This window comes from Triticum urartu, chromosome 7, assembly GCF_003073215.2.
Source record: "Triticum urartu cultivar G1812 chromosome 7, Tu2.1, whole genome shotgun sequence".
NCBI lineage: Eukaryota > Viridiplantae > Streptophyta > Magnoliopsida > Poales > Poaceae > Triticum > Triticum urartu.
The window spans coordinates 651,706,360-651,777,145 of record NC_053028.1 but is presented as its reverse complement, the minus strand read 5'-3'; the positions used below and the strand labels follow the sequence as shown (position 1 = coordinate 651,777,145).

At 47.7% G+C, this 70,786-nt stretch overlaps 5 protein-coding genes, 1 long non-coding RNA gene and 1 pseudogene across 6 annotated transcripts; 4 read left to right on the top strand and 3 right to left on the bottom strand.

Annotated features, from left to right (window-relative positions):
- Window positions 1-1,974: 1,974 nt before the first annotated feature.
- Window positions 1,975-2,675, top strand: LOC125523494. Its single transcript, XM_048688526.1, has one exon. The coding sequence runs from the start codon at window positions 2,080-2,082 to the stop codon at window positions 2,395-2,397; it is 318 nt and encodes a 105-aa protein (XP_048544483.1). The 5' UTR covers window positions 1,975-2,079; the 3' UTR covers window positions 2,398-2,675.
- Window positions 2,676-8,778: 6,103 nt separating this feature from the next.
- Window positions 8,779-14,393, bottom strand: LOC125520838. The gene is made up of 2 exons (XR_007288875.1): window positions 14,189-14,393; window positions 8,779-9,259 (listed from the first exon to the last, which is right to left on the bottom strand). It is a non-coding gene; the product is annotated as an uncharacterized LOC125520838 (long non-coding RNA).
- LOC125520837 (receptor kinase-like protein Xa21) lies at window positions 9,269-13,919 on the top strand. Its single transcript, XM_048685867.1, has 2 exons — window positions 9,269-13,234; window positions 13,369-13,919. Exons 1-2 carry the CDS (start codon window positions 10,300-10,302, stop codon window positions 13,719-13,721), a joined length of 3,288 nt encoding a protein of 1,095 aa, XP_048541824.1. The 5' UTR covers window positions 9,269-10,299; the 3' UTR covers window positions 13,722-13,919.
- A 17,784-nt stretch (window positions 14,394-32,177) lies between the features above and the next one.
- On the top strand, window positions 32,178-35,730 carry LOC125523546 (putative receptor-like protein kinase At3g47110). Its single transcript, XM_048688574.1, has 2 exons — window positions 32,178-35,058; window positions 35,157-35,730. The coding sequence occupies exons 1-2, from the start codon at window positions 32,322-32,324 to the stop codon at window positions 35,597-35,599; spliced, it is 3,180 nt and encodes a 1,059-aa protein (XP_048544531.1). The 5' UTR covers window positions 32,178-32,321; the 3' UTR covers window positions 35,600-35,730.
- Window positions 35,731-36,264: 534 nt separating this feature from the next.
- On the bottom strand, window positions 36,265-36,855 carry LOC125525255 (annotated as a pseudogene).
- Window positions 36,856-42,310: 5,455 nt separating this feature from the next.
- LOC125525667 (40S ribosomal protein S15a-5-like) lies at window positions 42,311-43,192 on the top strand. The gene is made up of 2 exons (XM_048690664.1): window positions 42,311-42,440; window positions 42,874-43,192. The coding sequence occupies exons 1-2, from the start codon at window positions 42,311-42,313 to the stop codon at window positions 43,014-43,016; spliced, it is 273 nt and encodes a 90-aa protein (XP_048546621.1). The 3' UTR covers window positions 43,017-43,192.
- A 9,804-nt stretch (window positions 43,193-52,996) lies between these two features.
- LOC125525212 (MADS-box transcription factor 29-like) lies at window positions 52,997-55,284 on the bottom strand. The gene is made up of 7 exons (XM_048690221.1): window positions 55,111-55,284; window positions 54,174-54,255; window positions 53,900-54,061; window positions 53,762-53,803; window positions 53,608-53,649; window positions 53,327-53,508; window positions 52,997-53,226 (listed from the first exon to the last, which is right to left on the bottom strand). The coding sequence occupies exons 1-6, from the start codon at window positions 55,269-55,271 to the stop codon at window positions 53,332-53,334; spliced, it is 666 nt and encodes a 221-aa protein (XP_048546178.1). The 5' UTR covers window positions 55,272-55,284; the 3' UTR covers window positions 52,997-53,226; window positions 53,327-53,331.
- Between the last annotated feature and the right edge of the window lie 15,502 nt (window positions 55,285-70,786).

Below are 70,786 nucleotides of genomic sequence, written 5' to 3'. Positions count from 1 at the left end.
CCCTGTCTTTGCCCGTAGGGACGTATGGTATTTGGGTTTAATATTCCTTATACATTGGATCAAGGTTTTCGATCTAGTCTTCCTCATAAAACGGATCATGGTTCTCAACCTGGTTTCCCTCATAAACGGCTTATCTTTGAATAGAGATCATATTCAAGTGACATGTTTATTTTTTTCCTGATCTCTAGTTTGCTTATATATTTGGGGTCCTGGTAAGGAGATATTTTAAACAAGACAAATCATAAATATATTTTCATAAATATTTAAATACGAAATTAGGAACTTGGTGAAACTATAAAGACTATAAAAACGATACAAATACAAAATTGTACACGGCGTTACATGGTGTATCATAATACTCTGGAGTGTGTTAATCATCACTAGTTTTATTGCAGTTCATTGTGTACGATAATAGAGTATTATATTGTAAAATGTGTGTAAATGTGCATCAAATAGTCATAGTCAACATTGTCTTATTATGTTTCAAAAGCAGCCATGTCGTTTCAAAGTGATGACCGTGTTCCAACGGCTATCATAATGTTTCATTCCGTGTCTATGCAGTTCAAACTTAAAACTACAAGGTTGTATAAACACTAGCTATTGACTTCTTATCAAGTTTTATTGGGGCTTTTTACGCAAAAAAAGATTATTGGGTTTTATCGTGTTCTGTAGTGCATTATAGTGTTTTTCAATAAAACAAACTGGCATGAAACAAGTTTCATAGACTATATCATAGAGTGTGACCCTCTTTCCTAAGGTTTCATCATGTTTCAAAACTCAAAATTCAAAACTTATGAAAAATATATTCAAGAGTGACCTTGTTTAGAATTTCTTGCCGTCAAGAACATGGAAGTTAAAATGGGCTTTCAGTTCCTAAAAAAGAACTGATTTCAAACTTTGAAAATGAAATCACATGAAAAAAAAAACATGGAAGCTGCGTGCGCAGAAAATGGTCAGCGTGCATGGGAAATAAATTGCAGAGAAATGAGGATACAAATCTCTCCAACTAGATGAACGACTACCAAATAATGCAGGAGATATCCGGTGTGTATGTATGCATTTCTCACCCGCTGAAGTGTCCTGCTAACCTAGTGGCAGCCTTTGCTTGATCGAGCAGCATCAGTCTCGATCGTGATCTCTCTGTCCGAGCAAACTTGGGGTATTGCAGCTGCAAAGGACAGGGCACATGGCCACCCTTTCCTCGGACGCGAGCGCGCATGCAGAGAGGCCCCGCGGGACACGGCCGGCGTGGCTCCGGCGGGCGCTCGCTCGCACGCACCGCCCCACTGCCAGTTGCCAACCGCCGTCTCCACCTCGGTACGAGCAAAAGGTCGAAGAGCTGTTCTATTTTCTCGGTCTTCGGAGTCTGTCAAGTCCCATGCATCGGCAATGTGCATGCACATGCATGCTTCCGCGCGCCGTCCCTACGTACGCCTAGTTTATTCATGGGTAGTAAAATGTAAACCCTTCTTGTTAGGAAATGCTTAATCGATGCTTTGCTGGAGGGCCGGCAAGCTTGCTGCAGTGCTGCTCGCACACAGCATCCCTTGATTCCTGGAGCTTAGCTTACTATCAAGCTAGCCGCTCCCTAATCATCATAGTGTTAGCTACACTAACGAACTAGGTTCATCACTTAATTCTGTTTTGCAACCGAAAAAGCAACTCACACTCGAGACTTGCTCACTAGGTTGAGTAGATGCAAAGAGGGGGCTCGTGGCTCATCCTTGTAGTTCAAGCCACTTTAATTAGTTTATCATCCTAATAAGATAATAAACCAAGACAGAACCATACCTACTCTACACTGGCTCCAGCAGGAGTGTACTTTTCTATACGCTCTCGTACGTCCGGGCACATGGCCACATGGGATGCGAGACGGGAAACCGCTCACCACCCCGCCGCGTCTCCTGCAACCCCGCCCCACTCCACTCACTGCCGGATCAGCTCGACAACTCCTATAAATCGGCGCCACCAACACCACGGAATCTCCCACCTACGCCGCTGCACTCTCCAACAGTCCAACCAACCACCAAGATACATACATTCTCCCGGAATCAACCGGAGCAGGAGCCGTCGATCGAGATGGGAGATCAGCGAAATGCCTCGTCGTCGTCGTCGTGCCGCGGCCGGCGGGGCCCGGCCGGGTTCGGGCTGGCGCTGGCCCGGCTGGTGCGGAGGATGCGGAGGCGGAGCAAGATGCTGCTGTGCAGTGCGGCTCCCACGGGCGCGTCCTCCCGGTGCCGCCAGTACGACCCGCTCAGCTACGCGCGGAACTTCGACTGCGACGGCTTCGGCACCGCGCTGTACGACGACGTCTCCGGCGCCGACCACCTCTGCCACCACTACACCTTCGCCTCGCGCTTCGTGCTCGCCTCCTCCGACGCCCGCCAGCCGCACTAGGAGTCTAGGACGGCAGGCCGGCCGGTGAGCGAGCTGGTCGCAAGTAGCACTAGCGTAGCCAGAGCTGCTCTGTTTTTTGTTTCGTTCTTTGTCCCCCGGCTTCAGCTAGCAGAGTAGCTAGTAGATGGTATGCGTGTTCATATGTGGGGTCGATTTCCAGGCCGGCCTCCTTGTCTCCTAAAATTTGTGACCACTTGGAGAGCTGCAGGCAAATTAGCCAAGTGGATGAAATGTTTTCCACATATAAAAGCTAACATTTCTTGAATTTCTCGGCCTTCTACTTCCGTCTCTAATGTTCCTGATAGTACAAACCATCTCTTCATACGCCCTTTGTCAGAAAGAAAAGAAAATTCGTCTCTTCATATGCTCTGAAATTATGCATCGACGGAGGCATCTCTGGGCACCGGGAGGTGAGTCCAGGCTGGCATTGTATCAAGTGATCCAGAGTGGTTGGAGGAGTACAATAATTGCTGCTGCTGAGGATGCAGTTTAGGCCAACTCCAACGCACGAAACGGACGTCCGTTTTGTTTGGATTCTTTCCGTTTGAGCGGCAATGGGGTAGCCCATGTCCGTTTGGGGCCGTTGCCGTGTCGGTGCATCCAACGCGCGGCGGCACCTCAAATTATGTCTGGGATGAACATGTTATAAAAAAAATCGCAAACTCAAATAAAATGCTGAAAAAAATTAAATAATACGCAAACACAATTAAACATTATAGTCTTCACGGCCTCCACAGTTAGAACATAATTTACATTAAAACTAAAACAAAAGACAAGCGCCGCCCGTCTTCGCCGTGCACGTCGATGCCATGCCCGTCGCCGTTGTCGTCACCGCCGCCAGTGAGGTCGATGTAGGGCGGCGGCATCCAGAGGTGGGACGGTGGTGCCTGGAAGGTGGGAGGCGCCTGCACCACCTCCCCCCTGTGGCGACGGTTCGCGCTCCGGTGACTGCGGCAGCATGGGGCACCACCCGCCCCCCACGGCGTCGGCCATGTCCGTGGCCGTGCACAACCAGCTCCATCGCTGGCCCACCAGGTCCGAGTGGAACGCGGCGACGGGCTGCTCCTCCAGCACCTCCTCCTTGACACCCGTCATCTCCAGCCTCGGTACGGCCACGTCGCCGGCCGCAAAGAGCGCCAACATGGTGTCCAGGCCCTCCCATAGGCACTCATCGTGCGTGTTCATGGAGTCTTTCATGACATGTTGAAGGAGCCAGGCCTCCTCCTCTGTCATGCGAGGAGGTGGTGGTGGCGACAGAGAGGGCGAAGGCGTCGGCGTGATGTCGCGCACCCATGTACGCCCGTGCACCTGGGAAGGGCTCGGAGCACGAGCTCAGCGCTCTGTATGTGGCCGCCGAGGGCCAGATGAGGTACCAGCAAAGTAGAACGCGCGTCGCATGTCGTGTTCATCCCGAAACCAGGTGTCCCACAGTGCGGAGTCGATGGTGTACCTGGGGTCGTAGTACAGGTCGTCAGGCAGGAGGCGACGACGGCGGTTGATCTCCTCGCGGCAGGCACGGCCGCTCATCGGGATCGGCACCCGATCCGGAGACAGATGCCAGTTATTGGGCAGGTGTACGTCGCTCCAGGAGCGGCATCCTAGTTTCCCAATAACGTCGGCAAACATCCGGGTCGATGAGTGCCGGTCGCGCTCGTCGGCGGCCGTAGGGGGCGATGGCGAATGCGGGCGGCGAGGGGGCGCTCCGTGGGGGTGGTGCGGGCTCAGATCTGGCGGAGCGGCGGCGGCGGCGGCCGGAGCACGAACCAGCCTCGTGATCGTGCGCCCCCTTGCGGCCAGTGCTCCACCGCGCCATTGCTGCCGGTGGCCGGTGAGCTCGAGGAAGGGGAGGGGAGAAGTAGGGTTTGCGGTCGGGTTTCGAGGAGGCAGCAGGACTGGAGTGTGAGCATGGACTGTGACCGGTCCACGACTTCCCATTTAAGAAGGATGGCGACCGCTCGCTTGGGCGGATGACAGATGGGGCCGACCGCGCATGCACAGTTAATTTGGACGGTGGGAGGTAGGTGACCTCCTGCCATGTAGCCCCGATACGGACGAGAGGCGTGTCTGTTCGTTGTCCGCCTAAACCCAAACCAAACACATGTTTTTGCTTGAAATGAGTCAGACTGGACACAAATAAAAAAAATGAGTTAAGACGGTCGCATACTGAGGTGTGAGGTTTGTCCGTTTTACCTCAAACACACGAGACGGACGTTACAAGTCATGCGCTGGAGTTGGGCCTTAGGCAGTGTGACTACTCTGGCTAGTCATCACCGCGATTGTTCGAATGGGAGTAGAACGCGCCGTGTCCCACGGGTGGTGCCGATCAGCGGCGGTCTTCGTTATTTCACCGATCTGGCATTGATTCGACCAACAAACGATGGGCCGGGAAATAAACACGAGTGCAGGTTTCATGGCTGTAAAAATTAGAGGAGTAATGCAACCTGGGTTTTATAAATAGATGGATTTTACAAACATGTGAATTTTGATTGGAGATTAAGGGGAGGAAACGCCCTACCTCGTGAAAATCAGGGAAAAAATGGTTAGTTAGAAGGAAAGAATTTTAGTTAGTGTGTAATTGCGTGTAATTTTTTATATGTTTAGCCTTATTGAAATTGGAGGAGACCGTTGTGAGAACGATATCTCACTTAAATCTAGAATAACTCCTGTCTCACCTCAAGCTTTTCGTGTGGCGTACAGTACTGCGCCGGTCCATTTGTAAAGTTGCTCACGTTCGCTCGCTCGCTGTTTGGTGTGTTTGCTGCTACGGTTTTCCTCTTTATTTTTTTATCTTTTCCATTTCGTTTGTTTTTATCGGTTTTTCTTTTTTTGTTTTCAATGATTTTTGTTTTCGTTTTTTCATATTTTTCTTTGTTTCTTTATTGAGTTTTTTTATTTTTGTTTCTTCGGTTTTCTTTGTTACTTTCTTGATTTCTTTTATTTTTCTTGGTTTTTATTGTTTTCATTCTTTTGCGATGTTTTCTTTGATTTTCTCTTCTATATTCTTTTGGTTTTCTTTTTTTGGTTTCTTTCTCAGTTGTTACTGGTTTTCTTAAAAAATATATTTTTGACGGTTTTGATTGGGGGTTTCTTTTCTTTTTTATAGAACAAGAAAATTTTATGTACACATTTAACATTATTAAAATGCACCACCCAAAAATCATTGTTAAAATGCATGAAATATTTGTCATACACATCAGAAACATATTTTTTGTACACCTTGTAGGATTTCTAAATACGTGATTAACTTATTTTTTAAAATATGTATTTTTGATATGTGCTTTCTTTTTCATACACATTATATATTTTTGCCATACATATCAAACATTTTCTTATATCCCTTTAACATTTTTCAAATCCCTAATTACCGTGCTTTGTTTTAGTACACCTTGTACATTGTTTTCATAAAAATGTACATTGTTTCATGCATGTTTAATATTTTTTGAATACATGATTAGAAATTTTATTAAATATATGCTGTCAACTTTTTTTTCATACACATTTTACATTTTCATTATAGATCGATTTTTTTACAAATTTAACATTTTTCAAATACATGATTAACAAAGTTTCAAATATGTGTGTTAAAGATTTTTTTAATATGTATTAAACATTTTAAGTGTCAATTTTTTTGGAATGTTATCGATTTTTCGACAATGCGTTAACATTTTTCAAATTCACGAGTGTAAAGGAAATTTAGTAAATTTAAATTTTGGAATGCTTGTATTTAGAATTTTTTTGAGAAATATAAAAAAGGAAAAAAATCAACAAACAAAAATTGAAAGAAATGGCTGACTCGCTACTGGGTCGGCCCACTATATGTGTCCTTGACGCAACACTGCCTTCCACCTTGCACTAAGCGAGGCATAGGCAGACTAGGGAATATGGCCGGAGCTATAATGTATCGATGTGTTTGGTTGGTTGCATGCGCAAACAGGCTCACTAGATGTAGAAAAAGCCTCTTTGTTTGCGTACACGAGGGCCTGGCCCGCATGCATACGAACTTTGAAGCAGCCCAGAGCGTGGCTCACTAAAAACACCCAAATCGGTTGTTTCGGTGAGCTATGTTGAGTAGAGCGCAAAAGGGGGGACGTCATGCTCAGCGGTGCAGGGGGGATTCGACAAAGAGATGCCGGGAGACCAAAATTTGTCTGCACTGGATGGTGCGAAATGTCTTGCCCCTCACCCATGTTACCCGCTCAACTCCAGCGGTAGGACAAATCCAACGTCATTTCTAGGCACCGATGGCGGTTGCGGCTGCTTAGGCGTCGACAAGTTAAATCTCTGGTAGCATGACTTGTTTGTCTCCTTCATCTTCGTCTTTGTCTCATCCGTCTTGTCTCCGACATGGGCGGATCATCGACTCCATCAACGGTAAGCACCATAGAACCACCCTCCACTGTTAGGTCGTTAAAAATATGGTATAGGGTCGATTTCGCCATTACATACTTACAGCAACATCGGTTCCACTAGGACGAATGAATTAAGTTGGTTGTTCAGGCAACAACACTCGTGGATGTGATTCGGGCCTGAGTCATATTGGTCCTCAAGAGATCGGTTCGTCATGGTGATAAGCATGTGATCCATTATGGTCCATTGTTAGTTCGTGATAGGGAGAGGATGACGAATATTGACCACATCTACAACATCAACTACGTAGGGGCTGTTAACATGCTTCAAATGCGAAGAGCACGTTTTGCAAAGTGGAGACTTTTAGGCACAAGGGATTTCTATATGATAGTATCTACACCGCTGTGAAAGAGTAAGTAGCAATGTTTCTTCATGTTATGGGTCATAATGAAAGGCTCAGAGTTAATCACAGCACATCCAAAAGATCTAGTGAGACAATTTTTAGACATTTTAACAAAGTATTGTAAGCGATTTGGGAGCATATGTGAAGTAAAACCCACGGCAACATGGAGAGTGGATTTTCTCCCATGCTCGATCGATAGGTCCTGTGCATGAATTAGTCCATTGATTATTTTGGATGGCCTATGCAAGCAACCTTTTGCAACTTTTGGCAGCTCCACCCATCCCACCCCCTATCATTTTTCTTTTGACTTTCAATATTGAATCTTTTATATTTTGAACGACAAATCCAGCTTATTTTTCGTATTCACATTCATGTTGCTTGTGACGAAGGCTTTCAAATAAGATCTATTTTGAATACATTTGATGAATTTATAAATCTTCGTTAAGTTTCAAATGCTAGAACTTGGTACGAGCGAACGCAAAATCACAAGTTTCAGAAACTGAAACTTAAAATTTGGTTGCCCCCATGGGGAATCCAATCGTTTTGCGGATCACGAGGCACATCGAGCGGCCATGTAAGTGTCAACTACTAAAACTTGATTGTAATGATGATAAATTTAGCAAGTTTCATAATTAAAACTTAAACCTAAATCCTAAACCATAAGCAGTAAAGCTCTAAGCCCAGAATCTAAAATCCTAAAAGCATATGATTTTTGGTAAAACTTAACGTTATAATTATGAAGTTTCAATATTTGAAAAAAAAATAAAGTTGTTGAAGTATATATAATCAAGATTGGTCTTGTTCGAAAGTTCTCATCACGACGAACACAAAACATGCATGCATGAGCCCCTTAGGGCCTGTTCTGAAACTGCCCAGCTTCTCTAAAACTTCTTAGATTCAGCTTCTTGCATGGCTTCTCACTTTAGGTGGCGACTCGAAAGCGTTCGGCTTCTCCCAGCGCCATTTTGATCTTTTTTTAGGGAAAACGCCATTTTGATGTGGTAGCCTAGCTGGGAGGACTGCTGGACCATCTGTTCCCCCTTGGGCCGGCTGAGAGTAGCCCATATTGGGCGAACGAGGAGGAGCCGGCGCGTGCGGTACCCCCCTTACGAGAGGGCAAAATATCAGGTACTCCCACCCCTTGGGTACTTCCGGTGCACCGATGCCGAAAAACATTTTAAAAATGTTTGAAAAATTCTGAAAAAAAGTTAGCACAGTCACACAACATCGATGTGTCTCGTCACAAAATTTCAAATCAAAATTCAAAACATTTCTCGAGATACAAAAATGACAAATTTGACATCAATGTGATAATGGGCCAAATCTAAAGCCCAACTTATGTTATGTACTATTTACTGTCGAATTTGTCATTTTTGTATCTCGAGCAATGTTTTGAATTTTAATTTGAAATTTTGTGACAAGATGCATCAATGTTGTGTCAATGTGCTAAGTTTTTTTTTCAGAATTTTTCAAATATTTTTAAAATGTTTTTCGGCATCGGTGCACCGGGACCACCCCAAAGGGTGGGAGTACCTAATATTCTCCCTGTACGAGAGGAGCTGAGGGATCGAACCGTTTTCTTTGACGGTGGCATTTTGGTCGTAAATACATCCAACTTCAGATTCTTTTTGTTTAAGCTTCAAAACCCCACTTTAATACTTTATTAAACTATATTAGGGATCTCGTCTGAAACAGTGCTGAGAATACAATCTGAGGGAACTAAGTCCAAAAAAAACGAAACACTAGAACTAGCACCTAGTTTTGCCAATAAATGGGCAGCCCCATTAGCCGTCCTCCAGACCCAGGTTAGCCTGAAATCATCTCTAGTTTTGATCATGGCCTTGACCTCTTCGACCACTTGTCCTACAGGCGACAAATTCCTCTCCTTTCCTGCCAGCATCCCAGCAACCACCTGCGAGTCCGTTTCCAAGTGCAGCCTCTGTATGTCTCTCTGAATGGCTAGCTAAATCGCTTTTTTGCATGCCAGAAGCTCAGCCATATCCAGCCTGGAGCAGTCCGGAAAGAAATGGGATGCGGCTCCCCTGAAAGCTCCATCTTCGTCCCTGAAAATCACGCCCCCGCCACCGCTCAAACCAGAACAACTCCAGATTCCTGTAAACATGGAGCTGCGTTAATACCTAGCTTCAGAAAATTACACTGCACCTAGTTGGCTTCGTGAAGTTTAGCTTCTTGGAGTTGAGGCGTTCTGGCTGAAACAGGCTGAGAAGTTGTGAAGTTTGGAGTTTGAGGGCAACAGAACAGGCCCTAAGAGATACACGCAAAGAAGATAAGAATGCAAGCATGCGAATCTCCAACCAAATAGATGGCTGAGGCATGCATGGGACCTAGAATCCCTTTTTATCTGTCCTAAATCTGAGCACATTTTCCAGATCCAGTGTACAAATGTCTGCAGATGCTACGGCCATGATTCCCGAGAAAGAAATGCCATAGTTTCGAAATGGGCGTGACATGTTCAGCAGTCCAAACCACGATGGAATACTTTTAGCCTCCATGTAATGCGGCAAGATTCCCGTACTAAAATCTCCACAAAACTTTGATGCGTCTTCCCATTTTCCACTTCTCCAGCCAGGCCTAATCAGTAGCCTTTAGCAAACATGGCCTACGTACAGCAACAGGCAAACGATAACGTGGAATAGAACTTTTCCACAGGAATAGAACAAAACCATTGCCATTACTGACAAGAAGACCGCAGACCAGGTCAACACAGTGCCACTATAGCCTGTAGTAACATCATTTCGTCGACAACTCTGGTGCCTTGTGAAGAAAGGGTCCCATGCATTAATTGATCGCCGGAAGAAAAATGCCATTGTTTGCGAGTTGCATTGCAACATGTATCGCCCCAAAATTCCCGTAATGAAGTTTCCACAAAATTTCTCTGCATGTTCAACTTTCCACTTCTCCAGAGAAGGTCTTCAGTAGCCTTTTGCAAACGTGGCCTACAGGCTACAGCTAACATGTATAGATTTTCCACAGGATGAGAACAAAACCTTCGCTGTTTTAGACAGCCACCAGCTAATGCGTACAGGAAGACCGCAAACCAGGTCAATACCCTGCCAATATAGCCTCTAGTGACATCAATTCATCGACACCTTTGGAGTCTTGTGAAGAAAGGCTCACCCACTAGTCACCCCATGGCATGCTCTACTCCCTACTGGAAGCCCTACTCGGCACGGCAAACCGAGACACCAGCGCTTACACTGCCACCAGCACGGCAACACGCCTATATAACTTGTGTGCGAGCCAAAGCTGTAGACACACATGACCCAACCAGCTTTCTTGATCCCTCACTCTACGGCCCACACTCCACTCTAGATATGGCAACCATGGCGCGGCCTCTCGAAATGCTGCTGCTGCTCTTGCTCGCCGTACATGTAGCGGCGGCGAGCAGCATCCACAACCCCGAGCGGGACGCGCTCCAGGCGTTCAGGGCCGGTGTGTCGGACCCGACGGGCACGCTCCAGTCGTGGAACAGCACGGCGCACTTCTGCCGGTGGCCGGGGGTGACCTGCGTGCACGGGCACGTCACGGCGCTGAAGATGTCCTACCTCGGTCTCACCGGGACCATCTCCCCGGCCTTGGGCAACCTCACCTACTTGGAGTACCTCGGCCTCAACAAGAACACCCTCTCCGCCAGCATCCCCGCGAGCCTTGGCCGGCTGAGGCGCCTCAGCTACCTTGGCCTTTGCGACAACGGCGGGGTGAGTGGGGAGATACCCGACAGCCTCAGCAACTGCACTAGCCTTGCTGTTGCTTATCTCAACAACAACACCCTCAGTGGCACCATCCCCGCATGGCTCGGGACGCTGTCGAACCTCACCACCCTCTGGCTAACCCACAACTTGCTCACCGGCGAAATCCCGCCATCATTTGGCAACCTCACAAACCTTGATAGCCTCATGCTCGACCAGAACCTTCTGGGAGGCACCCTCCCCGAAGGCCTCTCGCGTCTTGCTCTCCTTCGGCAACTCAATGTCTACCAAAACCGCTTGCGCGGTACTATCCCACCAAGATTCTTCAACATGTCCAAGTTAGAAGACATGTCCCTCGCTAACAATGCGTTCACCGGAAGCTTGCCATCATACGCAGGAGCTCGGATGATGAAGCTTCAGGTTCTCCTCCTCGGCGGGAACAAACTAACTGGGCCGATCCCAGCATCTCTAGCCAACGCCACAAGCATGGCGTCTCTCAGCCTCTCCAACAATAGCTTCAATGGACAGGTGCCTCCTGAGATTGGCACATTATGCCTCAGTAAGTTGGAGATGTCCAACAATGAGTTAACTGCAACCAATGAAGACGGCGGTTGGGAATTCTTGGACCGTTTGACAAAGTGCAACAACCTAGAAATTCTTTCTCTGGAGGACAACAAGTTCAGTGGCAAAATGCCACGCTCCATCGGCAACTTCTCAAGGAAGCTTTTGGGTCTAAACCTCGGGGGTAACCGCATATCTGGTTCAATTCCATCTGGTATTGAGAACCTCATTGCCCTACAAACCTTGGGGCTAGAATCCAATCTCCTCACCGGTACCATTCCGGAGGGGATTGGGAAGCTCAAGAACCTTACAGAGTTACGGCTGCAGGAGAACAAATTGTCGGGGCCGGTGCCATCTTCCATCGGGAGCCTGACAGAGCTCCTTAGGCTTGTTCTTAGCAACAATGAATTGAGCGGATCAATCCCTTTGACCCTCGGCAACCTACAGAAGGTGGCTCTTCTCAATCTCTCCAACAATGCACTCACCGGTGAAGTCCCAAGACAACTCTTCAACTTGTCATCGTTGTCGCAAGCAATGGACTTGTCGAACAACCGGCTTGATGGCCCGCTTCCTCCTGAAGTCATCAGACTTGGGAACCTTGCGCTCCTGAAGTTGTCAGGAAACCTCTTGACTGGTGAGATACCAAAGCAGCTTGGTGGTTGCCAGAGCTTAGAGTTCCTCGGTTTGGACAACAACTTCTTTAGCGGAAGCATCCCATCTTCCTTGAGCAAGCTGAAGGGGCTTCAGATGTTGAACCTGACGAGCAACAAATTGTCGGGAAGGATACCTCCGGAGCTCGGAAGCATGTCCGGGCTCCAGGAGCTGTACCTTTCATGGAACAATCTGACTGGAACAGTCCCAGAAGAGATGGCAAATATGAGTTCGTTGATCAAGCTGGATGTGTCATACAACCATCTTGAAGGACACGTGCCACTTCGGGGTGTGTTTGCAAACATGACTGGGTTTAACTTCACCGAGAATGGCGAGCTCTGTGGTGGCGTGCCTCAACTCCATCTTCCACGATGTTCGGTGGTAAGGTACGGAAGCCATACTAATTGGCCTCTTCATATCATGGCACCGATCCTAGGCATGTTTCTCATCTCGTCCATACTCCTCACCATTTTCCTATGCTACAAGAGAAACTCGAGACACACAAAAGCCACGGCACCAGACATACTTGATGCCTCGAACTACCAGAGGGTCTCGTATGCCGAATTGGCGAAAGCCACAAACGGCTTTGCGGATGCCAATCTGATAGGTGCAGGAAAGTTTGGTTCCGTGTACCTTGGAGCTCTCCCACTGAATGACAACGGAACACTCGAGAGTGTTCCTGTGGCGGTGAAAGTGTTTGATCTTCAGCAAGTCGGAGCCTCCAAGACATTCCTGTCGGAATGTGAGGCGTTGAAGAGTGTAAGGCACCGGAATCTGATCAGGATCGTCACCTGCTGCTCCAGCATCGATGGCAGGGGCGATGACTTCAAAGCTCTAGTGTTCGAGCTCATGCCCAATTACAGCCTAGACAGGTGGTTGCATCCGACACCTGAAGCGCTGAAGAACGTAGGCAGCCTAACCGCAATCCAACGGCTTAACATCGCCGTGGACATCGCCGACGCGCTGCATTATCTTCACAGCAACTGCGTACCGCCGATCATACACTGTGATCTCAAGGCAAGCAACATTCTTCTCAGCAAGGACATGACGGCCTGCATCGGTGACTTCGGCCTCGCAAAGCTGCTCCTCGATCCGGGGATCCATGACACCATGAATTCAGAGAGCACCATTGGAATCAGAGGCACCATTGGCTACGTCACACCAGGTAATTTAAATTCCATTTTCCTAGTGTCTCATGTACATATAAATAGCATTTGGCAGCTAATTAGATTAGAGACTACAAGTAGAATAACTTTGCTGGTATGAAAAGGAATAACTTATCTGTACTTTGCACTGCAGAGTATGGAACGACTGGCAAAGTTTCGACACAAGGCGATGTCTACAGCTTCGGCATCATGCTGCTGGAGATCTTCTCTGGGAGGTCGCCGACGGACGACATCTTCAGGGATGGCCTGATGCTGCCAGGGTTCGTCAGCGCGGCTTTTCCCAACAGAACAGAGGAGGTCCTCGACGCAACGCTGCTGGCGACCAAGGAATTCGATGGTGATTGCCGCGTCTCAGTGCATGATTGCTTGGCTTCTGCTATCTGGGTTGGGCTTAGCTGCACGAGAGCGGCACCGTACGAGAGGATGAGCATGAGGGATGCGGCCGCCGAGCTGCACGCGATCAGAGATGCTTGTGCCCAAGCCTGAATCCTGGCTACTTCTTTTCTTCTACCGAGAGGCATGTGCAGTGTAATGCCGTGTATGTATGTATGTTCAGAGTCCAGGCTTCACACATTTTATATCGTTTATTAAGAGAAACAACTTCGAACTGCTATGATAACAGAGATTACAGTTAGTGTAATTCGTCGCTGCAAATGGGTCATCTTTTGAGATTGCTTTTCCTTACTTTCTTTTCCGCAAGATTTGCTTTAGCATGGGTGAAATAAACATGAAACATCACCGGTGCCATTTACTACAAGTTACTGAGATAGTGTAGGGATCAGATTCAGATCACCTGAAAGTATCTGAATCTTGGGGCGCGTGAGTGAGTGCCTACCTGGTCGGCAACCAATACCATGAAAAAAGTGAAGCTCTGAACAGTAAGTAAACACATTCATGGAGCCCCGTTGGAGTGTGTGTGATAGCAACTTAGCCAGCCAGGCGGCCAGGCTTACCTCGGCGAGTCGGCGGTATGGCCCCTGCCGCGCGTCCCCTCCGACGACCTCTGCATAACGGCGTGACAAGCCGAGCGGCCTGCCATATGTGCCGCACGCGCCGGAGTCCTTCGCCGCGCCGGCCAGCAATCGGCAGGCACAGCGCCGCCGCCCCGTCCCCAAGTCGGTCTCCCCTCTTCGGCTGTCCGGTCTGTCCGTCAATGGATAGGGTAGATACGGGCTGATAATCTTTTCGCTTAAATTGAAAGGCCCATAGGCCGAAACACTTCAGAGCAAAACCTCTAGAAGCCCAGATACAAATGTTAGCCCAGTGCCAGACCTTCCAGCCTGCCGCAGGTTGGCCGACACGAGCAAGTCACGAGCCTCGAGTTTGAGTTCTCCATTCGTTCAAACGAAAAATGGAGAAAACACATGGCAATAAAAGGCACTTCTCCTTTGATTCAAAGAAATGCAGCAAATGGAATTGAAGAAATTTTCCTTTGCCCTCAGTTTCTAAGGAAAAATGCAGAAATTTTACAATCTATTTGACCTCTTTTTAAAATTTCTATGCAAGAATCAAGACCTGTTTACGGAGGTGTGTACATAATTGAAGGCTGCAGCATGGGGTACTTTTACGGAATCGATAACTCCTGAACGACCTGTATTTTTACATCTCGTCCCGAACGCGTCCAGAGCCACTTGACCAAAACACACATATCTTAAAGCTAACCCCTGCCACGTCATCTAGAGTCGAGCGTTCGGAGAAGCAATCGTCGCGAACGAACGCCACTCCCCACCCACGGCACGCAGCCCCACTCCTTTTTTCCATGACAAAAATACATTTATTTTCACATGACAAATTTTAGGTTGGGTTGCCATGGCAAATTTATTATAAAGAGCACGGCAATTTTAATTCAAGTATTATGGCAAAATTAAATTTATAGAACATGATAAATTTTACTATGTGGCATCTTTAATATATTTGTGTAACCATGGCATTTTTTAATTTATTTCCATAGCAAAAGTACTACTTTTTGCCATGGCAAAAATTAAACCATTTTTGCCATGGCAATTTTTCTTTAATTAACATGTTCAAAAACATGTAAACTTGCCATGGCAAAGTTATAATTGTTGGAAAACATGGCAAACTTTTCCATGGCAACATATGATGTTCAAAAACATGGCAACCTTTTGTAGATATTCAAAAATATGACAAATTTGCCATGGCATTTTAGAATTTGAAAAACATGGCAAACTTTAATATGTGCAAAACATGGTAAATTCTTTTAATTAAGTTTGTTCAAAAACATGAGAAACTTCTTTTAATTAACATGTTCACAAATATGCAAACTTGCCATGACAACTAAAGATGTTCAAAACATGGCAAATTTGGCATGGCAACTAAAATTAGTATTGTTTATAGATGTATCCTTTCCCATGGCAACTAAATGCATTTTTTTGCTATGGTTCGTCGTGTCTTTCTGCCATGTCCATCCGGAGAATGTTTTGTCATGGACATTACAAATTAGTTTGAAAACACGGCAAGTTTGTTCTTTCAAATTTGTTTTTGCCATGGGTATTACATGTAGAATATCATTAAAACTTCAGGTGTTTTCTCCATTTTTTCGGAATTTTTCTATGTGTCTAGAGAGAGCTTTTTTCACCATATCACTTCATGGCAACTTTTGCTTTTTTTTTTGTAAACTTCGTAGTGATGGCAGTTTTTCGTACTGTACATATGCAAATTGCTATGATTTCTTCTTTTTGCAATTTTTTTAAAGCATATACTTGAACGTGGCATTTTTTTTCATAGAATGGCAAAAGTGCATGGCAATTATGACGTGCAAAAGAACATTGCTTATTAATCACAGAAAAACTGGGCTTTTTTACTAGTCATAACTTAATATGGGCTTTATTTTTCATTTTCCTTTCATAGGAAAAAGGACGAGCCCCGTTGGTGGGGGCGTTCACGTTGGGGCGTTCTCCTGCCGAACGAGTTGTACTCGTTCGGTCGATCCCCCTCCCGTCCTGAACGAAACATTCAATCTGGCGTGCTCCCAGTCCGAACGGTCGCGCGTTATCAGGGTCCTACTTTTACCCAACATGGGTGGCAGCATAATTTTAGGATTGGCCCCCCTCTGCTTTAGGCTTTATACTGAATCTACATGTTTCCATGTATTTCGCCTTTTTATTTTTCGTTTGTGTGAGAGAAGCTTGTGTTGGCTGTGTGCATCTTAGTTATGCAGAGGCCGAGCGTAATGCTTAAGTCTTTGAAGTAATAAAGCGTCCTTTTTCAAGAGAAAAATGAACAAAAAACGACTGAGATCCTTAGTGAAATAATTAAATGCTAATTATACCTAATCAGGTGGTTTGTTTTTTAATTTGACTATATTGATTTGAATCCTTTTCTATTCCAGTTAACCAAACACCCAAGTCCGCAAAATTCCTACACTAATCCTCTTTTTACATATGCATTCATTTCAAATTGATGTGTTTTTTCCTTTCCTGCATATTTTTAAATTCTGTAAACCAAAGGAGGCCGCATGAGGCTACGAAAACAGATGGATCGATATTTGGATAGCGGTTTAAGGTCATCTCCAATGCTGACCCCCAAATTGCACACCACATCCGTCCTTGGACCGGGGAGAGGGGGCAGTCCACGGAAACGGATGCGGGAGCCGGGCATCCAACTATAGAAACATACATTTCAAGCTGGATTTCAACTAATCAGACAATTTTCATCAAACATGACAGAATTCATCAAAGTTCGGATAGAAATAGCACAAATCATCCCTAAATAGCATGCAAGTATATCTAGTACATAGGGATGAAAACAGAGCGGAAACAAACAGAACTAGGTGCTACTACATTTGACCACAAAGGACGAGGTAGATCGACGCCGGCGTTGGCGGGAGGCACAGAAAACCTGAGCAATGGTGGCGGCTAGGTTGAGGAGGCGGTGGCTGGGCTGACTCTACTTATGGTACTTTGACTTTGCATCGGTTTTTTTATGCTTTAGGCCCTATTTGGTTCAGTTTTTATCGACGGATTCCGCTGCCGCGCAGCAGAATCTGAACCAAAGGGCGAACCCAGCAGAATCCGATTCCAGAAATCCGCTGCCAAAATCTGAACCAAAAGCGGAAGCAGCCCAGGACGTGCTTTCCTAAATCTGATTTCGCTGCGGGCCAAATCTGAAAAAGCTGTATCAGCTGGTTTGCCAAATGATCTACATCTTTTTCACATCAGATTTTTCACAGCTGTTTTTCTACAGCAGATTTTTCACATCTGTTTTTAGAAATCCACAGCCGAACCAAACAGGGCCTTAGTGTATGCAGCACCTTCAAAAAAAATTGACCTACGACACTCCATGTCTTGTTAGCACATGAAAACACTTACTTGACCACAAGAGAATCAACAAAATGGAAATTTCAAGAACTCGATGAGAAACCATTGTAAACATCTCAAGCACTCTAGAATTTTTTATTTACTTATACCTTAGATAGACATTCGTTTGCTCTAGAAATCTCTACGCAGATATTTGCTAGTCTACCCAATTTAGAGATGCTTGCCTAAATATTTAAGTAAGAATGCACACACATATACAAACGTAATAATTCATCTAAGTGGCATAATTTATTGTGTGCGGGATTGTGTTTTTGTCATTTTTATTTTTCTCGCATCCATCTATGCAGATCAATTCAAATGAAGATTTTATGGGAAAACTATTAAAAAATAACCAATGTAAATGTCTTTAAATTTTTTAGGGCCAATAAACAGAAGTACATTTGCGTTGTTGTACATATCTGTTGGCAAATAATGGCTTGCCTTAATAATTAGCAGCGTGGTTATATTGTTGGTTTTGCTAAGCATATAAATTAGAAAATATATTTGTGAAAATAGTATATTGACGGAATGAGTTATAAATAAGTAAAAAATCTGATTTATTTTGGTAAGCAGAAGACCTTACAATACGTGTTGAGGCCGTATATTGATAGAATAAGTTATAAATAAATATAAAATGTGACTGGTTTTTCTAAGGGTGCTTGGTAAATATATTTGTGAAGATCGAACATTAACAGAATGACTTATAAATAAATATAAAATGTTTTAGGTTCTGTTGCATTTAATAAATATGTAAAATATGTGATTAAATTTGCTAAGTGTAATAGAATTTTTTTATTAATAAAATGTATTGACAGAGAATCCATGATGTAATACTCTTTTTAGTATAACTTTGCACCATTGTTCCCACACGGTGCATTCACCATAACAATGTGCTCATCACCATTTTCGCCCTCCACCTCCACCTCCCCGATCATACTTTGCCACCCTGCTGTTCATCCTGCCTTTAGTGGAAATATTGTGGCATGCTATCCTCATCACATGGGCACTCTGTCATTTATAAGTATAGAAGTGGAACGGTGGGGAGTAAATAGAGGAAATGAGAAAAGAATGTAAGGAAGAGAAACATATTTGCATGTCGAACACACGCTTAGGCTAGAGCTCGTCGGTATATAATTCGAGATAAATAATGTGATCACAACTTGTGATCGTGACTTGTCTCAAATTTGAGTGTGTGCTGGATTCCTGTGATATGAATGATAGTGTGATTTATGGTCTGTGTATGAAACTTATCTGTCACTAGCATAACAAGAAGAGGCGTGATTAGTTTCCTTGAGTCGCATAGTTAGAGTATGTGTCCACTTCTCCTTTACCACATAAAGTTTCTCCACTCGAAAGATTAAAGGAAGCATGTGACATCACCTTGAGGGTCGGAAATGTGCTTAATTCTAACAATCTACGACACTTGATTTCTGAGTGCAAGTATATCCTTTATATGTATGCCAGGGTGGTCTCCCTGAATCACTTTGATTTGAGATTTGGCAATGCATAAAATGTGAAGACAATCTTCTCCTTAGTATAAGTGTGCAACTAGAGATCGAGGATCATGCATGAGGTTGGGCAATGCCTCTATATCCCAATGTTTTTATCTCAGTTTGCTCATGATTAATTATACTATCGAGGGTAAGTCGATTTCCCCAATTCTCCGTGCCGCACTTCCCTTATTTTGTCCCTAAAGGCTCGTGTTTCCATGACAAGGATGGCGCATGTCTAGGCCACCGACATCTACATACGCTCTCCCCTAGGTGATTTTCAAGGCGTTCAGAACTCCAAGATAGGACGAAGAAGCAGACCAAGATGGTGACAGACTAAGCCACCGACCAAGGCCCCAATAAATAGGCATCCACCAACACGATCATGACGTCTAGAAGCTTAAAGTTTGTCGGTTATTCTAGCCATAAACTTGTTTAAACATCATTTGCACTTGATGATTGTAATCACTTCGTCATATAATTTCATACAGGTAGAAGTAGGGTATGTTACTCATCACATGAGGGGCCCAAACCGAGGTAAAATATGTGCCTCGTGTTTATCTGGTAAAATGAGGTGACATACCATTGTCATACAAATTATGTGCAGCTCTGGAACTATTATTGTTAGGTATTTGGAAACAAAAAGACCTCGACGGCTGGCGCTGACAGTGGGGATCCAGTACCTCACTTGGCCTCACTTACTTCTTTATCTTCATTGCATCCACTAGCTCGAATATATGACTACCCATTCCTCTTCAGAATGCTCCTCCAGTACCTCACTTGGCCTCACTTACTTCTTTATCTTCATTGCATCCACTAGCTTCGGATGGTGGCAACGAAGATCCCGCAACGCCTACTACGTCGACCTAGACATCTAAAGAGCCTGATGGATCCATCAAGTTGATCCCGACTAGGCAAACAAGCAACAATCTAGTCAAACTAGTAGGAGAAGAAGCTGGGAAGGCATCTAGGCCAAAAGTGATGTGCCCCTCGTCAAATCTTTCGACACAAGAAACGCTGCCGTCAAACACCGACAAGTAATCCTTAGGCGGAGAACATCACTCACGGGAGCCAGGACGTGACGACCGATGGGAGGCAGAAAAGCAAAACATATACTCCTTCCGTCCGGAAATACTTGTCCTACAAATGAATAAAATGAATGTATCTATAACTAAAATAAGTTTAGATACAACCATTTGTAGGATAAGTATTTCCGGACGGAGGAAGTATAAAAAAAGGGACTCTTGAAACCATTCAATGTCTGCATCAAGCCATTTATCAACATGGAATCACGAAGGAACCAAAAGGATGCTCATAAAAGGAGGAAGCAAAAAACTGTACTATCGTGGGAATGGTGCAACTACCGTAAAAGCATCACTCGTGCCACAACAACTTATCGAGGCTGAGAGCGCATTTTCTATTTGTAGCAGCCGCCAATTACTCTCATATGGTGACCCCCCGATCAAACAAGATGAGGGCTCATTCGATTTGGAGGATTTCATAACGTAGGAATTAGGACTAGTATAGAAATTTTATAGGATGGCACTTGCCACCCTAAGGAATTGGCTCGCCTCGTTCCTACGCGCAAAATGAGCTTTGAATGGATGTGTAATTTCCTCCAAAAACACAGGAAATGAATAGTATTCCTACGAAATTCCTATACACATTTCCTACAAACCGAACGCTTCTATAGGAAATTTCCTTCGGGATCCTTGTTCCTATCTGTTTCCTATGAAAATCCTCCAAACCGAATAGGCCCTGAGTGGGCACAAGAACAGAGTACAGGACTTGGGTTCCTGGCCGATTTTGGGAACCTTCTAGTAGGTTCTTGAATCGGTTTTATTTACTGTTTTTTCAGGGTTCTTTTGTTTTCCTTTTTTCTTCTCTTTTGATTTTTTTGAAAGGAAATTCTTTTGTTCAAGATTTTTTCAAAAATGTTCAGAAAATTTTAAAATGGTTGCAATTTCAAAATTTATTGTAAAATTTAAGTTCGGGAATTCAAAATTTGTTTGTGTCTTCCGAAAATATTTGGGATATAAATTTTTCATATTATTAAAAAATGTTCGAATTCCCAATAAAAATTTGGTTTTTCAAAATATTGTTCGGAATTTGAAAATGCATACAAAATTTTAAAAATGTTCAAACTAAATCACATTAGAAAATGTTTGAACTTCCAAAAATGATTGGAGTTTAGAATTTTGTTTCATAATTCAAAAAATGCTCAAAAAATTCAGAAAATGTTTGCTATTCAAAAAAGGGTCTCATTTTAAAACAAAGTTGTGTGTTACAGTGCAGTTCGCTACAGGCAAAGCATGGGTCTCTCCCTCGTTGCATGCGCCTGCTCGCGTCGCAATGGGCCGGCCAGTTAGTGCACGTCATGTGCGAAGAAGCATCTATTTGCCTCAAAGAGCTCCCTACTTATTTTAGGCTTCTGACCGAGGAACCGCCACAAAACAGGCTGAAGAAGTCTTGGGGTGTCAACTTATTAATAGCAACGATTCCAGTGAGGACCAACAAAGAAGCCACATAGCGAACGCCTTGGGTCTGACTAAATTTTGCACTTCATTAAACTCCGATAATCATCTTATTTTAGGGGGTCCAATAAGAGAGCAACTAGTTAACGAGAGCTCCTTCGGGAGCCTCGCAACGATCAACGTCACTTGGCGCGCTCTCAGTCATTCGTCACGTGTCGTGCTCTGGGCGCTCCGGAATTTTTTTTATTTTTTCGCATGCGTTTTCGGCTTTTTAAACGGGTTTTTCCGACGTTTTGGTTTTTCACCGGTCGTCCTTAGCTTTTCGATAAAAAAAATTGCGCGAAAAATGCGTTTTTTTCTTTCGCGAGAGTCACAGTTTTTCTTCCACGAGAGGCACAATTTTGGTTTCGCGAGAGTCACGGCCGTGCCTCTCGAAAACGGAAAAAATAAACGCGTTTTCTGTTTTTTTTTTCCTTTCGCGAGAGTCACGTTTTTGCTTCCGCGAAAGGCACGGGTGTGCTTTCACGAGAGTCACGGCCGTGCCTCCCGGAAACGAAAAAAACGTGTTTTCTATTTTTTTCGCGAAAGTCACGGTTTTGCTTCCGCGAGAGGTACGGGTGTGCTTTTGCGAGAGTCACGGCGTGCCTCCCGGAAACGAAAAAACATGTTTTCTGTTTTTTTCCTTTCACGAGAGTCATGGTTTTGCTTCCGCGAGAGGCACGGTTTTGCTTCCGCGAGAGTCACGGCCGTGCCTCTCGGAAACGGCAAAAAACGTGTTTTTTGTTTTTTTTCTTTCGCGAGAGTCACGGTAGTGCCTATCGAAAATGGAAAAAAAATATGTTTTCTGTTTTTTTCCTTTCGCTAGAGGCACGGTTGTGTTTTCACGAGAGTCACGACCGTGCCTCCTCTGAAACGAAAAAAAACATGCTTTCTCTTTTTTTTTGTTCCACGAGAGTCACGATTTTGTTTCCGCGAGAGGCACAGTAGTGATATCGTGAGAGGCACGGGCGCGCCTGTTTCGGAAAGGAAAAAAACCAGTGCCCCTAGTTCGGGTTTTTTTTGTGAAAAAAAGTTTGTCAAAACCTATCAATATGGGATCTAGTTTTGAAGATCTCGACGCGAGGAATCCAACGATGAAAGCGGTTCGAGATTTGGACGCACGGTTTAAGAGATAAAATATTTTGAATAATCAGATCTATGAAGAAAAGGGAAAACTCCAGGTTGCGACAAGTGGCGCGCTGCATGTGCGTCACTTGTCGCAACCAGAAAAGTTGGAGTGATCTTTACAACGAGTATTCCTCAGCTAGTGATTTTGGTCCAATAATTATCTAAAAAGGACACCATCCTCTAACAAAAGCCGAAAGCCCAGTGATAGACAGTGCTGCCCCGAATATAGAAATCATAGGCAACCCCAATATCGATGAGAAACAAAAATAAACTCGCAAAAATAAATATTGTGAAAGCAAAATAGGATGGAAACCGAATAAAAAAAGATGGGAATGGGTGTTCTTATATTTGTTTCTGCATTTTCCATCAGAAAGTGGAAATGCATATTGAAGATCTTCAAACTAAGCCTAGAAAGATAAAACGAACACGAATACAAAAAGTGATGTTCACAAAAGAAATACGCTCTTTGCTATGAAAAAAAACACGACAAAACCAACAAACTTCTCAATCTGGCAAGATTAATAAGGTGTGAATAGGCCTATTCATACACTTAATGGCCTAATTAGCCCACTGATTTTCTGGTACTACCTCTCTCTCAGTTTACAGGGCGTATGCGTATCCCTAGGTCGTCAATTTGACTAACCTAATACAAGTCATATATTACAAAAAGTATAGCAATATTAACTTTAGATGTTCTGTTTTCAAACGATATAATTTTTGTGTCATATAGTTTATATTAGGATGATAAAATTGACAACCTAGATATACGCGTAGAACTTATAAACCGAAACGGAGGTAGTACCTTCTTTACTTTTTTGCTTAATCGGGTGGTCGCACACCCATGTTCCAAAAATGCGCACCGAGGCCTATTCATACGCTTATCATGGCAAAATGAAATATCCCACGAAGCTAGAGCTCCCTATTTCGATGGCACGTGCTAATAACGGGATATTTTTACGAGAAAACTTTTGATCTATTCATTTTTAGCCATGACAGTACAACGAACACCAGAAATATTAGAAATTACATATAAATCCGTAGACCACCTAGCGACGACTACAAGCACTGAAGCGAGTCGAAGGCGTGCCGCCGTCATCGCCCCTCCCTCATCGAAGCTGGGCAAAACATGTTGTAGTAGACAATCGGAAAGTCGTCGTACTAAGGTCACATAGGATCAGCGCACCAGAAGAGCAACCGTTGCCGATGAAGAGTAGCGTAGACCGGGAGGATCCAATCTGAAAATACACAAAAACAGGACGAATGACAATCAGATCCGAGCAAATCCATCAAAGAAAGATCTGCCGGAGACATACACCTCCACACGCCCACCAATGGTGCTAGACGCACCAACGAAACTGGGACTGGACGGGAAGAATCTTATTACATCTTCAGGGAGCCGCTGCTATCACACCTTCCGGAGAAGGACACAAGCCCTAACAAAACTCTAAGAAACCCATCGATAAGGGTTGATCCACCGTGCCCCATGGCCCTAAGGCCACAATAGGCGAGGTGGACCGGCAGTGGCACCATCGAGAGGCATAGAAACCCTAATACATTTTTTGTTGATGAGGCGGCATCTTTCATATTTCCTTGTTGGACTATAGAGGCAACACGCTAATAGTGGGATCTAACTACATTCTAGAAAGAAAGACCCAACCCTCTCCAGAAGAGAAGATGCAAGCGCTCGGTGCCTTTCTATGCATCGACGGCAGACCAAGCCTAAGCTGTTGAAGAATTTTCGCCCCATCAGTCTTTGCAATGTGCTTTACAAGATTGCTTCCAAAGTCTTAGCCAACCGTCTGAAATCTATTCTGCCTATGGTGGTCTCGGAGAGTCAGAGTGCCTTTGTCCCCGGCAGGTTGATCACGGATAACACCCTTATTGCTTATGAGTGTCTTCACACCATCCGGAAACAGCGCGTGAAGAAACCCTTCTTTGCTCTTAAGATCGATATGATGAAAGCTTATGATCGTGTGGAGTGGAGCTATCTGCATCAGTGCCTGACCAAATTGGGTTTTGCAAGTTTGTGGATTGAGACTGTCATGAGGTGTGTGACGAATGTCCGTTATGCCGTGCGTGTTAATGGTGAGCTTACTGAACCGGTGGTTCCTTCTTGTGGGATTCGTCAAGGGGATCCAATAAGCCCATATCTTTTTCTCTTATGCTCTGAAGGTTTTTCTAGTCTGCTATTTCAAAAGGAGGCTCGTGGCGAGCTACATGGGATTCATAACGGCCGTCATGGCCCGTCTATCTCACACCTCCTGTTCGCAGACGATAGCATCTTCTTTGCAAAGAGTGATTCTCAGAGTGTGGCTTCTTTGGAATCTACCCTTAATTCCTACTGTGCGGGATCGGGCCAAACTATTAACAGAGACAAGTCGGCGTTGTTCTTTGGCAATCACTGCCCCACAAGTGTCAAGGACAGGGTTAAGGCACAATTGGGCATCAGCAACGAATCCTTTCAAGGCTCATATCTGGGTATGCCGACGGAGGTTGGTAATTCTCCTACTAGTACCTTCAAGTTTCTTGTTGATAAGGTATGGCAGAACATCTTTGGTTGGTCTGATCGTCCTATGTCTAGAGCTGGTACTGAAACTTTGCTAAAATCAAAGACCCAAGCTATTCCCACCTTCATTGCTAGCTGTTTCCGTTTACCAGTGGCTGTTTGCGAGAAATTCACGCAGATCATGTCTGACCAATGGTGGGGCCGAGAGGATGGCAAGAAGAAAATGCATTGGCGCTCATGGGAGTGGCTTTCTACGCCGAAATCCCTTGGGGGTATGGGCTTCAGGGATATGGCGCTCTTCAACCAAGCTATGTTGGGCAAACAAGGTTGGAGACTTCTGACTGACCCCGGATCTTTGTGTGCTCGGGTTCTAAAAGGGAGGTATTTTCCGTTTGGTGATTTCTGGAATGCTCCTGCTCCTAATTCTGCCTCGGCCACTTGGCGAGCTATTTTGCATGGACGGGACCTGCTTAAGAAGGGTGTGCAATGGGGGATAGGGGATGGCAGTAGTACTCTCGTCGTCAAAGACAATTGGATCCCTTCCACTCCTCCTGCCATGCTTCGAACTCTTTCTCCCATTCCAAGCTCGGCTACAGTCCACTGTTTGCTGGATGAGGAGAGTGGGAGCTGGAACGAGGAGACAGTGCGTGCTTTCTTTCCTGTTGAAGTGGCTAACGACATCCTCAAGCTTCATGTTAATCTGGAGGGGGGCCCGGACTACGTGCGCTGGTCGTTCACTAAATACGGTCATTATTCCGTCCGGTCAGCCTACAATATGGTCAGGACGAGCAAGTTTCTTTCGGCTCAAAGTGGAAATGGTGGGGGTCAGCACTCAGGTTGGCCCTTGGAGGAAAAACTTTGGAAGAAGATCTGGACCATCAAGGTGCCGAACAAGATGAAGATCTTGCTGTGGAGATTTGCTCACAAATGTTTGCCTTCGGGGGAACAATTGCAGCGTCGACATGTCCCAACGAGGACTGATTGTGTTTTCTGTGGCCGGGCCGAAGGTGTTGAGCATGCATTGCTTTTCTGTGTCCATGCTAGCTCAATCTGGGAGGAGATCAAGGACGTCTTTGGAATCAAGTTGTATCGCTCCTCTTTCTCTTCGCCAAAGCAATGGCTGCTCGATCTGCTTGGCCGGTGTTCTGGCAGAGATATCTCCATCATCACGGTCACTATGTGGCACATCTGGGAGGCCCGTAATGCTACTCGAAATGAATCGGATCCTCCTCATCCAAAGCGGACCGCTGCGAGGACGAGGGCTTATGTGGATATGATCTTCCAGTATCTTTTCAAGCCTTTCGCTGCCTCTAGGCGTGCTACTTCAGCGCTTGGTTTCTGTTGGACTCCGCCATCGCCTGGTATGCTCCTGGTATCTTTTGATGCTGCGGTCTCCGTCGAGAGTGCTTCTTCTGCGGTGGGGGTAGTGGTGCAGAACCATTCTGGGCAGTGTGTGGCAGCTGCCTCCGAGCCCCTGCCTGTTGTCTCGTCCCCGGAAGTGGCTGAGGCCCTCGCTCTCCGTCGGGCGGTGCTGCTGGCGGGCGAGAAGAATTATGACACGGTGATATTTCAGTCCGACTGCCTCTCGGTGATTCAAAGGATTCAATCTTTGAGCCGGGACCGATCCATGGTGGGTTCGATCATAGCTGACATCAAGATGGCATCTCGATCTTTGCCTTCTGCCTCTTTTATGCATGTTCGTCGGCATTAAAATATTTTAGCATATGTTCTAACTAGATCTAGTCTGAACTCTATGAGTCCTTGTGTTTTTCATTCTGCTCCGGATTGCATACGGGAGACTCTGTGTAACTTGTGTGCATGATTAATAAAGGCCGACGTTCTCTAAAAAAACGCTGGGAGTTTTTTTTGAGAAATTTTTTCATTCAAATCATGAATCAGTACAAAGTAGTTGACCCTTACAAACACAGTAAAACGCAAACACAAAGGACCATGAACATCTAGAGTATACTAAGACAACCATAACACAAGAAGATCTCCGAAGCCCTATGTCATCATCCCTGAATCTTGAGAGAAGACTCATGGAGCAGAAAGATCTGCAACTAGTCGCAAACAGGTCGTCATCTCCGACCACGGTACAATTGCCGCCACGCTGCTTCCTCCTTTCTTGACACCAGCGCTGAGAGGGCATGGACATCAATCCAACACACCTGTAACAGCCATCGCCATCTTTGGCTTTGAGTACCGCGAAAAGTGTCCCTTCCGGAAGGAAGAGAACTCGAGTCATCCGACCGGTCCAGCACCGCGGCCGGCCATCCGCCCGGACAAAGCAGGATCTCCCACCAGCATCAGCGTAGAGGAAGGAGAAGAATAGCAGCAGCAAATCATACCAACAAGGAAGAAGAAAGGTCTTCGTCTCCCTGCCTCGATCGCCCATCTGAGGATCCAAACGATCAGTGCCGATGGACCTCCAACCATCATAGCCCGCGACCTCGACGAGATCCGAGGATCCCCAACACCGCTGACTCCTAGACGAAGGCAAAAGCCTTGCCTGACCGCGAACTGAGCCCGGAGAAACTTATTCCGACGCGACACCACCGCAACGGCCTCGGCAGTGTCTTCCTCAACCCTAACCCTACCACACACCCACCTAGCGAACAGACCCGAGGTTCCCCCTCCCTCCCGCCGCCGGAGCGGCCGACGGAGAGAGAGGGAACCGGCGGCGCGCAAGGGATCCCTCGCCTCCTTGATCGCCTAGATCCTACTTTTCCGGGCGCGAGGGAGTTGACAGTATAACTGTTGATCTGGCAGGTGTCCTTTTCTAACGTCTCGTGTTGAAGATGGCCTTAACAGAGAATCTCGTCGTTGACACTTTCTATTTTTACCAAATTTTTTAGGCCATTATTCTAGCATTTTTCTAACCTTTTGCTTATGATTGCCAGCTTTCGCAGTCAAAATTCTCCTAAGGAAGAAAATTCTTTTCCCAATCCGACAGCGGCGGAGGCAAGGTCAATGCGGAGCTGGCGCTGAGATAAAGAGTCTGACTAATTCGCCGGCAAAACAAGAAATGAACGCCCGGCTCCTTCGATCATATCCTATCCTAAAGAAAAGTCAGTGCACGCGTGGACGTAGTACTAGTATACACTCGGGCATGGCGCATGGCACGCAGCTCCCATGCGGTCACGCGGACCCGGTCCTTTTTTTTAACATCAGTACAGATGCAAAGCGTTTATATACATATACTTATACTCATCTCTATAAACGCACACACGCACATCTTACTTTTATGAGTATCTTCAAAAGACTGAGCCAGCATATCATGTTTACCGTAGGTGCCTCGTCGTTGAGGGAAACATCTCCTCCCACTAAATACACATCACCGGAAATCATAAAATAAATTTAGAAATTAATGCAAGCATCAAAATTTAAATCCTAACCATCCAAATACATGTTGGTTTGCGCGGACCCAGTCTCTTGTTGCGTGCATAACAGATGGATGGTCACTTGGGTCGTGTCAGCGTCAGAGCAAGGTAGACTAATCAATGTCACCGTTTTGGTTTATGTCAGCATCAGCGTGCAGGAAGTCATGTATAGGCAGAGCAATCGGCAATGGATTACTCGTTATTACTAGTACGTAATAACGTATCTTCTTCGTCGTAGATATGGAGGGACGTGTCCCGTTTCGGTCCATCACGGCACCGCCGATGTCACCATGCGGGACAAACAGTAGGAAAAAAAACGACCATAGACGCAAGAAGAGCATGCACGGTGGCGCCGGTGTTTGCGGCCGGCGGCGGCCGCGGACGCGGACCGGTACGCGCTGGTGACCTCCACCTTGCTTTTTTTTCTCCCGAAACCGGTCCATAAGGATCCCGATTCATTAAAAAGAGGGTTGAACGCTTAATTAACGAAAAATCAGGATAAAACCATCACAACAGCCCACATAGGGCAACACCGCCTGACTTGGCCACCCACACGAAGATACAACAATGCTGCATAGAGGAAACACAAACTTAAGGGCGTCACCAAGTGTTATCGTCATCACTCCTCCACGACCAGCGACTTCGACGTCACCATCGTCTTCCACCAACGAAGTCCTCGTCGTCACAAACACCGAAACTCATGCCGGCCTATGCCAAACAGTCGGCCACCGGCGCAGGCGCCAGACAACTCCGACTAAGAAGACCACCAAAACACAGGGAGAGATGGACAGAGTTGGGGCCAACTAACACCTCCTCGAAGACCACCGGCCACTTGTCATCGTCGCCGCCTAGGCACCTCCCGGGCAGCTCCGACTCCGCGACGGCATAGCGAGACCCAGAAGAGACCTGTCAAGCATGCCGGGTAAGCATCGACAACCGAAGCACTGCCGCGACCCTGCACCGCTAGCCATCATCATCGTTGCCAAACTGGACGCCGCACCGCCACATTGCCGACCGGGCACCTGCCGACCGCAGAGTCATGAGCGTCTAGCACATGCAGAGCGCGAATGGGAACCAATGCTCTTCAAGGCGACGCCCCAATGAGGGAAGCGACGATGCCGACGCCGTCGCCCAACCCAACCGGGCCTTAGGCTTTCACCTGAAGAGCTGGATCTTTAGCTAAGGCCCGCCTTGCTGGGTTTTTTCTATTGTTGTGTCACTGGATTTGAAAACGACGAGGTTTTGCCAATTTGTGATGGGTCCAAAATGGCAAAGTTTTGGTAAGATTTTGTCCTATTTTATATAAATAGATTGCATGTGGCCTTTCCATAAAAAAAGCTAAGTATATTGTTACGAGAAAAAAACAAACACAACATTAAAATGGGTGCTGCATATAGATCGGTTAACCGGAGAAAACCCATTTGTTGTCGATTCTGTTCGCAACATTGGATTCTTGGCTTATCTTTTTCTTCCTCCCATTCGCATTGCCAGTTCAGTCGCGCCCCTTCTTCCTTCTCCTCATGCATCGCTGAGCCTCCCGCCGGATGTCGCTACTTTTGGACCATTGAAATTTGGGCTTATCTTTTTCTTCATCCCGCCCGCGCTGGCATTTTTGATGGAGTTTTCAGGTTGCGATCCCCTTCTTCCTTCTCCTCATGCATCACTGAGCCTCCCGCCGGACGCCGCTACTTTTGGAGCGTTGGAATTTGGGCTTATCTTTTCGGTGGAGTTTCCAGGTCGCAATTTCCCTTCTTCCTTCTCCTCATGCATTGTTGAGCCTCCCACCGGCCGCCGCTACTTGCGGGGGGGGGGGGGGGGCTGCCATGTGCCGCCTTTTTTGCCTCATCCTTCTTGAGCATCCGCGGCCCCAACCATCCAACTATACATGCTAGGATCTCTTCCTCCGACTCCCCCTCTCCCAGACAGTCAAGTTCCTTACTTGTCACTGTCTATGATGCCGCCGCCGCGTCGTCGACGGCTCCGGCTTGCTCTAGGCGGGACCTTGCCGCAGCCGGTCGCGGCGTTCCTGTCTCACCTGAGGGTCACACACTTGGGAGAATCGACCGAGGCAAAATAAAATCCTAATTTCCCGAGGAATAACCGCCGAATCGCTCTTGCACCGGGCGATTTGGGCGCGCCGCTACCCTAGCCGCCGTCGAGTCCCAATCTAATCCCTCCTCTCCTCCCGTCGCCGCCGGGCTAAGCCCGAGGGCAGATGGCGGTGGCGGGGGTTTCTGGGCGGGGTCCCCGGCGTGTGGAGGCGCGACTGGTCGAGTCCTGCGGCGCGGTGGCCGTCCCTGCTTCATGGCTACGGCGGGCGGCTTTACGGCCGATCGGATCTCGGATCGATGGCGGCGGCAATGGAGGGCTTGGTGGATGGGTCGGTTGTACATGTGGTTTGGCTTCTGGTCAGATCTGATCTGGCCGGTGCGGCCTACTTCATGCGCGGCGGCGGTGGTTAGTGGCGGTCTCATGCACACGAGGCTAGATGGAGGTTCCTCGAGCAGATCTGGGTGAAAACCTTGCTCTTGGCTCGTTGCCAAGGCCGGCGATGGTGGCGTTTTCTGCGTCGTCCCCTTCCTGAAGGCATCATGGTGCAGAAGCTCTAGACCCCTATCCGCCACCTCCAGGGGAAACCCTAGATCGGTTGATCGGATGATGGCATTGCTCTTGTGTCGTATCCCTCTTGGGGGCGTCATTCTTGGAGGTATGCATTGGCTCGAGGGACCAGTGGACGACATCTGTGGTGGGGCGGCGTTCCATGTGACGCATCGATGACGTGGAGTTTTGGTGGCGTGGCGCGGTAGGGCCTCGACGACAGGTGTGTGATGATGAACGCACGCGGGGAGAAGTTGTTGTCTGGGGCCGTGGTGGCGTCGACAGCAGGCCTGGCAAGGTCGATGCTCTGTATTTGCTCTGAAGATGGATCGATGGAAAACGGCGGCGACGACCTAAGTGCGTCATAGCGGTTTGTGCCTCAGACCTAGTATGTGGGTTGGTTGGAGTCTCCCGCTTCAGATGTTAAGCTTAGGTGAAAGGTTTGGGTATTCAATTCACACTTTCTGCACCCCTTGATCAATGGATAGAAGTAGCGACAGATGTTGTCAAGATGGTGGCTTTAGGCATATTGATGTATTATTTTGTAAAGTCTTTACGAATAATTAATAAAGTGGCTACATGCATCTTCCAGATGCAGAGTCCGAGGAACATCCTCCTTTTCCTAAAAAAAGAAGCAAAAGCGAATAATGGTTAGCAAGACAAAGAATAGTTCTATGGACAGTTATTCCAGCTGACATTCTGAAGAAAGAGACAAACACTAGGTTAGCAGCCACTTTGCACCGGCAATCACGCCCAAATAATCTCAACCAAGTGCCTAACGATGTACTGGCACGATCATTAGTTCATTATTACGACTAGCTGAATCGCAAATACCATGTCGAACTAGTTGATTAACGGAATGTATAAAAGTACACTAACAACCTGTCGTGTTCTCTTGACCCGGCTGCTACGACCTACGAGGACGAAGACGAGGTCAGTGCATGCATCGACAATCGTACCACCATCAGCGTGCGTTACCTACCGTACAGTGCGTGCGTGCGTACTCACCGTCTACTCGGTCTCACTTGCACAACAGATTAGATTACCTGACCTGTATGCGCTAGCCAGCCGTGACTTCATCGCTCGAGCTCCCCATTTATGCAGGCCATGCCCATGCAGACCTGATCGGCATCCGACGACCCCGGACGGACCACCATGGCGGCGCCAGCGGTTGCATCGGTGGCTCTGCTCTTGCTCTCCTGTCTAGCGGCGGCGGCGGGAGACGACCGGGACGCGCTGCTGGCGTTCAAGGCCGGCGTGACGCAGGACCCGACGGGCGCGCTCCGGTCTTGGAGCAACGATAGGCGCTTCTGCCGGTGGGCCGGGGTGAACTGCAGCGCCGCGGGGCGCGTCACGACGCTGGACGTCGGCTCGCGCCGCCTCGCCGGCACGCTCTCCCCGGCCGTCGCCGACCTCGCGCACCTCGAGGTCCTCAACCTCACCGACAACGCCTTCACGGGAGCCATCCCGGCCAGCCTCGGCCGGCTCGGGCGCCTCCGGTGGCTCAGCCTCTGCGACAACGCCTTCACCGGCGAGATCCCCGCCGCGCTCCGCGGGCTCGGGAACCTCACCACCGCGTACCTCAACAACAACAACCTCACCGGCGGGGTCCCCGCCTGGCTCGGCGCCATGCCGAAGCTGACCATGCTGCGTCTGGCCAAGAACTCGCTCTCCGGCCGCATCCCGCCTTCGCTCGCGAACCTCAAGACCATCCAGAACCTCGATCTCGCCGAGAACCTGCTCGAAGGCGAAATCCCCGAGGGCCTCGCGCGCCTCCCGAATCTCCAGTTCTTCACCGTGTACCAGAACCGCCTCTCCGGCAAGATCCCGCCGGGGTTCTTCAACATGTCGTCGCTGCAGGGCCTCGCCCTCACCAACAACGCCTTCCATGGGGAGCTCCCGCCGGGCACAGGCACGCACTCGCCCAACCTCGTGTACCTCTTCCTTGGCGGCAACAACCTCACCGGGCCCATCCCGGCGACGCTCGCCAACGCCACCCAGCTGCAGTTCCTCAGCCTGGCCAACAACAGCTTCACCGGTCAGGTGCCGCCGGAGATCGGCAGGCTCTGCCCCGTGTCGCTGCAGCTGTCCAACAACAAGCTCACGGCGACCGACACCGGCGGCTGGGAGTTCCTGGACAACCTGACGAGCTGCGACGCGCTATCGGAAATATTCCTCGGCGGCAACAAGTTTTCCGGCGCGATGCCGAGCTCCATCGTGCGCCTCTCGACGCTCCAGGCGTTGAGTTTGTCGGGCAATCGCATCTCTGGTGTTATACTGCCGGGCATCGGGAACCTCGTCGGGCTACAGGCGCTGGACCTCCGGCATAATCTCTTCGCCGGCGCGATCCCGGAGGGGATTGGCAAGCTGAAGAACCTCCAAGAGCTGTACTTGCAGGGGAACGAGCTGACCGGGCCGGTGCCGTCCACCATTGGCGACCTCACGCAGCTGCTTAGCCTCGACCTCAGTGACAACTCGTTGAACGGGACGATCCCTCCCAGCCTCGGCAACCTCCAGCGCCTTATGCTGCTCAACCTCTCCCGCAATGGGCTCGCCGGCCATGTCCCGAGGGAACTGTTCGGCCTCACGTCGTTGTCGTCGGCGATGGACGTGTCGGGTAACCAGCTGGACGGCGTACTCCCGCGAGAGGTAGGCCAGCTTGTGAAACTCACGTTCATGACGTTCGCCGGGAACCGCTTATCTGGCGACGTGCCGGCGGAACTCGGGAGCTGCCAGAGCATGGAGTTCCTCGACCTGGACAGCAATCTCTTCGCCGGAAGCATCCCGCCGTCGCTGAGCAAGTTGAAGGGGCTCAGGATGCTAAACCTGTCGAGCAACAGGTTATCCGGCGCCATCCCGCCGGAGCTCGGCCAGATGACGGGGCTGCAAAAACTGGACCTCTCGCGGAACGAACTGTCCGGCGGCGTGCCCGTGGGATTGGAGAACATAAGCTCCCTGGTCGTGCTCGACGTGTCCGGCAACAACCTCGTCGGCAACGTCCCACAGCGTGGCGTGTTCGCGAACGCGACCGGGTTCAAGATGGCCGGCAACAACGCGCTCTGCGGCGGCGCAACGCAGCTCAGGCTGCCGCCGTGCCGGACACTCGCGGATTCCACCACCAGAGGCTCTCACCTGTTCCTCAAGATCGCGCTGCCCGTCATAGGGGCCGCTCTGTGCATCGCCGTACTGCTCACCGTCCTCCTGTGGCGGCGCAAGAGGAAGTCGAGGACCACGAGCACGGCGGCCCGCAGCGTGCTCAACGGCAACTACTACCCAAGGGTGTCCTACGCCGAGCTTGCGAAAGCCACCGACGGTTTCGCCGAGGCGAACCTGGTCGGCGCCGGGAAGTACGGGTCCGTGTACCGCGGCACCCTGGCACTGAAGACGAAAGGAAACCTGGCTCGCGATGCCGTGGCCGTGGCGGTGAAGGTGCTCGACCTCCGGCAAGCCGGGGCGTGCAAGACGTTCCTGTCGGAGTGCGAGACCCTGCGGAGCGTGCGGCACCGGAACCTGATCGGCATCGTCACCTGCTGCGCCAGCGTGGACGCGGCCGGCGGCGAGTTCAGGGCCCTCGTGTTCGACTTCATGCCCAACTCCAGCCTCGACCGGTGGCTGCACCCGGGGCCATCGGACGCGCGCAAGCGTGGCGGCCTCAGCCTGGTCCAGAGGCTGAGCATCGCCGTGGACATCGCCGACGCGCTCAGCTACCTCCACAACAGCTGCGACCCGCCGATCGTGCACTGCGACCTCAAGCCCGGCAACGTGCTCCTCGGCGACGACATGACGGCCCGCATCGGCGACTTCGGCCTCGCCAAGCTGCTGCTCCTCGACACCGCCGGAGGCACCGAGAGCACCATCGGCATCAGGGGCACCATCGGCTACGTCGCGCCGGGTACGTCTCTCTCCATCATGCTACTTTTCCACCATGGCATGTCAGGTGTCACGATCACTTGTCTGAAGAAACTCTTGCGCATGCTGTGCCATTTGCAGAGTACGGCACGACGGGGAGCGTGTCCACGGCCGGCGACGCGTACAGCTACGGGTTGACGCTCCTGGAGATCCTGGCCGGGAAGGCGCCGACGGACGGCGGGCTCGGGGACGGCACGACGCTGCCGGAGTTCGTGGCGGCGGCGTTCCCGGAGAGGATCGAGCAGGTGCTGGACCCGGCCCTGCTGCTGATGGAGGGGCTGGACAGATCAGTCTCTGTTTCGGCTTCGATGTCGACCATGTCGACGGTGTCGACGTCGTATTCGGAGGACAGCGAGGTGCGCGTCACGGCGCGGGACTGCGTGGTCGCCGCCGTGAGGGTCGCGCTGAGCTGCTGCCGGCGGGCGCCGTACGAGAGGATGGGCATGAAGGAGGCCGCCGCCGAGATGCACCTCATCAGAGACGCCTGCCTTCGCGCTTGCGGTGCAAACAAGCCTGTGGTTTAGCTAGCGTGCTCCCTCTGACAGCCGGAGCAGTGAGTTCGATAGATAGCAGGATCTTGCTTCTCCATATTACTCCCTACTGTACAAAGCTAGTGCAATGTTGAGTTATTTATTTTGAAACGGAGTGAGTATATAAACAGATAAACGGGATTACTACATTGGCCTCTGTGCCAAGAGCGGGATGAATGCAAGTGTATTCAGGGAGATGCACCATGGTTTGATCTCCCTTGGCTTATGGGTGCATTAGCAAACATCTAATCATGTGGGAAAAGAAACAGAAGCTATAATAATCTAGTAATGAACAGAAGATAGGTACAGCTCCATTTGGTTCAGGTGGCAAGGAATTCAGATTCCTTAGCTTCAAACATCCATTGCCATCTCGCTACCTTAAAAGGATAAGAGCATCTTCAATAGATGGTCCAATTTTGGCGGTCCAAAACCAGAGATGTAAAATTTGGACCGTCAAAAAGTGCGTTTTGGAGCTCTGAAAAAAGCTCAACTCCAACAGATAATCCAAATTGATGGTCCAAAAGAGCAACTCTAATAGATGGTCCAAAATGAAGATGTAAACGACATACTACTAGTCCATTCAACGTAGTTTAAACATCAAATTCAACATAGTTTCATACATGAACTTCAACTACTACTTATTCAAACTACTAGATAAACTACTCCTCATCGTCGGAGTTGCGGAACTGCGCCCAGAACTCCTCCTTCATCGGGTCGTCGCACCCCTCCTCCTCCTCCTCCTCGTCCGAGAAGTCTGCCCAGTCATCCTCGGAAGAGGACTCGATGGGGATCACCATCGAGGGACCGGCCTCGTCCTCCTTCTTCGGCCCCTTCTTCTTCTGCTCCGCCTCACGCTTCTAGTAGTACTCCAGCTCGGCATGGACGTACTCCGGATGCTCCCGAGCAAACCTCGCCATCACCTCCTCGTCGGTCTCGCCAGCACTGACGACAACCGACGGCTTCTTCGTCTTCTTCTTCTTCGTCATGATCTTCTTCATGTTGATGCCCTGCAGCACAAGTATCTCCGCTTCCGCCCGACTCTCGATCTTTGGAAACTTGAGGTGCGACGGAGGCCTCTCGGCACGCCACACCGCCACGTCGTAGGCACACGCGGCCTCGTGGGCGGAGGGGTACGTGTCGATCCACCAACGCCTTCCGGTGTCGGAGAACTCCACACCCCAGTTACCGAAGGGCTTCTGCCTCACGCCGAAGAAGCCCGACTTGCCCTTCGGCGTCTTCTTCGGCGCCATCGGAGAGCAGCGGCGGCGTGCGGCCGGGGCGGTGGCGGACGGAGCCGGGCGGGGCGGAGCTGCGGGGCGGCGGCGGCGTGCGGGGCGGTGGCGGACGGAACTACGACGGGCGGGGCGGTGGCGGACGGAGCTACGACGGGCGGGCGGGCGGAGTTATTTTTACATTTGGACCCTCTATTAGAGATGCTCTAAATACACAATGAAAATGGTCTTTATGAACTCATTTCTCCATAGCTTTGCCATGTGGTTCTGGTGGCAAGGAGTCCAGATTCCTTAGCTGCAATGCCATTTCCCATACCGTCTGTGCTACAACTACGGATGTTTTACAGGACTTTACAGGCAAAGGGTGAGGTGGGTTGTTTTAATTGGTGATTAGATGAGGCGGGCCCCATCCTGAAAATGAGGGGGGGGGGGGGGGGGGGGGGGGGGGGGGGGGGGGGGGGGGGGGGGGGGGGGGGGGATTAGTGAGGTGAGAAGGGCCGGTCTGTAACCTCCTGTAAAAACAATCCGTACGTTTAGCATTTTTGTTCCCATACGCCTTCTGAACTCACTTTTTATTTATTTTCCCATTATTGTCCTTAAATACTGCACGACAAATGTAAAGTAAAAAACAATGGGCAAAGAAGGAAAGGGAACACAGGGAAGATACTGAATATGAAAGATATCGACACTCACAAACACATGACGCTGGATATTACAAAGATAGTGTGGCAAAACCATGGAGGAACAACGGCTACATTATTCTTTGCCGTTAGATTTAACCCTTGTTCATCCTTCAGGATGGACACGGTCCGGTTCGGTCCATGACCGAGCCACCGTTTGGACCGGCCGGCAGCGGTCCGGACCAGACCGGAACGACCAGTCTTGCCGTCCTGTTTCTTAGGACCGGACCGGTAGAGGCAAAGCTCGGGCCAGCCCGAGCGGACCGGACAACCACCATCAGTAACGAGGTGCGTGGGAGCAGCGGCGAGGTAGGCGACGTGCAGGAGTGCTCTGGCGAGGTGGAAAACACCGCGGGCGCCGCTCGAGGTGGGCGACGTGCGCGGGCGGCGCGGCTGTTACTCATGAACGTGGACTCATTACTAGTTTTTGTGTTGCACGCAAGTAATATAGCACGTGCATGAACCCACGATTTGCAGTGCGCCGGCCTTGCCGTGATTAGCGGCTCAAATCGGACGTGTAGATAATCGTCAGATGGTGCCGTAATTTTTGGAACCAACCTTGTTTCCCTCGTACTTGCTGTTTTCTGTTCGACTGAAAAAAAAACCGCAAAAGAAACGGCACCGTGGATGGCGTGTGATTATAGGAAGCGCCCGGTATTAAATCTAGCTCCTTCCAAAAAAAGCACTTGCCTCATTTGTTGGATGAGAAAATTACGGAGGAGCATTTCTCTGCGTGCGTGCTGTGCTGAAATAGTATCACGGCCGGGCGTTTTTCCCACAGTCCAAAAAATAGTATTTGCCGTGCCATGGCACTGAAATCCGCAGCCATGGCATGAATTGGTCCGACGGTTGGGGTCGACGGCATGGTCTAGAACTCGCGAACGGCGGCGGTGCACGCACGACAGCGACGGCAAGAGGCCACAGGGCACGGGGAGGAGAGGAAGGAAGGTGTGGGCAAGCTCAGGGACATGGTGGTTCAGCCCAGTTCAGCCGGTGGCCGCGACGACGAGGAAGAGCAACAACGATGACTATGTTTTCTCGGTCCGCTCGGTTGGACCGGTTAAAGACCGGACTGGACCGAGATTTTTTCGGGCCTGATGTGGCAGACCGAACCGGCCATTTTACGTAGCGTGCCAGGACCGAGCGGGCCAAGACCGAACGGGCCATGAGCGGGCCGAAAAGCCCGCTTGGTACGTCCAGCCTGATTCATCCTATTCCATTACAACAAGTCTAGATTTGACATATATAGATTGTTTTGCCTGTCATAGACCTACAATCATCATGGAACATGATTCGCTGTAATATCAAGAGACTACTCAACTACATAATCTAAATATAAAAGTATAAGCAGAACAGAACCATATTAGAACGGGAGCACGCAGTCAAAGGAAAAAATGTGTGATTCACTTAAATGCTCTAGAAAGGTCTTTAAAAAATTACAATGAGGTCAGCACAATCATATTACAATGGGACTACACAATCATAGAAAACCCTTTTGTGCTTCACTTCAAAGCCCTAGAGGTCTACACAAATGTTAAGAAAACATTACAAGGATGTAAGACTTTGCACATAGGGCAAAATTAGCAGGACCGCTGTACATCGGTTTCTCTCCAAAACCGTACAAAAAAGCTTCAAGCAAGTAATGAAGTTTGAATCAAGAAAATGGACAACACAAAGCATGTGGTGATTTCAATACCGTGGAGCACTGAGCAGTACATTATTCAGTGATCCAAAATTGCAAAATACTAAAATGAAGGTGGTTCTTCATATTCCATTTTGCCCTAGAGTATGTGTAAGAATATACTATTACAGGCCGAATGTGTTTTTTCATAGAAAAGACCAATCAAAAATAAATAAAAACGTATTTTCTATTCAGCAAATGAAGAATTCACTTGTCCACATAGACAAATACAATTATATGTAGCAAGCATAAATGGACTGGACTTAGTTAAATAAACACTCTAAGTTGAATAGTAGTATAGAACAGTGGTCTTGCATCCAAGGTTGGAAAAAGCGGTAGGCGTAAGCGAGGCGGTTGGCCTTCGCCTAGTGCCTAGGTGGTAATATAGTTTTCACTCGTAGTGTATTTGTGATTATTATATGAGTGTTGATATTAGTTTAGGACATATAAATAAGTTAATTACCGTCTACTGCCAATGAAATATAACCCGTTTGGCATATCAGTGCAGTATGTGGCATGATTTCTTGCTTGGGTAGGCAATTCTTTGCTTGCCTTACCTAGACCTCCATTTATGCCCTAGGCGAGGCGGTTGGCCATTGCCTAGCGCCTAGGCGTGCCTAAGCGCTTCCTATGCACTGCCTTTTCCAACAGAGCTTGCATCTCAGATCTCCACAAAATGAGAATTATGCATTTTTAACTTTGAATTAGCAAAATGAAACTAGAAACTAGAGTTTGAAATATGAACGGCAAAAGAATTGTTAGATATAGGATCCATTATATAAAAAACCTGTTTTGCAGTATTAGAAAAATATGAATGGATAAAAACAATTAAATTAGATTAACTGGCACGGACTCAAGACAGAAAGTAGATAATGTGTTACTACTGAAGTTTTTTGTTTTGAGGGAGGTAGCAGGTAGGTGATGGGTGATGAGGGGGCTAACCTTTTTTCTTAGCGGGTGACGAGGGGGCTAACTGAATGAAAATTTGGCGTCACAGCCCGGAATGTCATGGGTCGGACCCATTAGACCTTGTACAATGGGAGGTATTTAGAGAGGTGCTTAGGAAAATAAACCGAGTTTTTCTGAAGCACCGGTGTCTATTTCTACAGAAGAGACGCTTAGTTAAGCGTCTACCCTGTACAAATAAGCACCGGTGCTTAAATAAAGCTTGGTTTATTTCTCTAAGCACCTCCCCTAACCATCTTCCATTGTACAAGACCTTACTAGGCCTCATTCCAGCGTTTCTCCCACTCAGGTGCGCCGCCGGCCCTCTTCCTCTCTCCCTCCTCTCTGTTGCGCCGCTGGCCCTCTCCCTTGCTCCACATCCTGCACTGCCGGACCTCTCCCTCGGTCCATCTCCTGCGCTGCCGGTTTTCTTCCTTGCTCCTTCTCCTGCGCTCCACCAGCCCTCTCTTCCTTCGATCTGCGTGGGCGGCTGATTCATCTCATCCTCTCCCCATCTGCAGGATACACAAGTGGAAGAAGGCAGGGGTGTAGGTGCTACTCAGGCGCGGCGGCAGAGCGAAGCACACCCTCCTCTCCTAAGGTACGAACCTCTCTTCCTCTCCCCATGTATATGCTGCTGTCCAGTAAATTTTTTGCCGCTGTCCAGTTACACATTTTTGTTAAAATTGCTGTTGTCCAGTACATCTTTGCAATATATGGTGATGTGTACTATTCTTGATAGCATGCATCAATTGTAGATGGTCAAGAAGACATACAAAAGAAAAAAAATGATGGTTAGGGGAGCCGCTGTTTTCTTCGCACTTGCTGCAATGGTAGTCATTGTTCGTGCTACTCCCTTTCAAACCACGACGAGTAATTTGGAACGGAGGGAGTATAATATAAGGAAGAGAAGACCACGTATTACATGTGGCCCAATGCATGAAAGAGATAGAATCAGATTGATTATCTAAACCAATTTTTTTGGCAAAAGCGATGTGTTGTGTAAAAACATGTTAAGGTTTGAAAGAGCTGTGTTCTTATGCTTATGTGACATACTGAGGGATCGCAATTTGTTAGAAGACAGTCCACATCTTATCGTGGAGCAGCAATTAGCGATGTTTTTGGATACAGTTGGGCATAACCTTCGAAATAGGGTTATTTCAGCCATTTTTTGTAGATCATACGGCACAATCAACATCTTTTTTAGAAAGGCTCTTCATGCCATAGGCGACCTTTGTAATGATTATATAAGGCCACCATCATTGGAGACCCCCACCAAAATTGCAGGAAATCATCGAGCGAGCAAGGCCCACTTCTAACGCTCGCTGCATCCTCCCTGATTCCCACCCTGCTCTTCTTCATCGCGAGTGCCGGCGGCGGTGTAACGCCCCAGACACACCCACCAGTGGTCGTTACTCCTGGCGGGATCTAGACCGGCCCCACAGATCAATACTAGTCTTTTCTGCGCACTTTGTCCTCACTCGTGCGCACCCGGGAGCAACTTCCCGGTCGGTCACCCATCCTAACACTACTCCAAGCTGAGCACGCTTAACTGTGGAGTTCTGTCCGAATGGACTCCCGAAAAAAAAGGAATTCCTTATTGATATGAGTAGTCTATCATCCCTATTAAGCCAGACTATCACATACACCCCCACTAAGAGGAACCGACGTCCTCATCGGGCCACAGGAACGTTCCCTCTTGGCACATATGTCTGTGCATCCAGTCCGATACATGTGCCATGCCGGGTGCTACGACGGGTCACAAACGTCATGAACAATATGACCGCGCACCTGTCTGCAACCATCCGTGTAACCGCGAGGGTCGGCTCTGATACCAACTTGTAACGCCCCGGACACACCCGCCGGTGGTCGTTACTCCTGACGGGATCTAGACTGGCCCCACAGATCAATACTAGTCTTTTTTGCGCACTTTGTCCTCACTCGTGCGCACCCGGGAGCAACTTCCCGGTCGGTCACCCATCCCGACACTACTCCAAACTGAGCATGCTTAACTTTGGAGTTCTGTCCGAATGGGCTCCTGAAAAAGAAGGAATTCTTATTGATATGAGTAGTCTATCATCCCTATTAAGCCAGGTTATCACAGGCGGCTGGTAGAGACGCGAGCCGAGAGGTGCAGGAGGCTACAAGTGGAGAGACCGAGCGAGCGATGGGCCGGAGGATCCTCAACGATGCGTTGCGCATGATGGTGAACGCGGAGCGGCGGGGGAAGGCTACGGCGCAACTCCAGCCCATCTCCGGCGTCATGATCTCGTTCCTCAACATCATGAAGCACAGAGGTACCAGCTACTATGTGCTCCCTCTCATCAGGCTGCTGCATGGTGCTACCTACTGATGTAATAATCTTGTATTTGAATCACTATGCATTATACACCTTCATTTCTCGAGAGCAAGTGAAAAAATAAGTTATTTGGGTTAGTGGCTGCCTTTTCTTTTCAGAGTTTATTTGGGTTAGTGGCTGCCTTTTCTTTTCAGAGTTCTCAGCTTGGTGCTACCTACTGATGTAATAATTTTGACTTCAGCATGTGAAAAGAAAGGATTTTTTTATAAACTTGTAATGTTGTTTGGTCTCTTATGTTTGCTCGGCTAATATCTGTGTTGTGCCCCTGCCTCCTGCCCCCGCAGTTGCAATTTAAGCTGTTCAGAGTTTATGAGAACATTTCTTTTACTTTGCTATTTTACCTTGAAATTTATTTTCCTGACTTTTTTCAGGTTACATAAAAAATTTCGAGGTATTTGATCCACATAGGGTTGGAAAAATCACCGTGGAACTTAAGGGAAGGATTAAAGATTGCAAAGCTCTCACTTACAGGCAGGATCTCAAGGCTATGGAAATAGAAAAAATACAGAACTAGGATGCTTCGAACAGGCAGGTATGTTGTCAACTCATATTTGATTTTTGTGAACATTCATATCTTCTGTTAGTTGAGGGATACAGTTATCTTGCTTGGTCTATTTTGATATTGTTATGGATACCGAATGGACCAGGAAGGTGAAGATATGGTGTGCCAGACCTTGCTAGTTTAAATGTACATTAGGGTTAGGAGCAACTAATATTTACTAGATCAGACAGTATTTTACTTTTACTAGTACGTAGGGGATGTTTGGTTTGTAGTCTAAGTGTGCCACCCCGAACCATTGTCATGCCACAACATCTTAGGCATGTGTTTTGTTCATTGCCACACTTTTCTAGATACACGGTCGACATGTCATAGGCTCAGTTTTTTTGCCAAATCCTACCACACTTGTGGTGAACATTTTGTTCGCCACACTTTGCCCAAGGTTAGATGTGGCTAAGTTAGTCATGAACCAATTATGCCCGAAAAGTTTTGAAAACATTCTAATCAACATGCCATTGTGGGTTGTGGCAGATTTTTGAGTAATTGAGTAAATAAATTAAGCCATGGAAGAATATAGCATAAATGTTCATCTTTCCCTGCTGCAAAAACCACTTTTGGAAAGCAAGGCAAGTGAAAAACTCTACAGGTTATCTCTTTTGTATGACAGACCATAGAAGGTTTGCTAACTTAGTTGAATTGTTTTGCCACAAATACGAGTCCTATATCTTTTCATTTAGAGATGACTGGCAAGTGAGTAGAAGCACATCTCAGGGAAATTCACTAGTAGAAAACAGGGCTATGGTTCAGGCCGGCGCAGCCCATTAGTCCCGGTTCAGTCTAGAACCGGGACTAATGTGAGCATTGGTCCCGGTTCGTGCGGCTAAGGCATTAGTCCCGGTTCATCTAGACCTTTTGGTCCCGGTTGGTGGGATGAACCGGGACCAATGGGCCTCGTTCCTGGCCCACAACCATTAGTCCCGGTTCGTGCCACAAACCGGGACTAAAGATTAGACCTTTAGTCCCGGTTTAAGGCACGAACCGGGACTAATGGGGATGAGACCTTTAGTCCCGGTTCGTGCCACGAACCGGTACTAAAGGTCCCATTTTCAAACTATTCCCCCCTGGATCGCCTTTTCAGTTTTAAAAAAAATAAAAAAAAATGATGGAAATGTCAAAAAAATAAAAGAAAATAAGTTTCACATGTGATATGTGGTCTAGTTGTTGGGAAAATTTACAAATATGAATTTCGACTTTATTTACAAAATCTCTCTGGAATTTGTAAAATGGGCATAACTTTTGCATACGAACTCGGATGAAAAAGTTTTTTATATGAAAAATCATCTACTCGAAAAGTTACATCCAATGGAGACCGTCTACGGCCTGTTTGCAAATTTCTAGAATCCTCAAATTCCAAAAGGAAAAAAAGTTATGCTCAAATTTCAGTTTTTTTAAATTTTCAGTAAATCTGGTCAAACTATGGTCAAACTACTTATTCAAGAAGTATTACTGTTACTAAATAATTATTCAAGAATATTAGTGTTATTAAATAATTATTTCACCTTTTTTGAATTTTGGTCAAATCTGGTCAAACTATGGTCAAACTGTGGTCAAACAATGGTCAAACTACTTATTCAAAAATATTAGTGTTACTAAAAATTATTGTTTTTTAGAACAATAGTTTTAAACTCAAACAGTGAAATATGTGACTTCATGCTCAAGCTAAATTCCTGAGGGTTAATAGGATTGACATCTTACTATTGTCAGGAAAACAACAAGTGTAGACTTGGAAACGAGGGAGAATAGAACCCGGAAGTTAAGCGTGCTCAGGCTGGAGTAGTGAGAGGATGGGTGACCGTTCAGGAAGTGAGATGATTTGGAATGATGAGGAGTGATTAGAGATTAAATTGAGCAGTGATGAGGGGTGATTAGAGATTAGAGGTTAAAATAATTCAGAAATTTGAAAATAAAAAAATTAAAAAAAAATTCCAAAAAAAATTTCAAAAAAAAAATCAGGAAATTTCCTTTAGTCCCGGTTGGTAACCGGGACTAAAGGTGGACCGGCCATGTGGAGGGCCTTTAGTCCGGTTCTGGATTGAACCGGGACTAAAGTGTCGGTACTAACTGATACTGTTACGTAGTGTAAACTTTCTTGCCGTTACTCGTATTATTCGGATCTCCTTCGATCCCATCTCTGGTTCGGATGTCAAATTAAGCACTTGTAGCTAAACTTACTTCAGAATGCTTATTTGTCCTGCTTTATTATGTGCTATTCATTTATTTTGTAGAGTTAGTGTGTTATTTCTAACACATTTCCTTTTCGTGCTCTTATTTGCTTTGCAGTGGGGCTATGTTGTGGTGACCACCCCAAATGGCGTTTTAGATCACGAGGAAGCAATTAGGCAGAATGTGGGCGGCCAGGTCCTCGGTTACTTCCATTAAGAAGGAAACACAGTCATCCCATGCTGAATCAGCCCTGGGCTGCATTGTTTATCTTTCTGTTATGACTGAAGTCATTTTATTTGGACATTTAGAGCTTGCTGCTTTTGTTCATGGCCAATAGAAAATGGGATTACATGTCAAAAGTATGTCTGGCGACACTGACATAAATATTGTAATCCTTCTTTGGGACAGATATTTCTGTAGGCGTAATACACCCATGCACTTTGAGATACACGAGTAACATTCTAGTTCGAGCATCTATGATCTTGCTGAGAACCTTGTCGCAGCCACTTTTCCATAACCGAGGATTTAAAGCACGGCTAATTTGGGCTATGTTTACGTTCTTGCTCGAGGCAGTGTTGATCATTATTGTTGCAAGATTATGCAAATTGATACACAGGTTGTCTATACATGTTCATGTTCATGCATGGAGCGTAGGTGGTGAGATATTAGCAACCCTGGCCTCACGATCTTGTTTCTGCTAGAACATGATGTGCTCGCTCTTTCTGCTGTCCGCCTCCCTGGATCTTTTCCTCATTAGCTGCCCAACGCGAGGATCTTGAGTCTCCTCGGCTGCTGCCCCGGCGGCGGCGGCAAAGAAATTGGGGCTGTTGATGGCCAGATAGCCATGGAAGACGAGCACGGAAGGGGCGTCGTGCTGCGGCTGATCTGGAAGGGCGCGCCATGGGCGGTGAGGGAGGAGAATTTGCTTGGGATGGTGCCGGCGGTTGGACCTTGGACGTGCTCTGGCTGTTGGTCGTGCGCGTGCTAGTGCTGCTCCTGCTCACAGAGAAGAAAGAGACAGGGGTGAGAGAGGGCAGAGGTGGAAGAAAGGAAGGTGTGCTTTGAGATTCGTTTTGCTAGGTGTCATCATCATCAGGAGAGGGTCGGGTCGCACGAAGCGGGACGTACGACCCGGGGGAAGTAAAAGAATTTTTTCTTTGCCCTAGCCATTCACTTCACCTAGACCTGGGAATAGTTTGACATCCAAACTAAACCCAGCCCAAACCATATGACTACACCTCCAGCAATCAAACCGAACCAAACCAAATTAATTAAGCTAGCATCCAAACCAAAACCAAACTACATGCGTTTTCCACCCAGACCAATCCAAACCATATGCCATTTATGGATTTAACCCATAGTTTCAATCCATGGACAAGGAATAAGAATGGCAACCCAGTTTTACTAGGAAAAGGATAGCTTCCTGACTAACTAAGTAGCCGTTGGATGTTACAGCATGGGGTCTAAAATTATTACACATAATACTGGATGTTACACAATAACTCAGTTACATAATTCATTTTACATAGTTGCTGGACATCCATCTCCCTTTTCTAAATGGTTTCTTCTACCCCGGCTTTCGTCTTGATACCTGAGTGTATTAACAGGTACATCAGAATGATATATAGCAATCGCCGCACTTTAACACGACCATATCTCACTAGTAGAACACAGATTTCTTCAATTCAAAAAATCTGCAGCCTTAGAAGAATATCACTCCTATGGTTGCTACGCTCTGTTTTTATCTTCACATGGAAAGCAAGAATTCCCTATGGATGCTTCTAAAGAAACAAAGAAAAATTGAACGTCCATCACATCCCTGTCACTATACACTGTTAGTATGTGGTCAAATCAAGAGAATTTTCGTGACGGGAAAGCAGAGTATTTTGACCAAAGAATATTATGTCACTTGAGACTAGTTTGCTGAGGTGAAGTGTGAACCATCACTCAAAGTCCAAGGAGAATTGACCAAATATCACTCTATTTGGCACATCAATTTCTGTGTGCATAATCAGTCAAATTTGGCAACAAGAAAGGTATTATATTTATGTACTAAAGTGTAAATGAATATAACTTGGGGCATCCAGCACAGTTAACTATACTACTAGTAGTACTAGTTGTTTCATAATCTACAATATGTATCGCTGACAGAATGATGAAGATTTAGACCGGAACCTCTCGGCAACATGATGAAGATTTAGACGGGAACATTAGCATTACAGCCATGACATGAGACGGTCTAAAACTGAATCTATGCAAATGTCCATATATTTTACTTACCAATTTGTTAACATAAGACCTTTTCTTCATTAGGCTGTCCCACTTGGGCCTGCACTTTCAAAGTACATGTTAAGCAACATAAAGCTTTCTCAGTATACTAGTAAAGAAGTTTCCAGACCAAACAGGGAAAATAATATCATACCTTCATTATTTGGAATTTTGATAAGCCAATCTTTTCCGCAAACTAAAGCCTCAAGCGTTTCGGGCGTCATCGAGCATCGGGAATCTCCTAAAGTCCTTCCGCTGCAACTGAATGCTGATTCAGATGACACGGTGCTAAAAGGTATTGCAAGGAAATCACGAGCCATGGTTGAGAGCATGGGATATTTTTCAGCATGTGTTTTCCACCATATCAAAATATCAAAACTTCCCCCGGAGCTGTCGAAAATTTTCTCCAAATACATGTCCAGCTCAGACTTTGGTTGCATGTACGACCTCCTTCTTGACTTGTATTGAGCAAACTCTTCTTCCAGCCTCCTTTTGCCAAGAACTGGTGATCCTATATTGGCGCTGACTTGCCGAGATACCGAGTGCTCGGTGGTTCTTCTGGCTTCCTCGTATTTCTCATAATACGACCTCATCATGTCTTTTACACCTTCTAGACACTTCTCAATATCATCCACATTTTCACAATACTTTTCAAAGAAGAATTCCAAGAAGTCAGATTTCTTGGTTGGATCTAACACCGTTGCGATGACAACTGCAACATTCAGTTTTGACTCTTTCCAGTATTTATCAAACTTTTGGCCCATAGCATAGACAAGGTTTGACATAGTGCCACTAGTGCTCCACTGAGGGTCCCTTAGCGCTTGGCGGATGCACAACACCATGTGCAAAAAAAGATGGGCTGTTGGTGTTCTATCGGCTGATACTAACTTTGTCGCTTCTTCAAAAGCTTTTAGAAATGTGCACATTACTTCAGCATTAGTCCACTCCACATCGTCCGGTGCTATTTCACCATTTTCACTTGCATAATTATTGAGGGCTCCCTTGTATTCCAGAGCTTCTCCAATCATTAGATATGTAGAGTTCCAACGGTTTGGAATATCAAGATTTATGCCAACAGCCTTTTCAGGAAGATCCAAATTTGTGGCAATCGCATTGAAGGATTGAATTCTTGATGGCAAAGAAGCGATATGCCTTAAAAGTTCACGGATTTTTTCTATGGTCTTGTGCACATATCTTGTTCCATCTTGAACTAAGATATTAAGGATGTGTGCCGAACACCTTACATGAAAATCCACACCACCAAACAACATGCCATGGTCTTGATGTTGCACAAATGAGTCAACTGCCGGTTTATTGTTTGCTGCATTGTCCAAGGTCAAAGTAAACAATTTCCTTTTGATGCCCCATTCATTCAAACACTTGCACAAAGTCTCTTCAATGGCCGCACTTGTGTGTGGATACTTGACTTTTTTGAAGGATATGACCTTCTTCTTCAGGTTGAAATTGCCATCAATGTAGTGAGCGGTAACACACATATAGCCTAGTTCTTGTACAGAGGTCCACATGTCCGAGGTCAAACAAACACGGGAATCAAGAGACTCGAACTCAATGCGCAGCTGATCCTTCATTTGCTCATATACGTCCACACAGTCGTTGCGAACAGTCTGGCGCCGAATGACTTTAAAGGTGGGCTGCATCGAGTCCATCCACTCTTCAAAGTAAGGATCGTCAAACTTCCTGAATGCAACCTCGGCGTGGATGCAATATTTGATCATGAGCTGACGACTTCTCTGAGGATCGAAAACAAACCCCACATCTGATGGTTTTTTCTTAATTGTTGCAAGAAACCTATTTCTGGACTCATCATCGATTTTGGGGCATGACTCACCAATGTGGTTTCTAAGGCTGCTCGTCCCAGACTTGCATGCTAATTTCATGGAACAATACTTACACACAGCCTTCTGGACATTGTCCACCTCTACCAAATCTGGCTCATAGTATTCCCAGACTTTAGCACGCCTACTATGTGGTGTTTGCAACAACTCATCAGCTGATTCACCAATACCTGAGCTGTCTGACACATTCCCAGACATGGTTCAAGCCTTTTTATCACACCAATCAAACACCTCCTGTCCTGCCTTCCTTCTGTCCCAAATCACAACACCTTCAAAGTATGAAAGGCTTGGTATGAAGAGAAGAAGAATGATGAAACCTGCATGTGACAAACATAATAAAAGGTTGAGAACAATATGACCCCTCAATTAAGAATAGTATGTAAGAACTTAAACCTTCATGTGACATCAGCTTGCACTCATAAACGGAATGATTTATATGGATATAAGTAAATATAGGCAAATCATCCAGAAGCTAGATAATTATAGTTCACCAAATCATCCATGCTATTCTGGAACAACTAAGAATACTTCACATTCTATTCTGAAGCAACTAAGAACAGTTCACATGCTATTCTGATACAACTAATAAAACATCACGTTTCCCTCTGTTCTTGAAGAAACAATCAATATGTTAGGAGTAGATTAATAGAACAAAAGTAGGCCTGGTTTCTCAAAGAACTCTGTTCTGAGAACACCTTAGAAGGATTGTACAGTTTATTTACCCACAAATATTGCAATGGTCTTCTTGAACTGCTAATGTAAAATAACGGAGGAGGTGAGCAGTGTCATAACCACTTTATTAAAAACAAAGGAGGTGAGCAATGACAAAAGCAGAGATGCACAGCAGCACATGATTCATGTCCAAGATGATAAATTTCACACAAAATTCCCCAAATCTCACACAATAGGTAACAGGCATCGATCAAATATTTCAGAATCCAACCAACTTTTGCAGCCGTATCTTGAGTCACCGGCGGCGGCGTCTTGAGTTACCTACAGCCTGCAGAGACGAGTAAGGTTCAGAGAGAGAGAGAGAGAGAGAGAGAGAGAGAGAGAGAAGGATGCACTGACCTGCCGAGCTCCAGCCAGCGGCAACTGCAGCGGCAGCCGGCGAGCCCTAACCGCAGCGGTGAGCGGCGGCCAAGCTCAGCCAAGGCCCAAGGGAGGGGAAGGCGGCGACCATGCTCCAGCCGACGGCAACGACAGCGGCAGCAGAAGATCCCTCGATTTGGTCCGCGGCGGCAGTGGAAGATCCCTCGATTTGGTCGGCGGCGGCAGTGGAAGATCCTACGAGTGGCGGGCGGCGGCCATCGCTCAGTACAGAGGCGCTCCTCACCTAGATCACGATTTGGTCTATCGATTTGGTTTCAGACTATGGGTCGAGACGGTTTGGAACCGTTCGGTTCGTGTCCAGACCAAACCAACTCAGTCCAACAATTGTTAAGGCCCAGACCAAACTAAATTGATTTAGGGGTTTGGCCCATTTCATCCAATCCAAAGGCAACCCAGTACAAAAACTGACTGAAACTATGGATTCAGTCCAGACCGTTCCCAGGTTTATCTTCACCCGTGCCGCACGCACGCATGCAGCCGCCAACGCGCCCATGCCCAGTCCTCCCCGACGAGATCATCCAGGATGAGATCTTGGCGCGGCTCCCGGCCAAGTCGGCGCTCCGGTGCCGCTGCCTCTCCCGCGCCTGGGCCGCTGCGCTCTCCTCGGACGACTTCGCCGACCGCCACCACTCCATCCATGGCGGGCGCCCCAAGATCCTGCGCCTGCAGGATTACCCCTACGACCACGACCAAGAGGCGAAGCTGCACGGCGTGGGCCGCGACGGCCGCGCGTCGCCGACCATCGGCATCCCCATCGCCATCACGACCGGCTGCTTCCCGCGCTTCATCACGGCGTCCTGGGATCCTCCCCCGCCCGCGGAATCATGCCCCACGCACTCCTTCCTCGTCACGGTGCAGTGCCGCGGCCTCGTCCTCCTCGAGCTGATCCCCACGGGGATCCACGTCCTGTGCAACCCGTCCACTGGCCAGAAGAGGGCCCTCCCGGAGGGCCGGACCACGGGCTGCCGGCGCCCCGGAGACGAGGCTCACAGGTACGCCAGCCTAGGGCTCGGCTACGACGAGCGCGTCAGGAGGCACAAGGTCGTGCGCGTCTACTACTACGGCGAACCCGACGGCGGGGGCCGCCCCACGTCTGTCGGGTGCGAGGTCTACGTGGTGAACAGCGCCGCCGCTGAGTCGTGGCGCACGGTTCGTTCCAGGCCTGTGGATTGTTGGTTGGAACCCTACACACCGAGCGCCTTTGCGCAAGGGTACGTGTACTGGTTAGCCCACCGCAAACACGATTCACCCCGCACGCTTGAAGAGATGATGATCGTTTCATTCTCCGTCTCTGACGAGAGCTTTGCGACTGTGCCGGCGCCACCGTCAGGCATGGACAGTGAGGCTCTGAATAAGCGGTTTTGTCTGGCGGAGCTCGCCGGGGATCTATGTTTTTTTCCCGGGGGACGATATCACGGCCATTATCATCGGTACGATGTTTGGATACTACGTGGATGTGGGTCAAGCGCCGTGTGGGATTTATACTGTCGAATCGACGAATGCACTGCGTCACCAGAGGTCAATTGTTTCATGAGAGGTCGATACGACAATTACAACCACGTCAAGGTCATCCCACTAGCCATTATCGGCAATGGTCGCCACATCCTCCTAACGCAAGACGACTGCCCAGAAGATATATGGGTATATGTCCCATCCACCGGGGACATTGAGATGCTACTCGACTTGAAGAGCGGGGACACCGACAATTGGAAGAATATATTCTTGCAGATTGCAGTGTACGAGGAAAGCGTCGCCTGTCTCGGAAGACAGCCTTGCAGGGACATCATCTTGACCTCCTCACCATCTACGCAGGCCTTATCGCTGGTGCTACGGTTGTTGCCGAAGTGCACGCTTGGAATGCTTATGTGTGTTTGCCGAAGCTGGCGCACCTTGGTCGCTGCGGACATCTACCATGCTAGACCGGCCCTCGAACTTAGGAGGGTTTAGGGGGTGTTTGGTTCAGGGACTTTTTAGTCTCAGAGACTAGAAAAAGTCCCTAAAAAGTCCCTAGGAACCAAACGGGAGGGACTTTTTCTACAGGGACTAGAAAAAGACTCTATTGGAGAGTCTTTTTTGACTAGTCCCTGGGACTAGAAAAAGTCCTAGGACTTCTGAAACAAACACTCCCTTAGAAGAATGCATCTCGTAGAAGGGCATTTATTTTAGATGATTACTGACTGCCTCTTAAAATTTTTTTTGGTTTTATTAATTCTCAGTCGACTAATAAGTGAGTATAATCGATCTCATGTTGAGATCACATGCAAAGTTTTTTTTCTAAGCTCCAAAAACAACATTGTGATTTTTACCTTAGATGATTTCTTATAACACAGTGTTTTTTTAGACGTGTATGAGCAAATTTGTAGAATTTTTTGACGGTAAACTAAGCGCTAGCCATTCCTTTTTTTTCTTTGACACGTGATTCACATGCTTAAAAAAGTTACAAGTTTAGTGTAACAAAGAAAATGCAGAAATGGAATGTAATTTGCTCTTGAAAGCTATAGTTTCGTAACTATAGTCCTCTCAGCTCTTGAAAATACTGCTGCATATATATATGGGGGCAGTAGGGGGAATTCTGTGTAGCAAAACGGGACTATGTATATAGTGTTGACAAGATGGCCCAATTACTTGTCAACTGTATGCCCTCTGAACATACGCCGGATCCTTAGCCGTAACTACTGGCCTGCTACTAGTAAGTTTAAACTAGATTAGTTAACTAATTAGCCTCTGTCTTCCATGAGATGAGTGCATCATCTCTCCTTCTTGTTCTGCAAAACACCAGAACAATGTTCGACTACACTAGTCAGGATGCAGATTGATCACCGGTTGATTAACAATCACAAGCAGTCCCCTTTAGAAAAAACGCACCGATCTTAATTGCCACAGCCAGGAAACTGCCGCGGCCACAGCCGGAGCGACGTGGATGGCCCCTCCTCCTCCACCTCCGGGAAGAAGCCCCCGAACAGCGTCGCCGGCTGCATCGGCGCCATGAGCTCCGCCACCACCGCCGACGCCTCCACGGCAGCACGTCGCCGCCCCTCCTCGCTCATCTGACAAACAGTGGAGACGCATGCAGAAGGTCAGGTCAGTATAGGAGCAATAGCAGGCAGGCACGCAGGACGCAGCGATGCAAATCACTCCTACCATACCATGTGGCGAAGGAAGCTGTTCTGGTCCTCCAAGATGTGCACCTACATCACACACACACACACACACAGACGGAGGCATATATGCACGATCATTCACAATTTTCTTGTCTGCATCTTAAATCATTCCGGTTCCCCTACGATTACAGCTGCTTACCCTGTGGTATGATTCGTCCAGCTGCTGCTCCAACAGTTTATCCTGCACACAAAGAAGCCATGTGGCCAGTCACTCAGACACTGACAGTGAAATGTGGAGTGAATTTTGTACAATGCAGGGCGTGGTGTGTATGCGTACCTTCATCACACGGACTTTACCCAGTGCATACTCTACCTGCTGCTCCAGATCGCCAAGCACCGTGGTTGCGGCGGATGGCAGGTCGTCTCCGGTCTGCCTCCTCACGCTGGCCTCGAGGCGGTCACGCTCACGCCTCAACCTTGTGATTTCGGCCAACAGCTCCTGTGTGCAAGAGTCACATAAACCAATCAGAATGCAATCATGCAGTTAACTCTCAGTGCACAAATGTACGTATGTATGTAGCTAGTACAGCAAGATGTGTTTGTTCGCTAACCTGATGGCGGTCATCATCATGATTTATCCCCTCGAACTTGCCTTTGGTGATGATCTGGTAGCGTTGCATCAGCTCGCTCCAGCTTAACAAATGACAAGTGAGTGAGTCGTCAGCACTATATACCCAAAAATGCTACACTTACGGTTAGCTTGCCTTATTTCACGTACGGACTCCCTCCCCACCAGTCTCTGGCTCTCTGCGCCCCCTCATTTTCACCGTGGGGTCGTTCTCATCCCAACTTCCACAGAAATAGTGACACATCATCCCGTAAGAGCAGCCCCGTATGAATTGCCCGTAAGTGTAGCATCGTTGCTATATACCGGTACTATTGTACAGAAGATAGGATATATATATATATATATATAGACAAGTACAAATTTATGCACCATGTGGAAGTTTCAGTCACTGGGTGTTGTTTAGGATATGCTGCGATTACGAATGCAATATAAGATGTTTTGGCAAGGTGTTTTTAACTTTAAAAGTCAGTGCTTGCATAAGAACCAACCAATCGATGGCTAATTAATTACTTGTGACTGATCGGCCACAAAGTAAAATTTTGGGCGTTTATGCTGAGGTGCGTACAGTACGTAGTATCTGAATCTGAACATGAATGCTAATCTGAAGATGCCCCACGATTGAAATCAGAGCTAAACTAAAAGTGCATATCATCTGACTGACTAACTTGAGCATGTAAGTTGGTTCTCATCTTGTATTTCACACAAATCAATTGCGCACCGCAAGATCGGTTGCCACTTGCAAGGAATGTATATTCAGCAATTGGTAAGTTCATCCAAACATAATGCAGAAAAAAAATTCGATTGCCCGGAAGGCACCTAGCTAGCCAGGGCATTGTAGGGCAGGATATCCGAATTCAGTGCGCAACTGGAATGACGGGAGATTGGGAGAAGAAGATCGAGGAAGGAAGGAAGGGACGGACCTGGTGTGGGGGCTGCAGTAGTCCATCTGCCTGCCGGCGCGGTCGAAGACGAGGACGCCGACGTCCGCCTCCCAGAGCGCGGCGAGCTCCTGCGCCTCCGTCAGCAGCCCGCCGCTGCGCTCGCCGAAGGTGGCCCGCCACGAGACGTCGTCGTCGGCCATCCCGCGCCCCTTCTCTTCTGCTGGAACCGAGACAGAGCAAGAAGAGACTCGCATTCGCATTCGCATTCGCGGCAGAAGGAGAAGCATTGCAGCTGTAGACAGGTTTGATTGATTGTTACCTCGTGGTTGATCGGACGCGGTTGCTTTCCTCTTCTTCTTGAGTTCTTGTTGGGGATTCTTCCAGGCCAAGTCTGAAACTGTAGTAATTCTGAAAGAAACAAGCGGCAGAGGACGCAGCGCAGCAGGGGGAGTGGAAGTGGAGCACCAAGGTGTCTAGGTAGGTAGCGGCTTCGTACTGAAGACCTGACACGCAGCGCAATTGCCGGGAAGCTTCGTCCGCGGCTACAGGAGTGGGGTGGGGTGGTAGCTTTGACCACTCTGCTCCGGTGCTACAATGCGGCAGCGCGCGAGCGCCCTCAGCAGTCATGGTGTGCGTAGCGTACCAATGGCTGTATCGGCAGCGTATCCCGCCGGCGTGTGTGACTGTAGCAGCAGCAGCACTCGAGGTGCTGTGCTGTGACCGACCGGAAAGCGAGCGGTGCGGAACAAAAGCGGCCTTCGCGGCGGCTTCGTGCGTTGCCGATCTGGGCGCCTCCTCCGGTCGCCGTGCCTCTTTCCGGGCGGTGGAATATTGCCGTTTCCGGCCTAAAGCGGAAGAAGTCGTGAACCGGCCAGGCCTTGACCGACACCGCGGCGACAGTTTTGTTGGCGCGTCACCAGCGCACTACACCCACAGGGTATACGTCGCGCCACCGGAAATCGGCGAGCGCGCGGCCCCTCGTAGCTTGGACCAATGACTCGGGCAACAGCGCATGCTGCACAGGCCATGGCTGTGGCGCATGATGCTGCCTGAAGTGCCCGGAAACGGAACCCGCCTATGTGTATGAGGAAGAAGACACACCGGCCGGCCGGGATCGGAGGACGTGGCAGGTAAGGTAGTACGCGCTTTTGCCTCAACCATGCCATCTCTTCTGCTGCATCTACCCACCATGCAGCTACTCTACTCAGCTGCCCAAAGCCACGACGCGTCTCTCTCTCTCTCTCTCTCTCTCTCTCTCTCTCTCTCTCTCTCTCTCTCTCTCTCTCTCTCTCTCTCTCTCTCTCTCATTACTGCCTCACGCATCCTTCCTCTTTTTTTTCTGCATGCACAGCGAAATCAAATCAAAACATGGCCAATAAAAAGATAAAAAAATAAGTACCGAACGTCAGGTACGAGCACATGACAGCTCCGAACGTTATTCATAACAAGTTTAGTGACGCGAGAATGGCAAGCTAGTTGGCAAGCACGGCAATTTTCTGTCAAAAATAAACCGAAACGAAAGTTGCCATCGTTGGGTTGGTTGGTTTTGGCGATAGAAGCGGTGTTTCCTTCCGAGGCCTATGATATTGATGCCTTTCCTACTTATTATAGATTGCTTCAACATGCCGATGCCTTTGTTACTTATTATAGATTGCTTCAACATGCTGCTTTGGCTACATGCTTCCTAAATGTCTCTGTTGCCATCGCCGAACTTGAGACAAAAAACACCCCCCGCCTCCCCCACCCACCTCTCTTGCGACGCGCCCCGTGTGCGTGTCACGTAATCCCTTGCTCCGTCGCTAGTGCTCTTGCCTCCCTCTCGTCCACTTCTTTTGATCTTCTCCTCACCATCGCTAGAGGGTGTCTGTTGGGCGAAGCCCATGCAACGCCGGAGGGGCCTCATCCTATTTCCCCTTGTCGAGATCGCAGCAGCACGGATCGACAACTCATGGGGGCGCATGATCCGAAGGTGGCAAATGGATTCGGTGGTTGATTGGCTCGGAGGTAGCAGTGCGGCCTTGTAGTCGCGGTGGCGGGGTTATGTCGAGGCCGCACAATTTGATTCCGTCAGACTAATGGGGGCGCGGCTGCGATGCCTGGTGATCGTCCACGCAAGCAACGCTTGGAATGGTGGCGGCGGCCACTGTTGATTTCTTTGTCACTTTCTGTTTGTAACGGTGGTTGTAACGCTTGGTTGGTGGTTTATATATAAAGTGTTGCGAAATTCTTTTTTGTAAATGTCTCCATTACCTCTTGGGCCGGGTGTAATTTGTATTACTCCCTTCATTCTAAAATATAGTGCGCCCATGTTTTCCGTGGTCCAACTTTGACCATAATATTAACCAATGAGACAGACTGCGGCGGGAGAAAAAATTATATAATTGAGAACTTCTTTTGAATACGAATTCACTGGTATAACTTTTGTTCCTGCTGCAGTCGGTCTTGTTGGTTAAACTTATGGTCAAAATTGAAGCACGGGAATGGAGGGAGAACTATATTTTGGAACGGAGGGAGTACTTGATATTATTCATCGCTTTGTGTTAAAAATAGAGTGTGGCTAAATTGCAATCGACTGAGACTCAACCCAGCTTAGTCAAGTGAACATATAAAAAGAAGAAAGAAAGAAAAAATTACACGGATCTTCATATAAGATCTCACAAGTTAAGTGTCAGTCGACTGAGATTTAGCAATCTCATTAAAAATATGCAATAATAGTAAGTGGAAGAAGAAAATTAAACACTTGGCTTGGTGGGTTGCTTGGCTAGTCCAAATGCTCATCTATGGCGCTCAACGATCACACTTTAATTAATGGCATACTATATACAATTACTCCAAGCATGCAAAGTCTCTAAATATATTCTATAGGAAGGTACTACTAGAAATTAGCCTGATTAATTCTACCATGAGCGCCACGTAACGTAGGATCAATAGGACACTAGCTTAATTAGCTAACTAGGCAGTTGCAGTGTTGCTGGGCGCTTCCTAATGGCTTCTCCTCTCCGGCCGATGTGGGCGAGGCTCTTCCTCTTCGCCGCCGTGCCGTAGAAGCTGTCTCTCGCGGTGGTAGCTCTTGCACACGAAGAACACCACCACCTGCGCCACCAGCCCTGCCATCAGCGCCGCCCATAGCGCCACCGCCATCACCACACCCGCGGCCACCCGGAGCCAGACGCCGAGGCCCATCCTGTCGTCCACCACGAGCGCCCCGAAAGCCAGCTGCACGGCGACGACGCAGCCGTCGAGCGTCGAGAAGACTGCGGCAGCGGCCCAGGTCTTGCCGGCGAGGAGCTCGTCGCTCATGTGCATGGCTTGGAAGAAGCCCCCGACGTCCTCCAGCACCAGCATCACGCAGGCGACGCGCCACCACACCGCGCCGATGTACACCGCCCCGGCGAGGTACGCGGCTCCGCCCAGCAGCAGCAGCGCCGCCCGCGGAAGCTGAAGCTGCACGCCGCTCTCCTCGCCCGGAGCAACGTCGAGGAGGCGGCCGTGCGCGAGCCAGGCGGCGGGGGCGCCGAAGAATGCGGTGTAGCCGAGGAGGAGGAGGAAGACGCGGGGCCAGGAGGCCAGGAGGCGGCAGGCGACCTTGGGGCCCGTCCGGACGAGGCGCGCGGCGCTGCGGGAGTCGCCTCGGAAGACGGACACGAGGAACGTGGCCACGAACCTGGGCACGGTGCGGAGGTCGCGCGCGATGGAGCGGGCGTCGCGGTCGTCGGTGACGCCGTAGCGCGGGGCGACGGAGAAGACGCAGCAGGCGGCGTCGAAGAGCCACTGGACGACGATGTCGACGAGGAAAGCGGCCTCTACGAGGAAGAAGGGCGCCCAGTTCGCGACGAGACGGCGGAGGCCGCCGCCAGCGTCGGCGGAGGCGAGGGCGTCAGAGAAGAGGGCGCGGGACATGGGGACGTGGGCGAGCAAGGAGAGAGCGAGCATGGTCACCTCGCCGGACAAGATGGCGAAGCCCGGGGGACGGGATCGGGCGACGCGGAGGGTCTCGCGGCAGATGCCGGCAAGCCCAAGAGCGCCGAGAGCGACGAACTCTGGGTTCCGCTCCATGGACAAGCCGTTGCTTGTTGCTGAGGAAAAGAAGGGGGGAAAGGAATGGACAGTGGTAAGGGGATATACTCCCTCCATTCTAAAATATATTGTGCTCGCGTTTTCCGAGGTCGAATTTTGACCATAAATTTAACGTACGAGACCGACTGTGGCGGGAGAAAAAATTACATAATTGAAAATTTCTTTCGAATACGAATTCACTGATACAATTTTTGCTCCCGCCGCAATCGGTCTTGATAGTTAAATTTACAGTTAAAGTTGAAGCACGAGGATAGAGAAAGCACTATATTGTGGAATTGAGGGAGTACTAGTCAGAGTTGGGCGGCACAGACCATGGTGAACATGGCGCTCTTGATCTCTCGCGCAGCGCAGAGCATGGTGATTGGTGACGCGGCTAATTGAGGTGCGTGTGGCATTCACAAGCCACGTTTCATCAGCTTGTGGTGTAATCCTAGCTCAGGACGAATGCGAGCCTGGCTTTAGGTTGGCAGGCACACGATCCTTTTCATGATCCAAATGTGAAAATTATGGGATGGCTGAATATTGTTTTGTGTTGTTGTTGTATTGATATTGATCGTGGGAATATATACAGAGTATAACATGGATCGAGACTTAAAGTATAAGACAAGTTGTAATATACTTTAAACTAATTCTAAGTGGATTATCGTACCTGAGTGCAGTGTTTTGGTGCCCGGCTCATCTTCACCTGGTCAGAAATAAATTGATGCGTGAGTTTGCTCCAATTTCAACTCATTTGGACATCTGAGCAGCTCTTAGCAAAAAGACAAATTGGGTCAGAACAGTGCGTGAACAATAAACTTTTTTACAGACTCTGAATTTATCTTTTTTGCCAAAAGCTCCTCAAATGTCCAAATGAGCTGAAAATTGGAGCGGACCTTACACATCAATTTATCTACCACACAAGAACAAATTGGAAATTTTCTATTATTTGTTTTGATATTTTTCGTCAGCGCAGGTGCAGCCGAGCCTGGTCTCAGAAGTGGACTATTGTATCTCTATCTCTTTATTATCTCTATCCTCATCACGTTTATATTTCTACATTTCCCCTCCGTGACGAACTAACCTATGGTTGAATGGTTAGTGGGACAGTGGTATCCCCAACCCACCAGGGGTTCAAGTCGTGGTGCTCACATTATTCTTGGGTTTATTCCAGGATTTCCAGCGATGTACTTTCAGTGGGAGCAGACGTTTCCGTCGACGACGAGTCGCCTATGGTGACTTCGTAATTCTCAAGATGATATGCCGGTTCAATCTCTCAATGGTGCTCATAGGGATAGTGTGTGCCTTCATAAGGATGGGTGTATGCGCGTATATATGACCGTTTGTGTATGTACTGTGTGAAAGAAAAGAGGTGAAGCGTATGCCTCCTGGCAGGGACGTGTGCGTGTTAAATAGCAAGACAAGATTACATCGGTTGGCAGGTTGTTGTGTTAGCTTGACCCCTCATCCAAGACTATACAAGATAAGGATCTCTAATCTCCAACAACCTGCCCAAGTTACAACACACGCACACAAGTTACACGCCGTGACATATGTCACGTTACAACTACAACCATATCATTTAACATCCTCCCTCAATCTAAACGTGTCAAGGTTGAGATTGTTCTTGAAGGCTTGTAGTTGTGGAATCTGTAACGGTTTTGTAAAACCATCCGCCACTTGGTCTCCTGTTGGAATGAATCTGATCTCCAACAATTTCCTAGCAACCCTCTCTCTGACAAAGTGAAAATCAATCTCTATGTGTTTAGTCCTTGCATGAAACACTGGATTAGCTGAGAGATACGTTGCCCCAAGATTATCACACCATAGGCAAGAAGTGCTTGTTCTTCTTACTCCTAGCTCATCTAATAGAGTTTCCATCCACATTACCTCAGCTGTTGCATTTGCCAGAGATTTATATTCTGCTTCAGTACTAGAGCGAGAGACTGTTGCTTGTTTCTTTGCATTCCAGGATATGAAGTTAGAACCAAAGAAAACAGCAAATCCACCTGTAGACCTTCTGTCATCAGGACACCCTGCCCAATCTGCATCAGAAAAGGCACTAACAGTTGTTGAGGGTGATTTACATATTTTCAGTCCTGTACCTGCACTTCCTTGAACATATCTCAATATCCTTTTTACTGCTGTCCAATGAAGTGAAGTAGGGGAGTGCAGAAATTGACAGACCTTGTTAACAGAGAAGGATATATCAGGTCTTGTCAAAGTTAAATATTGTAGTGCACCCACCACACTCCTATATTTAGTCCCTTCCTCTGGACTCAACAACTCTCCTTCATGCAATGATAATTTTTCTGTTGTAGATAAAGGTGTACTGGAGGGTTTATAGTCTCTCATACCTACACGCTCGAGTATATCCTTGGCATATTTTTCCTGAGTCAGCAATATACCATCATGTACCTATTTTACTTCTATGCCAAGGAAATAATGTAATTCTCCCAAGTCCTTGAGAGCAAAGTCATTCTTCAAGTTTCTGAGTAAAGCTGAGGTGGCTTGTGGAGAGGAGCTAGCAACAATTATATCATCTACATATATAAGCATATAAATGATTGTTGGAAATATGCCCTAGAGGCAATAATAAAATGATTATTATATTTCCTTGTTCATGATAATTGTCTATTATTCATGCTATAATTGTATTATCCGGAAATCGTAATACATGTGTGAATACATAGACCACAATGTGTCCCTAGTGAGCCTCTAGTTGACTAGCTCGTTGATCAACAGATAGTCATGGTTTCCTGGCTATGGACATGGGGATGTCATTGATAACGGGATCACATCATTAGGAGAATGATGTGATGGACAAGACCCAAACCTAAGCATAGCACAAAGATCGTGTAGTTCGTTTGCTATAGCTTTTCTGGATGTCAAGTATCATTTCCTTAGACCATGAGATTGTGCAACTCCCGGATACCGTAGGAGTGCCTTGGGTGTGCCAAACGTCACAACATAACTGGGTGTCTATAAAGGTACATTACAGGTATCTCCTAAAGTGTCTGTTGGGTTGGCATGAATCGAGACTGGGATTTGTCACTCCGTATGACGGAGAGGTATCTCTGGGCCCACTCGGTAATGCATCATCATAATGAGCTCAATGTGATCAAGTGGTTGATCACGGGATCATGCATTACGGTACGAGTAAAGTGACTTGCCGGTAACGAGACTGAACAAGGTATTGGGATACCGACGATCGAGCCTCGGGCAAGTAACTTACCGATTGACAAAGGGAATTGAGTACGGGATTGATTAGGTCCTCGACATCGTGGTTCATCCGATGAGATCATCGAGGAGCATGTGGGAGCCAACATGGGTATCCAGATCCCGCTATTGGTTATTGACCAGAGAGTCGTCTCGATCATGTCTGCTTGTCTCCCGAACCCGTAGGGTCTACACACTTAAGGTTCGGTGACGCTAGGGTTGTATAGATATGAGTTTGTAGTAATCCGAAAGTTGTTCGGAGTCCCGGATGAGATCCTGGACGTCACGCGGAGTTCTGGAATTGTCCGGAGGTGAAGAATTATATATAGGAAGTGTAGTTTCGGCCATCGGGAAAAGTTTCGGGGTCACCGGTATTGTACCGGGACCACCGGATGGGTCCCGGGGGTCCACCGGGTGGGGCCACCCATCCCGAAGGGCCCCATGGGCTGAAGTGGGGAGGGGAACCAGCCCATAGTGGGCTGGTGCGCCCCCCCTTGGGCCCCCCATGCGCCTAGGGTTGGGAACCCTAGGGGAGGGGGCGCCTCCACTTGCCTTGGGGGGTACTCCACCCCTTGGCCGCCCCCCCTAGGAGATCCCATCTCCTAGGGCCAGCGCACCCCCCTAGGGGGCCTATATAAAGGGGGGAGGGAGGGCAGCCGGACCTCAAGCCTTGGTGCCTCCCTCTCCATTGCTACACCTCTCCCTCTCGCAGAAGCTCGGCGAAGCCCTGTTGCGATCACTGCTGCATCCACCACCACGCCGTCGTGCTGCTGGATCTTCATCAACCTCTCCTTCCCCCTTGCTGGATCAAGAAGGAGGAGACGTCATCCGCTCCGTACATGTGTTGAACGCGGAGGTGCCGTCCGTTCGGCACTTGGTCATCGGTGATTTGGATCACGGCGAGTACGACTCCATCATCCCCGTTCTCTTGAACGCTTCCGCTCGCGATCTACAAGGGTATGTAGATGCACTCTCCTCTCGTTGCTAGTTGACTCCATAGATTGATCTTGGTGAAACATAGGAATTTTTTTTGTTTTCTGCAACGTTCCCCAACAGTGGCATCATGAGCTAGGTCTATGTGTAGTTACTATTCTTATCTTGATTCGGCGGCATCGTGGGATGAAGCGTCCCGGACCAACCTTACACGTACGCTTACGTGAGACCGGTTCCACCGACTAACATGCACTAGTTGCATAAGGTGGCTGGCGGGTGTCTGTCTCTCCCACTTTAGTCGGATCGGATTCGATGAACAGGGTCCTTATGAAGGGTAAATAGAAATTGGAAATTCACGTTGTGGTTTTGGCGTAGGTAAGAAACGTTCTTGCTAGAAACCTATAGCAGCCACGTAAAAACTTGCAACAACAATTAGAGGACGTCTAACTTGTTTTTGCAGCAAGTGTTTTGTGATGTGATATGGCCAAAGGTTGTGATGAATGATGAATGATATATGTGATGTATGAGATTGATCATGTTCTTGTAATAGGAATCATGACTTGCATGTCGATGAGTATGACAACCGGCAGGAGCCATAGGAGTTGTCTTTATTTATTTATGACCTGCGTGTCAACATAAACGTCATGTAATTACTTTACTTTATTGCTAAAGCGTTAGCCATAGTAGTAGAAGTAATAGATGACGAGACAACTTCAAGAAGACACGATGATGGAGATCATGATGATGGAGATCATGGTGTCATGCCGGTGACAAGATGATCATGGAGCCCCAAGATGGAGATCAAAGGAGCTATATGATATTGGCCATATCATGTCACTATTATTTGATTGCATGTGATGTTTATCATGTTTTTGCATCTTGTTTACTTAGAACGACGGTAGTAAATAAGATGATCCCTCATAATAATTTCAAGAAAGTGTTCCCCCTAACCGTGCGCCGTTGCGACAGTTCATTGTTTCGAAGCACCACGTGATGATCGGGTGTGATAGATTCCAACGTTCACATACAACGGGTGTAAGACAGATTTACACACGCAATACACTTAGGTTGACTTGACGAGCCTAGCATGTACAGACATGGCCTCGTAACACAGAAGACCGAAAGGTCGAGCATGAGTCGTATAGAAGATACGATCAACATGAAGATGTTCACCGATGTTGACTAGTCCGTCTCACGTGATGATCGGACACGGCCTAGTAAACTCGGATCATGTTATACTTAGATGACTGGAGGGATGTCTATCTAAGTGGGAGTTCATTGAATAATTTGATTAGATGAACTTAATTATCATGAACTTAGTCTAAAATCTTTACAATATGTCTTGTAGATCAAATGGCCAACGTTGTCCTCAACTTCAACGCGTTCCTAGAGAAAACCAAGCTGAAAGACGATGGCAGCAACTATACGGAATGGGTCCGGAACCTGAGGATCATCCTCATAGCTGCCAAGAAAGATTATGTCCTAGAAGCACCGCTAGGTGACGCACCCGTCCCACAGAACCAAGACGTTATGAACGCTTGGCAGACACGTGCTGATGATTACTCCCTCGTTCAGTGCGGCATGCTTTACAGCTTAGAACCGGGGCTCCAAAAGCGTTTTGAGCGACACGGAGCATATGAGATGTTCGAAGAGCTGAAAATGGTTTTCCAAGCTCATGCCAGGGTCGAGAGATATGAAGTCTCCGACAAGTTCTTCAGCTGTAAGATGGAGGAAAATAGTTCTGTCAGTGAGCACATACTCAAAATGTCTGGGTTGCATAACCGCTTGACTCAGCTGGGAATTAATCTCCCGGATGATGCGGTCATTGACAGAATCCTTCAGTCGCTTCCACCAAGCTACAAGAGCTTTGTGATGAACTTCAATATGCAGGGGATGGAACAGACCATTCCTGAAGTATTTGCAATGCTGAAATCAACAGAGGTAGAAGTCAAAAAGTAACATCAAGTGTTGATGGTGAATAAAACCACTAAGTTCAAGAAAGGCAAGGGTAAGAAGAACTTCAAGAAGGACGGCAAGGGAGTTGCCGCGCCCGGTAAGCAAGCTGCCAGGAAGAAGCCAAAGAATGGACCCAAGCCCGAGACTGAGTGCTTCTATTGCAAGGGAAGTGGTCACTGGAAGCGGAACTGCCCCAAATACTTAGCGGACAAGAAGGCCGGCATCACAAAAGGTATATGTGATATACATGTAATTGATGTGTACCTTACCAGTACTCGTAGTAGCTCCTGGGTATTTGATACCGGTGCGGTTGCTCACATTTGTAACTCAAAGCAGGAGCTGCGGAATAAGCGGAGACTGGCGAAGGACGAGGTGACGATGCGCGGCGGGAATGGTTCCAAGGTCGATGTGATCGCCGTCGGCATGCTACCTCTGCATTTACCTACGGGATTAGTTTTAAACCTCAATAATTGTTATTTAGTACCAGCTTTGAGCATGAACATTGTATCAGGATCTCGTTTAATACGAGATGGCTACTCATTTAAATCCGAGAATAATGGTTGTTCCATTTATATGAGAGATATGTTTTATGGTCATGCTCGGATGGTGAATGGTTTATTCTTAATGAATCTCGAGCGTAATGCTACACATATTCATAGTGTGAATACCAAAAGATGTAAGGTTGATAATGATAGTCCCACATACTTGTGGCACTGCCGCCTTGGTCACATAGGTGTCAAACGCATGAAGAAGCTCCATGCAGATGGACTTTTAGAGTCTCTTGATTACGAATCATTTGACACGTGCGAACCATGCCTCATGGGTAAAATGACCAAGACTCCATTCTCAGGAACAATGGAGCGAGCAACCAACTTATTGGAAATCATACATACTGATGTGTGCGGTCCAATGAGTGTTGAGGCTCGCGGTGGCTATCGTTATGTTCTCACCCTCACTGATGACTTGAGTAGATATGGGTATGTCTACTTAATGAAACACAAGTCTGAGACCTTTGAAAAGTTCAAGGAATTTCAGAGTGAGGTTGAGAATCAACGTGACAGGAAAATCAAGTTCTTGCGATCAGATCGTGGGGGAGAATACTTGAGTCACGAATTTGGCACACACTTAAGAAAATGTGGAATAGTTTCACAACTCACGCCACCTGGAACACCTCAGCGTAATGGTGTGTCCGAACGTCGTAATCGCACTCTATTAGATATGGTGCGATCTATGATGTCTCTTACCGATTTACTGCTATCATTTTGGGGCTATGCTTTAGAGACTGCCGCATTCACTTTAAATAGGGCTCCGTCGAAATCCGTTGAGACGACACCGTATGAATTATGGTTTGGGAAGAAACCTAAGCTGTCGTTTCTAAAAGTTTGGGGATGCGATGCTTCTGTCAAGAAACTTCAACCTGAAAAGCTCGAACCCAAGTCGGAAAATGCGTCTTCATAGGATACCCTAAAGAAACTGTTGGGTATACCTTCTACCTCAGATCCGAAGGCAAGATCTTTGTTGCCAAGAATGGGTCCTTTCTAGAGAAAGAGTTTCTCTCGAAAGAAATAAGTGGGAGGAAGGTAGAACTTGATGAAGTATTACCTCTTGTACCGGTAAGTGGCGCAGCTCAAGAAAATGTTCCTGAGGTGCCTACACCGACTAGAGAGGAAGTTGATGATGATGATCATGAAACCTCAGATCAAGTTGCTACTGAACTTCGTAGGTCCACAAGGACACGTTCCGCACCAGAGTGGTACGGCAACCCTGTCTTGGAAATCATGTTGTTAGACAACGGTGAACCTTCGAACTATGAAGAAGCGATGGCGGGCCCGGATTTCGACAAACGGCTGGAAGCCATGAAATCCGAGATAGGATCCATGTATGAAAACGAAGTATGGACTTTGACTGACTTGCCCGTTGATCGGCGAGCCATAGAAAATAAATGGATCTTTAAGAAGAAGACAGACACGGATGGTAATGTGACCATCTATAAAGCTCGGCTTGTCGCTAAGGGTTATCGACAAGTTCAAGGGGTTAACTACGATGAGACTTTCTCACCCGTAGCGAAGCTGAAGTCCGTCCGAATCATGTTAGCAATTGCCGCATTCTATGATTATGAGATATGGCAAATGGACGCCAAAACGGCATTCCTTAATGGTTTCCTTAAGGAAGAATTGTATATGATGCAGCCGGAAGGTTTTGTCGATCCTAAGAATGCTGACAAGGTGTGCAAGCTCCAGCGCTCGATTTATGGGCTGGTGCAAGCATCTCGGAGTTGGAACATTCGCTTTGATGAGATGATCAAAGCGTTTGGGTTTATGCAGACTTATGGAGAAGCCTGCATTTACAAGAAAGTGAGTGGGAGCTCTGTAGCATTTCTCATATTGTATGTGGATGACATACTGTTGATGGGAAATGATATAGAATTCTTGGAAAGCATAAAGGCCTATTTGAACAAGTGTTTTTCAATGAAGGACCTTGGAGAAGCTGCTTATATATTAGGCATCAAGATCTATACAGATAGATCGAGATGCCTCATTGGTCTTTCACAGAGTACGTACCTTGACAAGATTTTGAAGAAGTTCAAAATGGATCAGTCAAAGAAGGGGTTCTTGCCTGTATTGCAAGGTACGAGATTGAGCTTGGCTCAATGCCCGACCACGGCAGAAGATAGAGAAAAGATGAGTGTCGTCCCCTATGCCTCAGCCATAGGGTCTATCATGTATGCTATGCTGTGTACCAGACTTGATGTAAACCTTGCCGTAAGTTTGGTAGGAAGGTACCAAAGTAATCCCGGCATGGAACACTGGACAACGGTCAAAAATATCCTGAAGTACCTGAAAAGGACTAAGGAAATGTTTCTCGTTTATGGAGGTGACGAAGAGCTCGTCGTAAAGGGTTACATCGATGCTAGCTTCGACACAGATCTGGATGACTCTAAGTCACAAACCGGATAGGTGTATATTTTGAATGGTGGGGCAGTAAGCTGGTGCAGTTGCAAGCAAAGCGTTGTGGCAGGATCTACATGTGAAGCGGAGTACATGGCAGCCTCGGAGGTAGCACACGAAGCAGTCTGGTTGAAGGAGTTCATTACCGACCTAGGAGTCATACCCAATGCGTCGGGCCCGATGACTCTCTTCTGTGACAACACTGGAGCTATTGCCCTTGCCAAGGAGCCTAGGTTTCACAGGAAGACCAGGCATATCAAGCGTCGCTTCAACTCCATTCGTGAAAGTGTTCAAAATGGAGACATAGAGATTTGTAAAGTACATACGGACCTGAATGTAGTAGATCCGTTGACTAAACCTCTCCCTAGAGAAAAACATGATCAACACCAGAATTCCATGGGTGTTCGATTCATCACAATGTAACTAGATGATTGACTCTAGTGCAAGTGGGAGACTGTTGGAAATATGCCCTAGAGGCAATAATAAAATGATTATTATATTTCCTTGTTCATGATAATTGTCTATTATTCATGCTATAATTGTATTATCCGGAAATCGTAATACATTTGTGAATACATAGACCACAATGTGTCCCTGGTGAGCCTCTAGTTGACTAGCTCGTTGATCAACAGATAGTCATGGTTTCCTAGCTATGGACATGGGAATGTCATTGATAACGGGATCACATCATTAGGAGAATGATGTGATGGACAAGACCCAAACCTAAGCATAGCACAAAGATCGTGTAGTTCATTTGCTGTAGCTTTTCTGGATGTCAAGCATCATTTCCTTAGACCATGAGATTGTGCAACTCCCGGATACCGTAGGAGTGCCTTGGGTGTGCCAAACGTCACAACGTAACTGGGTGACTATAAAGGTACATTACAGGTATCTCCGAAAGTGTCCGTTGGGTTGGCACGAATCGAGACTGGGATTTGTCACTCCATATGACAGAGAGGTATCTCTGGGCCCACTCGGTAATGCATCATCATAATGAGCTCAATGTGATCAAGTGGTTGATCACGGGATCATGCATTACGGTACGAGTAAAGTGACTTGCCGGTAACGAGACTGAACAAGGTATTGGGATACCGACGATCGAGTCTCGGGCAAGTAACGTACCGATTGACAAAGGGAATTGAGTACGGGATTGATTAGGTCCTCGACATTGTGGTTCATCCGATGAGATCATCGAGGAGCATGTGGGAGCCAACATGGGTATCCAGATCCCGCTGTTGGTTATTGACCAGAGAGTCATCTCGGTCATGTCTGCTTGTCTCCCGAACCCGTAGGGTCTACACACTTAAGGTTCGGTGACGCTAGGGTTGTATAGATATGAGTTTGTAGTAATCCGAAAGTTGTTCGGAGTCCCGGATGAGATCCTGGACGTCACGAGGAGTTCCGGAATTGTCCGGAGGTGAAGAATTATATATAGGAAGTATAGTTTCGGCCATCGGAAAAGTTTCGGGGTCACCGGTATTGTACCGGGACCACCGGATGGGTCCCGGGGGTCCACCGGGTGGGGCCACCCATCCCGGAGGGCCCCATGGGCTGAAGTGGGGAGGGGAACCAGCCCATAGTGGGCTGGTGCGCCCCCCTTGGGCCCCCCCTATGCGCCTAGGGTTGGGAACCCTAGGGGAGGGGGCGCCTCCACTTGCCTTGGGGGGTACTCCACCCCTTGGCCGCCGCCCCCCTAGGAGATCCCATCTCCTAGGGCCAGCGCACCCCCCTAGGGGGCCTATATAAAGGGGGGAGGGAGGGCAGCCGGACCTCAAGCCTTGGTGCCTCCCTCTCCCTTGCTACACCTCTCCCTCTCGCAAAAGCTCGGCGAAGCCCTGCTGCGATCACTGCTGCATCCACCACCACGCCGTCGTGCTGCTGGATCTTCATCAACCTCTCCTTCCCCCTTGCTGGATCAAGAAGGAGGAGACGTCATCCGCTCCGTACGTGTGTTGAACGCGGAGGTGCCGTCCGTTCGGCACTTGGTCATCGGTGATTTGGATCACGACGAGTATGACTCCATCATCCCCGTTCTCTTGAACGCTTCCGCTCGCGATCTACAAGGGTATGTAGATGCACTCTCCTCTCGTTGCTAGTTGACTCCATAGATTGATCTTGGTGAAACGTAGGAATTTTTTTGTTTTCTGCAACGTTCCCCAACAATGATCACCGTCTCATTTTTGAAGAAAACAGAGAAGTATCTCCCCTTAAGGGTCGGAAACCAAGTTGTTGAAGCGTTGTGCTTAGTCTTGAGTACCAAGCTCTGGGTGCCTGTTTCAGACCATACAGTGCTTTGTCCAATTTACACACATGCTGTGGTTTGGTGCCATCCACAAACCCAGTTGGTTGCTTCATGTACACCTCCTCCTCGAGAATGCCATGTAAGAACGCATTCTGTACATCCAATTGGCGAAGAGTCCATCCCGTGGAAACAGCAATAGACAAAACAAGTCTAATAGTAGCTGCCTTGACTACTGGACTAAAAGTGTCTTCATAGTCAATTCCATAACGTTGTTTAAACCCCTTTGCTACTAGTCTAGCTTTGTATCTATCTATTGTACCATCAGAATTCCTCTTAATTTTGTATACCCATTTGCAATCTA

Coding starts and splice junctions, on each gene's coding strand:
- LOC125520837 (XM_048685867.1), top strand. CDS start 10,300: ATGGCATGCTCTACTCCCTACTGGAAGCCCTACTCGGCACGGCAAACC. Junction 13,235..13,368: donor CATTGGCTACGTCACACCAG/GTAATTTAAATT, acceptor TTTGCACTGCAG/AGTATGGAACGACTGGCAAA.
- LOC125525212 (XM_048690221.1), bottom strand. CDS start 55,271: ATGGCCGACGACGACGTCTCGTGGCGGGCCACCTTCGGCGAGCGCAGC. Junction 53,804..53,899: donor GTAAAGTCCGTGTGATGAAG/GTACGCATACAC, acceptor CTTTGTGTGCAG/GATAAACTGTTGGAGCAGCA. Junction 53,650..53,761: donor TGGACGAATCATACCACAGG/GTAAGCAGCTGT, acceptor TGTGTGATGTAG/GTGCACATCTTGGAGGACCA.
- LOC125523494 (XM_048688526.1), top strand. CDS start 2,080: ATGGGAGATCAGCGAAATGCCTCGTCGTCGTCGTCGTGCCGCGGCCGG.
- LOC125523546 (XM_048688574.1), top strand. CDS start 32,322: ATGGCGGCGCCAGCGGTTGCATCGGTGGCTCTGCTCTTGCTCTCCTGT. Junction 35,059..35,156: donor CATCGGCTACGTCGCGCCGG/GTACGTCTCTCT, acceptor TGCCATTTGCAG/AGTACGGCACGACGGGGAGC.
- LOC125525667 (XM_048690664.1), top strand. CDS start 42,311: ATGGGCCGGAGGATCCTCAACGATGCGTTGCGCATGATGGTGAACGCG. Junction 42,441..42,873: donor CAACATCATGAAGCACAGAG/GTACCAGCTACT, acceptor GACTTTTTTCAG/GTTACATAAAAAATTTCGAG.